Source organism: Vitis vinifera, chromosome 12 (assembly GCF_030704535.1).
Source record: "Vitis vinifera cultivar Pinot Noir 40024 chromosome 12, ASM3070453v1".
Lineage (NCBI taxonomy): Eukaryota > Viridiplantae > Streptophyta > Magnoliopsida > Vitales > Vitaceae > Vitis > Vitis vinifera.
Genome location: NC_081816.1, coordinates 12,816,525 through 12,867,814, shown reverse-complemented (window position 1 = coordinate 12,867,814; position 51,290 = coordinate 12,816,525). Strand labels below are relative to the sequence as shown.

Sequence of the window (51,290 nt, the reverse complement as noted above, 5' to 3'; positions counted from 1 at the left end):
AATGAGAAAAATAGGGAATGGGTTTTGAGAGTTTTAAAACTATCAAAAAACTGTCACCATTATAAATATAAAAAAAAAAAGTCATTTATCAAAGTTTTTCTTATTTCTCCGTGAAAACGAAGGTTTAGGTTTTTGCTTGTGGGAAAAGAATTGTTCTCATATTCGTAATTTCATTTCTGATTTAAGAAGATAAAATTGATAAGTAAAACAATCAATTGGAATTCTTGGACATTTTAGAAGATATCACAAGCCTTATTTTTCATCATCTCTTAAAATTGTTTCACAATAATTATAGGAAGCAATTATAACATTTCTAATACTTGAAATTTTTTTATCATTCTAATATTAGAAAATCTAAAAACGTTTTATAAAATCAATACTAAGAGTACGTTTAACTGTGATTCAAAAAATATTTCTAATATTTCTAATACTTGAGAAATAAAAATTTTCAAGTGTTTAAAATTTTAGAAACACTTTTTAAAATTATTGCCAAATGCACTCTGAATGCACTCTAAGAATCCGTTTGACAGTGATTTTAGGATGTGTTTTTAACATTTTTAACATTTAAAAATTTGTGTTATTTAAGTGTTAGAAATGGTAGAAATGTTTTTTAAAATCACTACTAAACATACTTTAAGTTTTTATCTAGAAAACATCACAAGTGATTTTTCAAAATTTTGAAAATGTTTCCTAAAATTTGCCAAACACCTAATTTTTTTCAAAAACATTTTTTAAGTTAAAAATGGATCTTAGTTTTCTTTTTAAAATATATATGTTTTTATTGCCTCTTATTAAAGACCTTTACAAAACACATTAGACCACTTTGAACTAAAAGAAATTTGAGATTGAGATATTTCTTTTTTATTTAATAAATTTAAGAATAAAATGCTTTTTTAAAAATCAAATCATATTTAAAAATATTTTTAACATATTAAATTGTGTCTAGGAGATATTCTACATTTCTCTCCATATAATTTATTCATATTTTTCCAAAAATTGGAAATCCATATTTTCCCTCAAATTCAAAACTTTTAAACATTAAAATTGTTCTATTTTTAATAAAATCATTTAAAAATAAACTTTACAATCATATTTTTCCTCAAATTAAAAAATTTTAAATATTAAAACTATCTTTATTTTTAATAAAAATATTTCTAAAATTTAGTTTACAAACCTTTTTCTTCTATTAAATTAAAAAAAATCATAAATAAAAATATTTTCTCCACAATTTTTTTTTTTAAATTACTCTTTATTGAGAATTACATCATGTAGAATGAGTCAATAGAATAAAACATTTTTATTTTTGGTGGTTGAAAACTTGAAATTAGTGTAGGAACCCCAAGGGTAAAAGCAACGCCATGTGATTGGTAGACATGTTGAAATATCTTCATGGGATGATTGTTGAGGGTAGTAAAGTAATTTTGTACAAGGGTAGTTCAGTCAACTAAGTATTATCACCCCGAAGGCCCCTCCGCATTACATTATGAGACATGTAAGAAGAAGAATAATTATGGTTATCATTATTTTGGGTTGATTAAAGCCAAGTTGCATAAGATTCAAAAGTGCAATGACGTAAGCTTAATTTATGGGAAAAGTCTTAATCATATGTGAGAGACCCACCTTCATTGTTTTTTCCCCTCCACACATTTTTTATTTTTATCAAATTTTTATGGTTGAATTTTAATATATATATATATATATATATATATATAACACTTGTTTCGAAATTTTAAGTGCATTCACTCATTCTCTTTACACATCTATCTATTTTTTTTAATTAACAAACTTTAGATATAAAATGACCAAAATATCATCTTTTTCGTTCCTTCCACACCCACTCTCCAAAACCCTAAATTCCTCATTTTCCTCAATTTTTTTAATTTTTTAATATTAAAAAAAAGAAAAGGTGTGTGAGCAAGCTACTATTGTTAACCATGATTAGCGGTGGTAGCGCATAGCGCAATCAACATTGCATGGTAAGGTGCGAGTGGCAATAGCAACTTAGTCATGAACCCTCGATTTTTTTTATGTAAAAAAAAATCAGGAAAATGGATGAAGAGGAAGGGAAGGAAAGAAGGAAAAGAAAAGAAATGGTGAAGAAATAGGATTAGGGTTTTGGATGGATGGGTGAAGAGAAGTCGAGGAAAAGGGTGTTTTAGTCATTTCACATTTAATTAAAAAATAGGTGGATGTGTAATGAGATGATGGATGCATTTAACAAAGCTCCTATGTTAATTCTTTCTTTGTCTTTCCTTCTCTCTTATCAATATGTGGATAAATTCCTATTTGGACAAGTTTCTCAGATAAACTAACTTCAATCATTATGTCACATTATTATTATTATTATTATTACGATGAAAAAACATTGTACTAAAGTTCTCTTCTCAAAAGTGAATTTCAACGAATTACATAGAATTACATATCAATTTTTGTGGAATTTCACTAAAAGAATAGTTGATTTTCCTGGAAAAATAAATAGCATTAATGCGGATTTGATGATTGAGATCGAGGTTCAACAATAAATCAACCATTTATTTATAGTTGATTTTTTTTTGGCAATTGTTTTAAAAAAAATGCCCAATGTCTCCTTGCTCCATTCAATTGCCAAATTTCATCCTCAATTGGATCCAATGACTTGAAAAAAAAACATTTCCTAACAAATATTTGACCAAACTTAATTTAAATGTAATCCAACATTCAAAAAGATTTATAATGGCTCATTGTTTTTTCAACAACTATTTTGTCCCAAATTTTGTGTATGAGTATATAATCTCCATCCTATTCCATTCACAATTCATTTAAAATCTTGTTTGTCCTAATATTACTTAAAATTTTACTATTATTGTCTCAAAATTTTATAATTTTTTTATTTGTGCTTAAGTTTCAGATTTACTACAAATCAAACATAAACAACTACTTATGGTATGTCAATAAATTATTGATATTATAAATTGTAGTTCTAGTTTAATTTCGATTGTTAAATTAGTTCAATTTTAATGTTAGATTTATATTTAATTTAATTAAAAATTTATTATATATGATTTATACTTGCACTTATAATTTAAATTAATTCAATACTTTTTGGAGTAATTGCTTAATTAGTTCAATTTAAATATTAGGAGGTATTTGGTAAAACTTAATATTTATTACTTAATGACTTAAATTGACTTTAAGTTAAATTATACTTAAATTATTAATTGAAAATTTATTACTTAATTCTTAATTTAAGCATTAAGGTTGTTTGATAAAATTAATTTAAAATTTATTTTAAATCATCAAATTGACATATTTATCATCATAAATTATAATTAGGGTAAAAGGAGGTTGAGTAACAATGTAGGTCATAAAATAACAATAGAGATTGCGGATGAAATTAGGGCAAATGAAAGGAAAAATGTAAAATAAAAGACGTGAACTTAAAAATTGGTTAATTATTTTACTTATTACTTAAAATTATTTTTTACTTTAAGTTATTTTACCAAACATACTTAATGACTTAAATTAAGTTATTAAGTTACTTTAAGTTATTAAGTTGACATATCAAACACCCGTGTAGTTTCCCTTTTAACTTAATTTAATGGAATTATATACAACTTGTGATTTGTATTTACAAATTTAGAATTTCAAATTTTTGTATCATTCACTGCAATTTAGTTCAATTTATTTATTTTAAGGTAATTGTTTAATTAATTCAAATTAAATATTAGTTTTATATTTAATTTAATTTAATTATATTTGAACTTCTTTCAAATGTAAAATTTATTTACTTTAAGTTAATTGTTTAATTAGTTTGATTTCGGTATTAGTTTCATATTTAATTTAATTTAATTTAATTTAATTATATATAGTTTGCCATTAATGCTTACAAATGTACAATTTATTTATTTGAAATTAATTGTTTAATTAATTCCATTTTAATATTACTTTGATATTAAACTTAATTTGATTTAATTTTATATAGTTTGTTATCTACACTTAAAAATTTACAATTTATTTACTTTACGGTAGTTGTTTAATTAATTTAATTTGAATATTTTTTCAAAAAATGTTATATGAAAAACCATGTTTTTTGTTTTTAAGAATAAAAAACCGTTTTCTAATTTTTTTTATTGTCTAATATGTTTTCCTATTATTATTTTTTATTTTGGATCTTGCAAGATGTAATTATTCTATTCATGACTCCATCTAGTCAAGGTGCATGTAGATTCTCATGCTATTAAGGCAAATCACATAAATACATTAAGGGGACTCTCATGATCAATCATGACTCTACCAATTGGACTACCTAAAAACTTAAGTGGTATTTGTTTTTTGGCTGAATAGAAAAACCTAAATTTTTTTTTCTATTCAACTAAAAGTAATCAGTTGATCTCAACCAACATAATTAAATTGGATTTATTGATAACAAGTTCAATTTAATTATATTGGTTAATATTAACAATTTACTTTTAGTTGAAAAGAAAAAAATATATTTTGACTTTTTCTATTGAACTAAAAGACAAACACTTCCTTAGCTAGGGAATAGTATTGAGTCTGGAAGTAGGGAAAATGTTTTACTATAATTTAACATTGCCAAAGATTTCTTCATATCATTATCGAATGGTTTTCACTTCTCATCTACAGGCCATATACATTATAAATACTCAAATAGAATCATTATAAGAAGTTTAGCTGTTTTAGGAGTATTCTTGAAAATAGTTTTTAAAAACTATTTTATGATGTTTTGTAAAAATAAAAAAAAAATAAAAAAGAAAAAAGAAAAAGAAAAAAAGAAGAAGAAGTTTGTTCAAGAATTTAAAATGTTCTTAACCTATTTTCTATGTTTTTAAACATGTCTTAAAAATAACCTTCATTTGTAGTACTTTATTTTTAATCATTTTCCATATTTGTATAATTAAAATAATTGAAAATAACTTAGAGATGTTTTTCTAAAAACATCATGGGCACATTTGACCGTGTTTTCAGATGCTTGTTTTTAAAAACTATTTTTAAGTTAAAGAAAAAAATAAACTTCTTAAATATTAATTAAATTTAATTCAAATATTAGTAAAAATAAAAAATAATTTTGTAATTACAAAATTTTTTTTTTAAAAAAAGAGTGGATTTTAGTAAAACATGAATAGTAATATTATAATAAAATCATACATTATATATATATATATATATATATATATATATATATAATTATTAATAATATTTTATTTAAAATAATATTGAATAAAGCTTAAATGAATTAAGTTGTTTAATTACATGCACAAATTACAAACATAATTGTAGATCCACATATTTCATATGCATTCCCATTTGACGACAAAACTCACCTTTTATTGTGAAAAACTAATGTATCAAAAAGTTAGAGTCATCACTTATTTTTATTATTTTAAAATGGAAAATAAAATAAGAAATAAAACCCTAAGAGTATTTCTTTTGAAAGGAAAAACATGTCTATGAAAGTCAAATCCAAGTCCGGGAGTTAGGTTACTTATTACAAAGGTACCATAGGATAGCACCCCTCTAAGTCTTAAAGAGGTCTTTACTAAATAAGTGGAAAGAACTAATACAACTGACTAATAGACTAATGGATACCGAAGACAACAACAAGAATATACAACAAGGCAATGGTATTAAAAAACTAAGGGCATAGAACATCAAAGCAAGGCATGTATATCAAACAAATAAATCAAGAAAAGAAGAAAACATACCTCAAAAATGTCCGAATTAAGGTAGCGTGCTTGCATTGAAAGAGAGGGTTAGTTCAAAAGAAAAATATGAGATATAATGACAAAATAAGAGCTAAACAATACACACACACACACATAATCAAATCAAGAATCAAAAGATGACTAATCTAGCATCAAATTAGCACTACAAACATGCAATCACAAAATAAATGCAAATAAATAGCTAAAAGGAAGATATTGATATCAAGAATAGAAGACAAACTAGAGTAAACTGTTGGTATATTGTTAGTGACTATTAGCTTCTTGCTATCATTAGTTGTGCTCATGCAGTTATGTTGTTAAATAGTTGAGTTGATAAATTGTTAAACAGAAGAAGTATAAATACTATAAATTGGTTAAAGAAATCATCAAGCTTTTCTTCTTCAAAAATAATTTCTCTTAAAGGATTTTCATGGTATCTAAGCCAGTACCATTTTTTTTTCTCATCTACAAAAACATAACTTGAACCCAACTATGGCCACTTTCAACCCTCCCTTCGAATCCCAAAACTCTACACAGAGTGCTCAATCTTCAAGATCAATCTACCCACTACAAATGTTAAACCAAACACTTCCCATAAATGAATGGAGACATCATCTTCACGTGCAATAATGGAGGCAACAATGGGTTATAATTTGCCCCAAGACCTCTAAGAATTTGTAGTATTTGGTCTATTTCTAAGACTGATTCTCTAATAGCTACAAGATTATCATCAAACATTTTTAGATTGAGCAGATATTCCATCATTGAGGGAAATCCCTTGTGAGTGGTTTGAACTTCTTGCATGAGTTGCCAAACGCGGGCTTTGGAAAAGTAGAAAATTTTCTTTCTAAGGTCGACCAGGTTGCATGGGAAGTTTAATATCCAATAATTTTCCTCATGATTTTAGGAGTAAGAGAGGAATATATCTAACTTAAAATCATACGATCGAATCACCGCCATAAGAGGAACTCAGGGTTTATTGTACTAGTTTTTGTTGTTTTATAGGGATAGACGTTCATACCTTTAATGTGTTCTTCAAATCCATTGGCGAAGATGACATTCTTCATTTGAGTACACCAAAGAATGTAGTTGTTTCTATCTAATTCCATACACAACATACTCCTCACACATGAGCAACGATTGCACTTCCAAAACACAATATCAGAAGATGAATCATTTTCTGCCCATGTTGCCATTTCCTAAGGGAAAAACAATAACAAAAAATCCTTCCACAATATAGGCAATCCTCAATACACTAGTAGAACCAACTCTGGACATCAATAAGGAAGATGGTTCCCTAGTGACCGAAATCAAGGAACCAAGACAAATAATGGCAACAAACCACAATATCAACTTTGTGGCAAATACAACCATATAGCTCTAACTTGCTATCATAGGTTCAACGTCAACTTTCAAGGCAACAACAACCCAAATGGAGCATAGAACAATACTACAACATCTCATTACAATAACAACCCACTATAAGTCATGCTAGACTTTCCTGGATCAACACCAACCGAATCCTGATTTCCTGACACTGGAGCTACTCACCATCTAGCTCATAACACTACTAATTTGACAAGAGTCCATTCATACCAAGGAAATGATCAAGTCACTATTGGAAATGGTAAGAGACTTTGTATCCTACATGTTAGATCTAAACTTCTTTCTAATCCCTCAAAGAATTTCCAATTAAATAGAGTTTATCATGTTCCTACGCTTGCCACAAGCCTCATTAGCGTCTCAAGATTCTGTCATGATAATAATGCTTTCTTTGAATTTTATTCTTATCATTTTCTTGTCAAGGATCAACTCATGAAGAAAGCTCTACTCTTAAGGCAAACTTGAGAATGTCCTCTATAATTTTCATGTGAATTCCATGCAAACAAAGCCCTCCACCTTGTTCACAACCACATCTCAACCTCCTATACCTACTAAATAGAATGAGTAACTTACTCTCTAGCACTCATGGTTGGACCACCCTACTACCAATATTCTCAAGCATGCTTTCTTTTCTTGTAATATCTCTCTTCACACTAATAATTCTCTCATTGTACTACTTGTTAATATGGAAAAAAAAAAATCACAAATTGTCATTTTCACTTTCTGAATCCAAAGCCTCTAATATTCTTGATCTTATACATACCAACCTTTGGGGACTAACACCTATTCCATCCACTACTAGTGCTCAATATTTCCTTTTACTTCTTGATGATTGCTCCCCAATTTTTATGGTTGTATCCTTTACAAACTAAGGATCAAGAATTTCCTACATTCATCAAGTTTAAAACCTTAGTTGAAAAACAATTCAGCTCCATAATTAAATGCCTCCAATCTAACAATGGAGGAGAATTTAAGGCCTTTGCTCCATTCCTCACTCAACAAGGAATTAGAAATAGATGTTCATGTCCCCACACTTTGAAACAAAATGGCCGCTCTAAATGTAAAATACGTCATATTGTTGAAATTGGCCTAACACTACTAGCCACATCTTCATTATCCATGAAATTCTAGTTGTATGCATTTCAAATAACATCATTTCTCATTAACAGACTTCCCACCAAAGTCCTCAATCTCAGGTCCCCTTTCCAAATTATGTTCAACCACTCTTTAGATAATACCATGGCTAAAGTATTTGGGCTCCCTTGCTACTCATACATTAGACCATATAACACCCACAAACTCCTGTATAGATCTATCCAATGCTTTTTTCTGAGCTAAAGTCCATTTAAGAAAGGATACATCTACATGGAACCTTTGTCCAATTGTATCTACATCTCACATCATGTTATTTTCAATGAAAATGCTTTCCCATCTTAGTCTCATTTTACTACCAATTCTTCACTTCCCTACTCTTCCATACCCACTCTGGCCATCCCTTACATTGGCCTTACACCCCAATTTTCAACTCATTTCACCACAAAATCCCATTTTAGTGCATTACTCTTACCACAAGAAGCTATGAAAAATTCCTCCTCCTCAAACCACTCAATCATCTCCATTATTCAGGAACCTTTTACCACATCTTCATCTCTAGCTCATCTACCCACTACCTTACTTCATTTTTCTCAAACTAAACAAATTAACAAACACCTCATGCTTACTAATTCAAAGGTTAGTGTCCTTAAAACCAAGTTGTTTCTTACTCCCAAGATAATTGAACCTCGTACATATCATCAAGCAATCAAGAACTCCAACTAGAAAGAGACAATGATAACTGAATACAATGTTCTCATTCACAACAAAACTTGGACCTGTGCTTTAGCCCCTACACATGGAAAAATAATTGTTTGTAAATGGGCTTACATACTCAAGTATAAACCAGATGGGACAATTGATCACTACAAAGATCGCCTTGTAGCAAAAGGATTTCATCAAACACAAGGGATAGATTACTTTGAAACATTTTGCCTTTTTGTTAATGGATTTTGATATTAGTTTCATATTTAATTTAATTTAATTATATACAGTTTGCCATTAGCGCTTACAAATGTACAATTTATTTATTTGAAATTAATTGTTTAATTAATTCCATTTCAATATTACTTTGATATTTAACTTAACTTGATTTAATTTTATGTAGTTTGTTATCTATACTTAAAAATTTACAATTTATTCACTTTAAGGTAGTTGTTTAATTAATTTAATTTAAATGGTTTTTCAAAAAATGTTATATAAAAAAACCATGTTTTTTGTTTTTAAGAATAAAAAACCATTTTCTATTTTTTTTTATTGTCTAATATGCTTTCCTATTATTATTATCATTTTTTGTTTTGGATCTTGCAAGATGTAATTCTTCCATTCATGACTCCATACGGTCAAGGCACATGCAAACTCTCATGCTGTTCTTGCAAATCACATAAATACATTAAGGGGACTCTCATGATCAATCATGACTCTACCAATTGGACTACCTAAAAACTTAAGTGGTATTTGTTTTTTGGTTGAATATAAAAAACATAAATATTTGACTTTTTTTTTAATATACTAAAAGTAATCAGTTGATCTCAATCAACATAATTAAATTGAACCTATTGATAATAAGTTCGATTTAATTATATTGGTTAATATTAACAGTTTACTTTTAGTTGAAAAGAAAAAGAAAAATATTTTGACTTTTTCTATTAAACCAAAAGACAAACACCTCCTTAGCTAGGGAATAGTATTGAGTCTGGAAGTGGGGGAAATGTTTTACTATAATTTAACATTGCCAAAGATTCCTTCATATCATTATCGAATGGTTCTCACTTCTCATTTACAGGCCATGTACATTATAAATACTTAGATAGAATCATTATTAAGAAATTTAGCTGTTTTAGGAGTATTCTTGAAAATAGTTTTTAAAAACTATTTTATGATGTTTTGTTAAAAAAAAAAAAAGAGGAAGAAGTTTGTTTAGGAATTTATAATGTTCTTAACCTATTTTCTATGTTTTTAAACATGTCTTAAAAATAACCTTCATTTGTAGTACTTTATTTTTAATCATTCTCCATATTTGTATAATTATTTTTTAAAACAACCCTTAAAAAATCAGTAAAAACAATTGAAAATAACTTAGGGATGTTTTTCTAAAAATATCATGGAGCCATTTGACCGTGTTTTCGGATGCTTGTTTTTAAAAACTATTTTTAAGTTAAAGAAAAAACAAACTAGTTAAATATTAATTAAATTTAATTCAAATATTAGTAAAAATAAAAATAATTTTTTAATTACAAATAAATTTAAGTAAAACATGAATAGTAATATTATAATAAAATCATACATTATATATGTATAATTATTATTATTATTAATATTTTATTTAAAATAATATTGAATAAAGCTTAAATGAATTAAGTTTTTTTAATTACATGCACAAATTACATACTTGTAGATCCACATATTTCATATGCATCCCCATTTGACAGCAAAACTCATCTTTTATTATAAAAAACTAATGTATGAAAAAGTTATAGTCATTACTTATTTTAATTTTTTTTAAAAGGGAAAATAAAATAAGAAATAAAACCCTAAGAGTGACTCATTTTGAAAGGAAAAACATGTTTACAAAAATCAAATCCAAGTCCGGGAGTCAGGTTACTTATTATGAAGGTACCATGGGATAGCACCCCTCTAAGTCTTAAAAAGGTCTCTACTAAATAAGTGGAAAAAACTAATACAATTAACTAATAGACTAATGGATACCGAAGACAACAACAAGAATATATAACAAGGCAATGGTAATAACAAACAAGAGCATATATCATCAAAGCAAGGCATGCATATCAAACAAATAAATCAAGAAAAGAAGAAAACATACCCCACAAATGTCTGAATTAGGGTAGCGGACTTGCATTGAAAGAGAGGATTAGTTTAAAAGGAAAATAAGAGATATAATGACAAAATAAGAGCTAAACTATATATACACACACACACACATAATCAAATCAAGAATCAAAAGATTACTAATCTAGCATCAAAGTCAGCTAAGATACATTAAACATGCACAAGGATCAAATCAACACTACAAACTGCAATCAAAAAATAAATGGAAATATATATATATATATATATATATATATATATATATATATATATATATATATATATATATATATATATATATACACATACACACACACATAATCAAATCAAGAATCAAAAGATGACTAATCTAGCATCAAAGTGAGCTAAAATACATTAAATATGCACAGGGATCAAATCAGCACTACAAATATGTAATCACAAAATAAATGCAAATAAATAGCTAAAGGGAAAATATTGATAGAACTCAAGAATAGAAGACAAACTAGAGTAATAGTTTCTTGCTACCATTAGTTGTGCTCATGCAGTTAGGTTGTTAGTTAGTTAAGTTGATAAATTATTAAACAGAAGAAGTATAAATACTATAAATTGGTTAAAGAAATCATCAAGCTTTTCTTCTTCAAAAATAATTTTTCTTAAAGGATTTTCATGGTATCTAAGCTAATACCATTTTTTTCTCACCTACAAAAATACAACTTGAATCCTGCTATGGCCACTTTCAACCATCCCTCTGAATCCCAATACTTTACACAGAGTGCTCAATCTTCAAGATAAATCTACCCACTGCAAATGTTAAACCACACACTTCCCATAAAATTAGATAGAAGCAACTACATTCTTTGGCGTACTCAAATGGAGAATGTCATCTTCGCCAATGGATTTGAAGAACACATTGAAGGTATGAACGTCTATCCTTATAAAACAACAAAAACTAGTACAATAAACCCTGAGTTCCTCTTATGGCGGTGATTCGATCGTATGATTTTAAGCTGGATATATTCCTCTCTTACTGTTAAAATCATGAGGCTAATTATTGGGTATTAAACTTCCCATGCAACCTGGTTGGCCTTAGAAAGAAAATTTTCTACTTTCTCCAAAGCCCGGCTTATGCAACTCAGCTAGAAGTTCAAACCACTCACAAAGGATCTATCTCAATGATGGAATATGTGCTCAATCTAAAAACACTTGCTGATAATCTTGTAGCTATTACAAAATCAGTCTTAGAAAAATACCAAACACTACAAATTCTTAGAGGTCTTGGGGCAGATTATAACCCATTATCGTCTCCATTATCGCACGTGAAAATGATGTCTCCATTCATTCCATACACAACATACTCCTCACACATGAGTAACGATTGCACTTCCAAAACACAATATCAAAAGATGAATCCCTTTCTGCCCATGTTGCCATCTCCTAATGGGAAAAGCAATAACAGGAAATCCTTCCACATTAATAGAGGCAATCCTCAATACACCAGTAGAACCAACTCTGGACATCAATAAGGAAGATGGTTCCCTAGTGGCCGAAATAAAGGAACCAAGGCAAATAATGGCAACAAACCACAATATCAACTTTGTGGCAAATACTACCATATAGCTCTAACTTGCTATCACAAGTTCAACGTCAACTTTCAAGGCAACAACAACGTAAATGGAGCATAGAACAATACTGCACCATCTCATTACAATAACAACCCACTATAAGTCATTATGGCCTTTCCTAAATCAACACCAACCAAATCCTGATTTCCTGACACTGGAGCTACTCACCATCTAGCTCACAACACTAATAATTTGACAAGAGTCCATTCATACCAAGGAAATGATAAAGTCAGTATTAGAAATGGTAAAAAACTCTGTATCCTACATATTGGATCTAAACTTCTTTCTACTCCCTCAAAGAATTTCCTATTAAATAGAGTTTATCATGTTCCTAAGCTTGCCACAAACCTTATTAGTATTTCAAGATTCTATCATGATAATAATGCTTTCTTTGAATTTTATTCTTATTATTTTCTTGTCAAGGATCAACTCATGAAGAAAGCTCTATTCCAAGGCAAGCTTGAAAATGTCCTCTATAAGTTTCATGTGAATTCCATGCAAACAAATAGAATGAGTAACTTACTCTCTAACACTCATGGTTGGGCCATTCTACTGCCAATATTCTCAAGCATGCTTTCTTTTCTTATAACATCTCTCTTCACACTAATAATTCTCTCATATGTACTACTTGTTAATATGGAAAAAAATCACAAATTTCCATTTTCACTTTTTGAATCCAAAGTCTCTAATATTCTTGATCTTATACACACCAACTTTTGGGGACTAACACCTATTCCATCCACTACTAGTGCTCAATATTTCCTTTTACTTCTTGATGATTGCTCCTAATTTTCATGGTTGTATCCTTTACACACTAAGGATCAAGAATTGCCTACATTCATAAAGTTTAAAACCTTAGTTGAAAAACAATTTAGCTCCATAATTAAATGCCTCCAATCTAACAATGGAGGAGAGTTTAAGTCCTTTGCTCCATTCCTTACTCAACAAGGAATTAGAAATAGATGTTCATGTCCCCATACTTCGAAACAAAATGATCGCTCTAAATGTAAAATACTTCATATTGTTGAAATTGGCCTAACATTACTAGCCACATATTCATTATCCATGAAATTCTAGTTTTATGCATTTCAAATAGCATCATTTCTCATTAACAAACTTCCCACCAAAGTCCTCAATCTCAAGTCCCATTTTCAAATTATGTTCAGCCAGCCTTCAGATTATACCATAGCTAAAGTATTTGGGTGCCCATGCTATTCATACATTAGACCATATAACACCCACAAACTCTTGTATAGATCTGCCCAATGTTTGTTTTTAAGCTAGAGTCCATTTCAGAAAGGATACATCTACATGGAACCTTTGTCCAGTTGTATTTACATCCCACATTGTGTTATTTTCAATGAAAATGTTTTCCCATCTTAGTCTCATTTTACTACCAACTCTTCACCTCCCTACTCTTCAATACCCACTCTAGCCATCCCTCACATTGGCCTTACACCCCAATTATCTACTCCTTTCACCATAACAACCCATTTTAATGCATCACTCTTACCACAACAAGCTATGGCAAATTCCTCCTTCTCAAACCACTCAATCTCCTCCATTATTCAGAAACCTTTTACCACATCTTCATATCTAGCTCATCTGTCCACTATCTTACTTCATTTTTCTCAAACTAAACAAATTAACAAACACCTCATGCTTACCCATTCAAAGGTCGGTGTCCTCAAAACCAAGTTGTTTCTTACTCCCAAGATAATTGAACCTCGTACATTTTTTCAAACAATCAAGGACTCCAACTAGAAAGAGGCAGTGATAGCTGAATATAATGCTCTCATCCACAACAAAACCTAGACCTATGCTCTAGCCCTTACACATGGAAAAATCATTGGTTGTATATGAGCCTGCATGCTCAAGTATAAACCAAACGGGTCAATTGATCGCTACAAACCTCACCTTATAGCAAAAGGATTTCATCAAACACATGGGATAGATTACTTTGAAACATTTTGCTTATTTGTTAAAGGGTTTTGGTATTAGTTTCATATTTAATTTAATTATATACAGTTTTCTATTAACGCTTACAAATGTACAATTTATTTATTTAAATTAAATTATTTAATTAATTCCATTTCAATATTACTTTGATATTTAACTTAATTTGATTTAATTTTATGTAGTTTGTTATCTACACTTAAAAATTTACAATTTATTTGCTTTAAGGTAGTTGTTTAATTAATTTAATTTAAATGTTTTTTCAAAAAACGTTATATAAAAAAACCATGTTTTTTGTTTTTAAGAATAAAAAGCCATTTTCTAATTTTTTTTTATTGTCTAATATGCTTTCTTCTTCTTCTTCTTCTTATTATTATTATTATTATTATTATTATTATTTCTTTTGGATCTTGCAAGATGTAATTCTTCTATTCATGACTCCATACGGTCAAGGCGCATGCAAACTCTCATGTTGGTCATGCAAATCACATAAATACATTAAGGGGACTCTCATGATCAATCATGACTCTACCAACTGGACTACCTAAAAACTTAAGTGGTATTTGTTTTTTGGTTGAATAGAAAAAACCTAAATATTTGACTTTTTCTATTTAAATAAAAGTAACCAGTTGATCTCAACCAATATAATTAAATTGAACCTATTGATAACAAGTTCGATTTAATTATATTGGTTAATATTAACAATTTACTTATAGTTGTAAAGAAAAAGAAAAATATCTTGACTCTTTCTATTAAACCAAAAGACAAATACCTCCTTAGCTAGGGAATAATATTAATTTTGGAGGTGGGGGAAATGTTTTACTATAATTTAACATTGCCAAAGATTCCTTCATATCATTATCGAATGGTTTTCACTTCTCATCTATAGGCCATGTACATTATAAATACTTAGATAGAATCATTATTAAGAAGTTTAGTTGTTTTAGGAGTATTCTTGAAAATAGTTTTTAAAAAATATTTTATGATGTTGTGTAAAAAAAAAAAAAAAAAAAAAGAAAAAGAAAAAAGAAGTTTGTTTAAGAATTTAAAATGGTCTTAACCTATTTTCTATGTTTTTAAACATGTCTTTAAAATAACCTTCATTTGTAGTACTTTATTTTTAATCATTCTCCATATTTGTATAATTAAAACAATTGAAAATAACTTAGAGATGTTTTTCTAAAAACATCATGGACCCATTTGACCGTGTTTTTGGATGCTTGTTATTAAAAACTATTTTTAAGTTAAAGAAAAAAACAAACTTGTTAAATATTAATTAAATTTAATTCAAATATTAGTAAAAATAAAAATAATTTTGTAATTACAAATAAATTAAAAAAAAAAAAAGAGTTTAGTAAAACATGAATAGTAATATTATAATAAAATCATGCATTATATATATTTTAAAATTATATATATATATATATATATATATATATATATATATATATATATATAGAATAAGTATTAATAATATTTTATTTAAAATAATATTAAATAAAGCTTAACTTTTTTAACATGTGAATGCATTAAGTTTTTTTTATTACATGCATAAATTACAAACATACTTGTAGATCCACATATTTAATATGCATCCCCACTTGACAACGAAACTCACCTTTTATTATGAAAACCTAATTTATGAAAAAGTTAGAGTCATCACTTATTTTTATTTTTTTAAAAGAGAAAAATAAAATAAAAATAAAACCCTAAGAGTGACTCCTTTTAAAAGGAAAAGCATGTCTACGAAAATCAAATCCAAGTTTGAGGGTTAGGTTACTTATTACGAATGAACCATATGATAACACCCCTCTAAGTCCTAAAGAAGTCTCTACTAAATAAGTGGAGAGAATTAATACAATTTACTAATAAACTAATGGATACTAAAGACAATAATAAGAATATACAACAAGGCAATGATAATAATGAACAAGAGCATAGAACATCAAAGCAAGATATGCATATCAAACAAATAAATCAAGAAAAGAAGAAAACATACCTCACAAATGTCTGAAATAAGGTAGTGCGCTTACATTGAAAGAGAGGGTTAGTTGATAAGCAAAATAAGATATATAATGAAAAAACAAGAACTAAACAATATATATATATATACACACACACATACACATAATCAAATCAACAAAAAAAGATGACTAATCTAGCATCAAAGTGACCTAAGATACATTAAACATGCACAGAGATCAAATTAGCACAACAATCATGCAATCACAAAACAAATGCAAATAAATAGATAAATGGAAGATATTGATATAACTCAAGAATAGAAGACAAACTAGAAGTTGGAATTTCATTTGTAAAAATATTTCCCAACAAAAAGTATTTCCCGCCATGATCGTTGTTATGGACCCATCGCTAAAGGTATCCTAATGAAAGTATCATCTCATCACCCAAAGTTTTCCCTAGCAAAATAAAAATCATGTCCGTAAATATTTTTCCCCACGAAATATTTTATCGGTAAAGCTAAGAAGTTGTCATTGAAAACAATAAAAAAATTTCTAAAAAATCGTTAATAATTAACAGTGACAAATTTATTTCATTACAAAACCTTTTTAGTAACAAAATAATTTTGTCTCCAAAAACCATTGTCAATAAATTATAAATTTGTTGTAAATGGTACGAAAACCTTCAACAAAAAAAACACTTTATTGGGATTTAATGTTTTTGTCAAGTATGTATTTGCAATTTTCATTTGTTATATTATAATTATACAATTTTTCATACTATTTAAACCTTATTAGAATATATATAAAAAAAAATTACTCTCAAACCTACTTATAAAATTCAAAATAAATATCACATAACTTCATTGACAATATATGTAAAACCCCAAATAAGTAATTATAACAATAAAATATGTATACTAATAATTACTTAAAAAATAAAATATTAGTCTAACAAACTGTCAGTAAAAAAATAACCACATTAGCATAGACAAATGGATAAGAAAGATCCATTATATGCATATCACAAAGGATCATTAGGACCTTTAGCCTAATCAACATAAGATCTCTTCAAAAATTATTGTTGATGTTGTTAATCTTATATTTACAGTAGAACCTATAGATAGTCAATTCCCTCCTACCGATTACATGCAACTATTGTTGAGTCTCCATAAGTAGCTAAGTCTCAGCTAGTCCATGCTCCAACTCGATCTACCTCAAGATGAGAAGATGATGGCTTGAATCTAGATAATGAAACTAGTTAAAGGTCAAAACCAAGAGTCTTGACATATCTTACTCTTTGCCTCAAAACTTTCTCACAAAATTTTGCCTCAATTATGCCATAACATCCTCTACTATTGGTTGGTGTTGGAGCTCTAGCATATTCACCTACAATTGAAAAAGAAAAGATAGAAAAAAAAACATAATAAGTTGTAAAACATTAAATCTTGTAAACTTGTTCGGTAGAAAATGGCAGTCAACCAACCTATGTAATGGCAAGCTGACATAAAAATTGAGGCCCTAACCCTAGAAACAAGAATACCTAAACCAAAAAATTCAAAGTATGTAAGATCACAACTTTTTTTTTAGGTTAAAATCTTTGACTTTAACCATGTGGGATCAATTCGTGAACAATGAATATGCTCTCATTGCAAATATTACTATCACAATGCCCATCATTATCGAAATGCATCTGAAACTGATTTCATTTAATGGTGTATTTTATATAATTCCAACATTATTTATTTATTCATATTATCATTATTTAATAATAATAATTATGCCTCTTTTAAGTATATCATTGTCAACAAAATTATCAAGCGTCTTCATTATCAATCATAACAACTCAAAGGGACTCGTTTTACGTACTTGGTAAATTGGGTATCTTTTTTTTTTTTTACTTATTTCTTTAATTTGTAATTTTTTTATTTAATTTCTCCCAACTCAAATACTATCTGTTAAATAAATGGTCATAACCAAATCAATATATTCCATTAAAATATTATTTAATAAAATGTTTTTCTCTTATGTTTCATCATAGGTGTAATGACAATGAAGATGGCCTAAACGAAATAATTGCTCAAAAATCATATTTTGCTTATTCATCTAACCCAACACCTTTCACCTGATAGTGTTTTGCAAATTAATGAGATATCAAATTTAATTGACACGGTAAACTTTCTAAATTCTTATCATTCTACAATGGCGTTTTTTTTATACTAGCATATACAAATGTTATAATGTCTAACCAATCAACTTTTGATGCAACAAACAACTTTTTGGATCGTGGCATTAATTTCCATTCCAAATATATATCAAAAGTTTTGATATATGGCTTGCAATAAATGCAACAAATGCAACAAAGGCATTGCTGCTAAATTTGAACAATCATTTACTTGCATTTATTGCAAAGATCACGATGCTATTGCTACTTTAAGGTTATAATCAACGTTTTAAAAACCGAACCAATCATTGAATTGAAAAAATTACCGATTCATGGTTCAACAATCAGACCAATAGTCAAATTGGGGTCAAACCAATAGCGTCATAAATATATCATTTATATTTTATTAAAATTTAAAATATTTTTACAAATTAAATATACATATATATATATACATATATATATATATATATTATGTATGTATGAAATTAAAAATAATAATATTTATCTCTTCATATTTTATATAAATGTAATAATATTTTAAATTTTATTAAACAAATATGTTTAATATTTAAATATAAAAATATATTGAAAATGGAAGTATGTATATATATATATATATTATTTGTTGAAATAACACATATAATTTATTTTTTGTTTTTATCAATCTTAACACAATGGAAGTATAACAAAGTGGTGTGGCTATTTTACCTTGAGTTGGTGTCTACGATTCAAATTCTATCTCATTTTCCTTTAAATAAGTTATTCTAGTGATCCCACATAAGAAACACAAGGAGATGACAGGGGTTTTAAAAGCCTCATTCACCTCTTAATAAGCAATTGGCTATTGGGTTGTGTGGTGCTGAGCCTACAGTGCATGGCCATGCCCAAAATTAGGCTACCTTTTGCAAAAAAAAAATAAAAAATGAGAGGAGTGAGCATTGAACCATTCGGTTACTAAGAAAGGTTCCCAAAGAATCGTTCAATTCACTTTGCCCAAGGGTTCAACCATTGGTTGAGACGGTTCATAACCAATTTGATAGCTAAATGATTCAAAATGGTGAACTGAAACAGAAAGACCATCGGTTGGTGGTTGGATCAATCAAACCGATCAGTCTAGTCCGATTTTCAAAATAGTGGTTATAACTCTTACACATTTTTTACATTTTATAAAACAATATAATTAATATTATTATAAATTACTTAATAAACTCATAATTACTCAATATATTCAACTTTTAATATCTTTACTAATTTACAATTATATACTATTAATATAGGTGTGGTGTTGAAGTCAAACTCTCTAATAGTTTTGGATCATTGCTTGCAATTGTATTTGGAAAAAATGCAAAGAGGTTTATATCATGTTCTGCAAGAGACTTGATGAAACATACTTTTGAGGTAACACTTATTTTGTTTTTAATTTTCATTTCTTATTATCTATACAATTTAAATAAAAAAAACTTAATGTTATCGTTTATAGAATATATCACTTTGCCAATTTACTTATGAATTTTATGTATACAAATAGTTTCTAAACCAACTTGCTTAATAATATTGCTTTTATTCTGACACAACTCACTACTTGCATTCAAATTAGTAGAAAAAACTAAAATGAGTTACATTATGTTGGCTTGTGTTTATCTTATAAAACTTCGTAATTGGTTTCTTTAGGTACACTGTATTCTTCACTAGTTGATATTCATTATTAGAAAATTCAATTTAGATCATTTTCTTCTTTACCATTATGAATTTTATTGGATTGGTGCTTAAGAATTAAATTGTGAATGTTGATTATCCTTTGTTTTGCTACAATATAGATGCTTTGTGTATGTTTTCTAGGTATACCCTTAACTATTTATTAAGATTATTTGATTTGCAAAAATGCAATCTAGAGTAGTTTTCTTAAACAAAATAGTAGTGTATGCTTTTAGATGCATCAAAAATCTATTATCAAGTCCTATTACACTGTTTTTTATAAGGTGTAATGAGGATTTTCTTAAAAACTACATCCTATTATTGCCAATCTATTTTAAAATTGAAAGAACTTCATGCTACTCACTAAACTAATGATTATGTAGCTGTATTATTACTATCCATCTTTCTATCCTATGAAATTGACGTCATCCATTTCTAGGTTTTCCTTTTTTTGGTAAATATAAGTTTTTTTTTTTTGTTTCTTTTTTACCGTGTTTGTTAGTTTATCTGTTTTCATATGTGTGCTTGATAGAAAAGATCATGAGTTGATAACTCTAGGACAACTATTATATATAGACTAGAACTCGATGTTGAAGGCTTTCCAATCTCATGATCTATCACTGTTGCCTTGAATTGGTCCAATTCCTAGGCATATTGTAGTGGTTGAGGCATACTGTAGAATATTTTGAGCTACCAAGTGGCTTCATAGTGCATTAATGGACACATTATACAATCCATTAACTCGAGAATGTAGTGTTTCATACCTAAGATTTATTTGTAAAGTGAATACATGTGTGCGCATAGGTTTCTCTTATTAAATCATGTATCATTTAATACTCGATTTATGCATTAAAATTGAATTTTTAGTAAAACATGAGTATTTTCTCATGAACCTCATTGAAAATGTTTTAAACTTGATCTATCAATGTACGTAAAGGCTTTGCCTAAGTGTTGGAAGAAAAAAGAAATGAAAAAGATAAGTTTTTAGGTCATTTTAGGTGAACCAATCAAAGGGACTACTCAATCGATTAAATTGATCAAGGAATCAATCAACTGGTTCAACTTTCTCAGTCAAGGACTAATTGAGGAATGCAAAGTTTCTTTTCTCTCTTCCAATGAACTTGCATTCTCGGTTGAGGGAGAGACCTTTCCCGATCAAGAGGAAAACTCTTTCAAGTTAAGGCCCAACAATTACCTGTTGTGCATTTAATGTCAAATAGCTAGTCAATCGATCAAATCGAAGCTCGATAGGACGAGGTAACTTTTGGTGTTTCTGTTGCCCAAGGTTAGAAACCTATAAAGAGAAAGCTCCACTTCATTTATTGCATAGGGAACACCTGCAATTATCTTTCCAATTACTTGTTTCTCATTAAAAGCTCTATTTTCATACTTGGTGCATTGATTCTTCACTTACAAACCTACTTAGTGCATCCTTGTCATTCATCATAGCCTTCTTTTGTATTCATTCACTTATTGAGTTAGGGTGAGAGTGTTTTTCATTATTATTAAAGTAAGATTGTGAGCATTCAAATCTTCAAGTTGAGGTACACTTGAAGGGACCTTGTGGTGTCCATTGGAATTGGAATCCAAGTGTAGAACATTGGAAATTTAGTTGAAACTTCAAAGATAATGGAATCAACTATACTCCAATACCTTATGTAAATGATAACCATATATAAAATGCTTGGGTATGTGACCTACCATCCATTGCATTCCGTCTCCCCATGAATCGATGTTTGTAATATAATAAGGAGAAGTTATGATCCTTTTAAGACTACTTCTATTCTTTTACAAATCCTCTTATTGTATGATCAACTAACATATCTTAGTTCATAGAGAGCTTATGTCAAGTTCCACCTAAGGAACAATTATGACCATAGCTTACATGAACACGCCTCCTTATGGTCACCTAAGAGGACACTCTATCTCAATCCCATTAATATTATGATGTCTTTATTAGAATATTTATTATCATCAACTTCCATCAACAATGACTTGATCCATAGAAAATATAAAATCACTTTAAAATCTCACCTATAAGTCAAAGTCACTGTTAACTTTATTACAAGCTCAATATTCTCTTAAGGTTGAAAGACAACACAATGAACCAACTTGATAAAGTTATGACTACTTGATAACCTTAACTCATGACTTACCATAAGTCATGTCCAATGTTTAACCATACATACTAGTGCACTCATCATGAGAAACCCAATTTGATGGCTAAAACCAATCATCCCTCTAATTAGGAGATAGTATATTATAACTTCTAATGGATTACCTAAATCCATGAACATTGTAAGTAAGGCATCTACTTTCAAGGACCCATAACTTAGATCTTTCGTGCAACTTTGAATGCACTCAAATCATGTATAATGCAAAAGATGTTAGGTGAAAATACCCATAAAGTACAATACATGGAATAAGGATAAATAAAAATAAAATTGAAATATCATTAAATAAATAATAAATTTCAAATATATTACATCATGTCATGTTTTTAAAGACTTTATCTTAACATACAAAATACCATAAAACAATTTTTAAGAACAACTTTCAAAAACTATTTTTTGGAACTATTTTCAAATTTTACGTCCCAAACATATTTTTTTCTTTGAGTATTTTTCTAATAAGATTTTAATGAGATATGTTTTCACTTTTTAAAACATAAAATAACAAGTCCAAATAAATAATTTTTTTTAAAAAAAAAAATCCCAAATACATTTTACTTTAATTTCCATGTCTCTTTATGTCTTTCTCATAATCTTGTTACTTAATATTAGCACGGATTTAAATAAAAATAAATAAAGATAAAAATAAAACTGAAATATGTAAGATAAGAATTAAGTAGTAAATTTTAAATGAATCTTATTAAATCCAAAAATCAAAGATAAATCCAGTTAATTTTCTTATTGCTGCCACCACAAAATCAAAACTCAAAAATAATTCATATGGATTATGTGGATGTTATGCTGTTTCAATGCACAACAATCTGTCTCCTTCCCCAAACTAAATTTAAAAATAAATTTTTAATTATCATATTTTTAAGAACCATTTGACCATATTTTTGAAAACCACCTTTTATTCTTTTACTTAAAAACAGTTTTTAATAACAAATTTTAAAAAACATAATCAAACACATCCATGTTTTCCTTTTATTTTTAAAAATTAGTAAAAACAACTCTTACTTATTCTTTAAAATTTATTCTATATTTCACTTTGTATTTAAAAATTCTTTTTAGAGAATAATAACCAAACAGTTTTTAAAAATTTTAAAAACAATTTTATGCTTTTAACTTTGTTTTTAAAAACAAAGACCAAATAGTATTAAAAAATTTTAAAAACAATTTTTTGTATAAAAAAACATAAAACCGTTTTTAAATCAGAAGTCGAAACAAGCTCTTAAATTATGGTACTTTTTTTTTTCCTCCTAAAACCCCTCCCTGCACTGGTCTATCTTTTGACCTTCCCTTGATAGAGTTCCTAATAAGATTCAAAACATGCTCCTAAATATTTTATCTAGCATTTTTTTTCCTTTAAAAAAAAATACATTTCAAGTATAAACAAATTCTCTCTTTCAACTCTACATATTTATTTCCCATTCTAAATCCTAGTAAGTATAAAAAGCACAGGCATTATGTCTATTTTGTCCGTTCGGCTAACAAAGAGTTCCACACAAGCTCAAAGCACTCTAGCCTGTTACAATCCAACACAGGAAGAACAAACTCCAGAAAGAAATTGAAGATGGAACAGGCAGATGAGAATATACATACTTCATTTGAGCTGGAAAAATAAAATGCAACCAAGAATCAGATTCAAGGGCATAAGGTGGTATTTCACCACCAGAATTTGGCAGGCAGCCACCATCAATACCCGAGATCCCAGCAACAAGGGTAGCAAAAGCCTACTACAGCAGATGGATATTCACTAACCCGAACCCCACCCAACTCTACAACAAGACAGAATGGGCATTATCAGCTATCACTTCACAGCTACAGCTGCAATCCTTTGTGCTATAAAAATCTCACAGTACAGTAAATATCAGTCAAAATTTATTAAAAAAAAGAAAAAAAAAAAGACCCTACCAATGTAGGTGTTAGATGAGGCAAAGTCCAACATGACATACCCCAAAGAAAAATAATCAGAGAAATTTTACCCTCTTCAACAGCGTGGTTGCAGAGTATAGACCAGCAAACTAGGTTTCATGGTTAAAATCAGCATCAGGGTGGTCATTGAACAAAACAGATCCCCACCTCATTGGCATCAACAGCAACAGGTAAAAACACGCCTTCAGAATACCGACCTTTTAACACCATCACAGCAACTACCCCTTTCAAGACCAATATTTCCAAAAGCACCAATGGCCTTTGGGATTATAATAAGGTCAAACATCAGAAACCCCAGGATATAAGGCTTTTCAAAAGAAAGAATTGAGCCATATAAACCTTACCAATGACACGAACATTTAGAGAAACTTAGTTAAGATACTGTTTATTCAACCAGCAAACTGCTGTTCGCAACCAGAGCACAAAATGATGATCATCCATCCATGAATTACAAACAGCATCATCACCATCATCATCATCATCATCATCATCATCAACATGCCCATCAGCCTTTTCACGAACAGAACTATAAAATCCAATATATATTTCATGACAAGTCAGAACTCAGAACTCCTACAAACTGAACTATAAAGAAAAAAAAAACAAGCATGCTTGATACGTTAAACTAAAACATAACGATAAAATTGGGAAGAACTAGAAAAAAGTAACCAATCCCTTAACTATGAAGTCCCCAAAACACCCACATGCCCAAGTAATTTAACTATGCTGTGAGTCCAAATCAAAACTAACCAACATTGGAAATTCATTCCTGCCAAATCTAACATCATTCTAATGAGAAAGTCTTTTAGGCTCCAAACCCCTTCGAGCTAGACATATCAGACATAGAACTATTACTGATGCACCATCTGAGTACCATGCACCCTTCACCACAATCAGTCCTACAAATTACAAAATCAAAAGCATCCAGTTAAATAAACAGATCCTGAAATGCAATGTTAAATGTACATATATTGAAACAACTAGTGAACACGAACTCACATCAGCATCTGACTTGTGCAGGGATGGGCTACGTGAACCAGCAGGCCGACCTCTTGGTGAAATACTTCGACTAGGGGATCGTTCTTCCCCACTGAGTCTGTCCTGACTACCACCCCTAGGAGGAGATGGGGTCACACGAGGAGGAAAATTTCTCTTAGGACTAGGTGTATACCGAGTGGGGGAAACACTGTTCACATACCTCAACATCATCAATTATCAAATAATTAAGACACTGGAAAATGATGACAACTACTAGATATAAGATTGGGCAGTTTAAAACCTATCAATTGACCGACTCCTACTCAGATTCCGTCGTCCATCATCATACCGGCCTCTGCGGTAATCAGGACTTGCACTGTGGCTCCTGCTTCGACGTCGATAGTCTCTCTCCCTCCCACGGTACCTGTCACTTTCATACCTATCATAGCTCCTGCTGCGACTTCTCCTCCTGTAATCCCTGTCTCTGTTATCATCTCGATACCTGAAATTTTCATAAAAATCATGATTTAATAGGGATTATCGAAGTAAACCCTGTTGCAGCCAAAAATTTCAATTAAATGTCATGTCAAAGCTTTACAATTCCATCCATACAGATCTTGGGTGGTGTCACAGTACATGTACAGAAACACACTTCTATTAAAATGAATCACCAGCATTATTATTATCATTAGCAAGTATAACTGTAATAACGATAATACATAACCACCTCCAGCAAGTTCAACAAATACTCTAAGAACTTACACATCATGGTTGAAATATTTTGATGGGCTGGTATTACCAAAATAAAAAAACAAAAAGACTAAAGAAAATCGAATAAGCATACTTACAAGCACAAATCAGTCTCTCTCAAAATAATATATGGCAACTGAAGCATCATGAGAGTCTTAACTAGCAATCAAAATATCTGAACCCTTGCCCAAGGTGGACATGTATGTGTATATATACCAACACCACAATCCCAGTCTTGAATATCCCTGGTGAAGCTCAGATTCAACTACCAACCTTGATTAAGCTCAGGTTCAACCACCCATGTTGGTAGAGCTCAGATTTGACTACCCACAATGGTGAAACTTGGATTCAACTACCCACTGACTTCCCTTACCTGATAATCTACCACACTCAGACATCATTTAGCAACCATTCTAAAAAAATTGGGAACCTCGTACGTATCATTCAATCGCTACAGCACTAATCATGCCAATGAAAATTTTGCTGTCCATTTCCTACTTCAAAGTGAGTGTTGTATGGGAATTTAGACCCTACTTTTCTTATCTCTTAAAACATCCATATCCTATATGGATCTCCAACTTTTCTAGAATACAACCCATACAAATTCTCCCTAAATTACATAAACATAAGGCCTGCATCAACTCTCCCTGTTTCCACATCAAACCTCCAGTGCCATTGACCTAACAAGGTCCTATTCACCCCTTGCCTAATAATTACCCAGCCATCCCTTGGCTTTAGTCTTGTATGCTATCACCAGTAATTGTTGATGGGACACCACCAACCTCTAACATTTCCTAAGGTGTATAGCAAGTTTACCATTGTAGTTCCTTTCTTAGGCAGTGGAAAGTGTTCCATTCAAGCTTCCAATTTAAGACGTGCATTTATGGACAATACTCTGCCATAGTTTTGTGGGGCAGATGTGGATCAGTTGCAGTCCCTCCCAATGTTTTCCCTTGTTCTGAGGCAGCCTGCTGATTCTAGTTGGGCTTGTGGAAAATGTACTAAAACATTTATTTCTTTGGTGATGTAAACATTAAAATGGTTATGGTTCTAATCAAGCCAAGAACCCCCCAAAAAGGGTTTCTAGGCCCTTTTTTCTCATCTTCCTCCAATCTTCCATCTTTCCAAGCCAATTTGGGTCTACTTCCAACCTAAATATAGCAATTCTCAGGTCAAAAGAAAAGTTTGAGCTTCCATAAAGAATTGAAGGTTCCTTGGGTTACAAATTAGTTCTCTATTTTGTCCCAATTTTCTTTATTTTCCGAGCATGGAATGATTTGATTACTCATTTGAGTAATCACATTAATATAACAAACTAAAAAAATACTCCTAGTAAATGAGATATATACATTGAAACAACAGGGAATTACATGGCCAAAACATGATTATAATGAAACCAAAAAATTTCAAGATTTACTGCCCACATCACATTAAGTAATACCCATTACACATTGATTCCCTCTGGGATCATAATCCATAACCATGATTACAGTGACACTCATATTTTTTAACTAGCCTCTACAGTGAACGAACTTGTGGTTTCTAATGCTAAGTATAAATGATGGAGACATGCAATTTTTAAGAGACATCCAAGTATGGCCTTCAATAATTAGACAACGAGTCCTATTTCTTCAAGTTGATTCACTACTTACCCTGTATTACCAATCAGAACAAGGATAATAAAACAAAAATCTACCTTTGCTACAACCATAAGACAATATCTAACCAAATTCCCACCCAAGTATATAAAAATATATTAAGGGGAAATTTAATAGCCAAATACATAAATAATAATAATAATAATAATAATAATAATAAAAATAAAAATAAAAACAGTCCATACCTTCGCCGTGGACTATGACTTCTTGACCTGCCTCTAGACTTTGGAAATGTTTCAACAATTCTTCCTTTGTGGCTGAAATAGGACAAATATAACTTAGTTAAAAAAAAAAAGATCATATTAAATATGCCATTGTTAATTTGTGCCTGGAATCAAGGTGCACCCATTCACATTATTTGACACTAAAAATTAAATTGAGGAAAAGGTTAGCACAACCATTAACCATGTCAGTACTTCAACAATTAAGAACGTTCAAAAATCATCGAACAAATAAAGTGGCTTATTTCAAGAAAAGAAATGCACTTTAACATTCTAAAATATTCAAAATAAGCATGTGCAGGTATAAGCTCAAACCATGGTTTAACATATTTTTAGCAATCTGAACTGTAATTTCTTGACCATGGTTGAGCAAAATATTATATGCATATTTGAACTTACATTCGCTCAGCATTTGGCCCATATTTAGCAAACTGAACTGTAATTTCTCGACCATCAACAATCCTTCCTGTGAGAAACATTGTCAAAGCAATAATTAACTACTAAGACCATCCTTGTTGGAAACACAATGTAATAAATATTTTTTCTTCACACTCTGCTTATTTAATAGAAAATCCATTTTCAGAAAACTGATTTTTTTTTCTTGGCAAGACCTTCAGTAAACCAAATAGAGATTTTTTTTTTACAGGATATAAAAAATAAAAAAGTAAAAAAAAATAAATTCAATTTCATTACTATCACCTAAGGAAGCATAAAAAAGTATACATGATGTATAAAAACACCAAATAGAGATAGGGGGATACATACCGTCTAGCCTATCCACTGCCTTTTGTGCCTCATCTGCATACTTATAACGAACAAATGCAAAACCACGCGATTCACCAGTCCTGAGATCAAAAAACAATGATGATGATGATGATAAACGCCACCCACCAAAAATTAATAATAACAACCCACAGCATTACAAAATTCTAGGATGTAACCAATACCTCACTTTGCTGCTAAGAAATTTTATAGAAGAGAGAAAATCAACTATTTTTCTCTTACATTCCATGAAATTGAGTTAACCAGAATATCATAACCCACTGCTCAAATGACTGTAATCTAATCTGCTCAATCGTATTGAAATTCTATTTAGTTGCAGTGTGACCTGTTCTTTAATAGTCTTCCAAGGTTTTTGATGGCTGCTTGGTTTGATGAATTAAATAAATAAATAAACAAATAACAAACAACTAACAGAGTATCTAATTTCCATTGGGTTGCATAATCATAAGTTTTTTGCTCTTTTTTTTGGAATTTGACTTGTTTAAAACAAAAAAAACAAAAAATAAAAAATAAAAAATAAAAAACATAAAGGAAGAAAGAAAAAGGAAAAGACAATAACAACAACAATAACAGAAAACCATGGAATTTCAAACCTTGCTATTTCTTCAATCATTTCTTTGAAGATATATCTCTTTCCGACACTCAAATTGTATTCTCAAAGCACCATTCTGTTTCCTTATTTTCAAAAACCTAGGTTTCAAACATATTTTAAAAAGATGGGAACGAACATGCCCTTGATTTTCCCCTTCACTTTCTCATTAACTAAACAGAGGCAACTAAGTAGAATAAAGAATAAGATATGAAAGTTCTAAGCAAACCTTAGATAATATAGGTTATTATTTAATTTAAAATAAATAACTAAAAGCCCAAGGATTCTCCTAATCAAGTTTTAATGATTACAAAACAAGGTTAAAGTATCTAACAGTTTAAATCAAGCAAAATTTTCATGTGTAAATGAAAAATTATAAAGCTCAAGCAACTATGGAAGATAGTCAATGGAATGAAGATTTGGATCTCTTTAAGACTTAAAGTGCTCTAGGAAAAATTGCAAGATGGTATTTATTGGTGCACTTAGGTCAACTTTTCTCATACACTTAAAAGATAGTTTTCATCCTCACTTAAGCTTTAAAGAGATGTTTTTATCATAAATTTGGATGATCCTTATTTTAATACAAAATCTTAAGTTAAATTCTTTTAAATCTTACTTAAAAAGGTTTTAAGAAGAGTTACACACGTTACTAGAAAGTTTAGACCTCAAATCGGAAGGTTTTGTATACCTTTAGGTGCAACCGATTGAGGGTGAGCAAAACCGATTGAACTAGTTAGGGAACTAACTCGACAATTGAGCTCGACTTGTCGAGGACTAGTTGAGGGTGCACATTTTTCTTCTCTCTCTTCCAATAGCAAATGTATGGCTGGTTGAGGTTTTGCCTTAACCAATCAAGGGTTGATCAAAGGCCGACCAAGGGCCAGTCGAGGGCCTATCAAGGGTCAGTCGAGGGCCGATCAAGGGTTGATCAAAGGCCGACCAAGGGCCAATCGAAGGCCTATCAAGGGCCAGTCAAGGGCTTATCAAGGGTTAGTCGAGGGGCCGATCAAGGGTTAGTCGATGGTTGATAAGGGTCGATCGAGGGTCGATCGAGGGTCGGTCGAGGGTCGATCGAGGGTCGGTCGAGGGTCGATCGAGGGTCGGTCGAGGGTCGATCGAGGGTCGGTCGAGGGTCGATCGAGGGTCGGTCGAGGGTCGGTCGAGGGTCGGTCGAGGGTCGGTCGAGGGTCGGTCGAGGGTCGATCGAGGGTCGGTCGAGGGTCGATCGAGGGTCGGTCGAGGGTCGATCGAGGGTCGGTCGAGGGTCGATCGAGGGTCGATCGAGGGTCGGTCGAGGGTCGGTCGAGGGTCGGTCGAGGGTCGTTCGAGGGTCGGTCGAGGGTCTTTCGAGGGTCGGTCAAGGGTCATTCGACGGTCGATCAAGGTTCGTTCGACGGTCGATCGAGGGTCGGTAGAAGGTCATTCGAGAGTCAGTCGAGGGTCGGTCGAGGGTCGATCAAGCCTCAGAAACTCTAGTGGTCAACAATTAGTCATCTGGTCAAACCGAACTCGACCAATCGAGAGTGTTCTATCTCTTTAGGTGTACGAGCCTCTTTTCTATAAATTGAAGGACTCGACTACATTTATTGATAAGGAAACAACAACATTCCATTGAAAAACCTCTCTTTTCTCACATTCAAAGCTTTTCTTTCAAAATGCATTGAATTCCAACTTGCATATTCTTGAGTGCACCTCAAAATCTATCATATCTTTTTCCTTGTGTTGTGAGCTATACTTGTTCTAAGATTGGAAGCATTAAGTCTTCTTATTTATTCATTTTAAGTGAAAAGACTTCAAGCAAGTGGCATACTTGAAGTATTTGTGGTACCCATTGGAGCAAGTGAATCCAATCATAAAGCTTTAAGGCTTGTCTCGGAAGACTTGATAGTAGTACCCTCACTCAGTTAGGAGCTTGAGGATAATGGAAGTATGTGAATTGTCGAACCACTATAAATGAAGTTTGCAAATTTCTTCTCCCGCCTTTTACTTTACTATTATCTTGCTTTTTAATTAGTTCTTCTTTGCATTTAGTAAATTATTTTCTAAAAGTTTTAAACACCCAATTCACACCACCACCACCCCACCACAACCTGGGTGGTTTACTTTAGCTAATTAGCCATTTTTCACACTAACATTTTACTCAACTGCCCATATAATCAGGATTCCATTTTGTGGAAAAGCCATTCACATTTAAACACACACCCGATATAACATGGTATAATTGAAGAACACAAAAACAAAAAATAATTTAAAAAACAAACTCCAGTTTGATCAACCGTATCAAAAGAATTACCAAGCAAGGTCTTAACCTTCCCTGTACACTGTCTCATCAATCAAAACAGAACCACAAGAAAAACAAAAAAGAAAGAAAAGAAAAAGCGGTAAAAGGAACCTTCGATCTCTGGGAATGAAGATATCGACGACCTTTCCGTATTTGTCAAAAAACGGAAACAGATCATCCGCGGTGGTGCCTATCCAAAACACCAAAAATAAAAATAAAAAACAAAAACAAAAACAAAAAAAATGAAATTACAAAAGAAAATGCCGAAAGAAAAGAAAGAGGGAGAGAGAAGCAGAGATGCTCACGGAAGGTGATGTTGAGAACGAGTAAAGAAAAGGTGTCTTTGATATCCGGCGGACCTGATCTTCCAAAGTGAGACATGGCTCTGGTAGTCTGGTTTCTGATACTAGACTGCGGTTGAGATTAGGGTTTTGTTTGTGGATAGAACTTTCCTGAACAATCTGGATTTTCCTTTTATACAGAGGTGGTGGTGCTTCGACGGTTTATAATGTTGTTGCTTCGTAGCGAAGGCCTTTACTTATATTTTTTGTTTTTTGTTTTTTATTTTCTTTTCCATGTTATTGGCACGTGACATCATCCACACACGCCCTCCTATTTTCAAAATCCAAAATTACTAAATATTATATACCATAATATAAAAATATTATTGTAACTATCTATAATTTATACATCTAGTTTCCATAAATTTGAAATTAACGTTACATGAAGTAAATGAAATTAACCTTAATATATTATAATAAAAATATTTTAAATAAATTTTAAAAAGGAGAAAAATGAACAAAAAAGCCCCGAGAAAATTATGTTGGTATTACCTTTAAAGAAAAAATTATAAATGTGATTTGAATTCTTTTTTTAGCTTAATAATAAAAGCAATCATTTAGAGTTTTTATGGGATTGAACTATAAATTTTGAGAAGTAAAATAAGAATAAAAATAAAAATCAGCTTAAATTGATTCCATTTTGAGAAGTATTTTGATTCCCTACTTCAAGTTATTTTTAAAAATAAAAAACTAAATTTTTTTAGATAAGTTGTTTTTAAAAATAAATTTTTATTATGATTTTATAACAAAGACAAATTATAAATTCAATTTATATAATGTAAATTAAATTTAATTCATATCTTATTAAAAATAAAAATAATTTTTTAATTACAAATAAATTAAAAATAAATAGTTTAAAATATATAAAATATTAATAATATAATAAAATCATAAATTATATTTTTTATAAATATAATAAAAATATAGATATTAACGTTAATTGATTCATTTTGTTAAAAAGAAGAAATAATTATTCAAATTAATAATTGCTAATACTATTCTATTTTAAATGAATATATAAAAGAAATTAATTTTTTAAGATATAAATGAGCCAAATTTTTTATGCATATATTTATTACTCAATTAAGAAGATGACATTCTAAATTATTTTATTTAATCTATATTTAATTAATTAGTTTTTTAATTTTAAATTATTCTTAAAAATTACAAGATTTATTAAAAAAATTTAAAATATTAATTATGTCTATTATTTTTTATAGTGATTGTATATATTTTTTAAGTTTTAAATAATTTTTTAAAATTATTAAACTTATCAATAAATTCAATAAAAAAAATCTCACTTGATTTGAAATTCATTTTTTCTAGTGAAAAAAAATATATCAGAGGTACAATTCTCTATTTTATTTTGTTTTTAAAGAACAACAATCAAATAGTGATATAAATTTTTAAAAACAATTTTGTTTTTAAGTCACATGCTCAAATAAGTTTTTATTATTTAGCTAAAAAAAAAACTTTCATGGATTTTTTTAAATGAAAATAAAAAATTATTTCAAACTATATACAAGTGAGATTATTTTAAAAAATACATATATTTTAAACTAGATGTACAAATAGTATTGACAATTTATTTATTTTTTTCATTCTCATTCTCATTTTTACTTAACTTTGAAATAGAACTAAAATTATCATTCCAACTTTACATTCTTATACACATCCAAATGTAAGAATTGGAATTATCAAATTTATTTATGTTCAAAAGGAAATAGGAATGGAAATGAAATATTCATTCTCATTCCTCATTCCTCATTCATGCGTACCAAACATGCCTTAAGTGAAACTAGCAAAGTTGCAAAATGGATGAATAACTCTAAATTAACTCAAAGACCATTCTAAAAAAAGGTGGAATGGTTTCAAAAGAAATATCTATCTATTTTTCGGTTTTGAAAAGATGGGCTAAAATATCTTTTAATTTTTCTAAAAAGCTTTCAAGGATTTGAGATACATGGTTCATAAAAATATTTTTTAAAATTCCCTAATTCATAAAATTGGGATACTAAATCAAAATTTTCTTTATTTACAACAGACATATTTACTTAAGCTAAATATATAACAAAGAAAAATACAGGATCATGATATGTCATATACCCTGTTTCTATCCCGACATTTTTGGTTCTAAAATGTTTATATAAAAGTTCTTGATTTTTAAACACTTTGTTATATTGGGTTTGCAGAAAGAATGTTTCGACTAAAGTGTAGTTATCAGCTCCAATTAGGGTTTTAACAAGTTTTTCATATTTTTCAGACAGAAGAGCTGAATTCTTAATTAAACTAAGCATTTCAAGTTAACTATTTGAACAATTGGTTTGATTGGTTAACACTATACTGGTTTTCAAATCCTTTGTCAGTCTTTCTTGATTTTCTTAGATTTTGAGGTTTTGAAATTTTTTGGTTTCTAAAGCAATCAATTTGTTTTGAAGGTTTTGTAAATGTTTGGCTAAAGCTGACACGATTTTTTCATAGGCATATTCTAAAATTTGGTTTGGAAAACTTTGTGGTTTTAGAAACCAAAAATTGTCTACAATAACCTTATGTTTTTCAAAAAGGTTCTGAGAATATAAAGAGTTAAACCTCAAATTTGGATTCAACACTTCGTTCAGACATATGGTTCCAAATTGAACGGTTCTAGCTTTAGTGGGTTTTCTTTTAGTCATGTTCCTATAAAATAAAATCAATCATTAGCATTATCAACATTATTAATTATTTGTCTACTTAACCAATCTACTAATATATTATTTTTTTTCCTTTAATATGTTCAAATTTAGGTTTGAAATCAATTAAAGAGTTTTGAAACTTTATCCATCTTTTGGTGGACAATTTTGAAGAATTTTTGTTTTCAAAGAATTTTTTAATATTCTCACAGTTGGTTCTTAAAATAAATTGTTCTTGGTTTAAAAATAATTGAAAATTTTCTAAGACTAATATTATTGCTTCAATTTCTAAGTCTTTAGAACTAAGGTTCTTTTTATAATCATTAAAAGTTCTGCTTCAATATCTACAAAGTTTTTCTTCTCCTATGTTAGTGACTGCTAAAAGTATACTTCCCCATCCTGTTTGGTTAGCATCAGTTTGAACTATTTTATATTCACTTTCTAAGGGTAAAAGTTGGGAGATGTTTTACAAGTTCTTTTATTTTTTGTACAAGTTTAATATCTTATTGATTAAAATATGTTTGTCCTATGTTTTTTGTTTTACTATAAAGGGGTTCAGCTAATCTACCAAGGTTTTTAATATACAGTCTAGTATAGTTTAATAATCCTAAAAAACTTTGAAGGGTTTTTAAATCTTTGAGTTTATCTCAAAAATTATTTATTTTTTGTACTATATGATTTTGCAGTTTTATTTATCCATATTCCAATTCTAATCCTAAAAATTTTATTTGGATTTTAAATAATTTCATTTTCTTTTTTACTTACTATTAATCCATGGCTAATTAGTTTTTTCAAAAATAAATTCTAGATGTTTTATATGTTCTTGAAGAATATGCCAAAAAAAAACAAGAATATCATTAATATATACAAGAACAAAAGAGTATTTACCAAAAATATTATCCATCATTCGTTGGAATATCTGAGGAGCATTTTTTAGTCCAAATGACATTACATTCCATTCATATAATCCACAGGGACATGAAAACGTTGTCCATGGTTTGCTATCTTTTTCTAATCTAATTTGTCAAAATCCACTTTTACAATCTAGATAAGAAAAGTATTTACATCATTGAATAGAATTAATTAAGGAATCTTTGTTTGGAATTTTATAGGCATCATCATATGTATTATCATTTGATCTTTTATAAGTAATAACCATCCTAGCTTTTCCTCTCTTTTTTTTCATTATGGTTCCTTACTAAAAAAGCTGAAGATCTATGAGAACTAATACTTGGTTTAATGAGGTTATTCTGCAACAGTCCTTCTATTTGAATTTTGACTTCCTTTGTATTTATAAGGTTACATGCTATATCTGTTGTTTTTATTGTTAAGTCTAAGTTTTTAATTGTTATTTTACAGGTTGTTTTATTTTTATTCCAATGTTTTTGTGGGTCTTCTCCTATAATTCTTATTTTTTTCTACTTCTAATATAAGGTTTTTTGTAACCTATCTGCATTTCTTAATTGTTCTAAATAATATTAATTATGCTATCCTTTTGTACTTCTACTTTGTTAATTTGATGAGAGGTTATATTATGATTTTTATTTGATGCATTTTCCATGTTTGTATAAACAATTGTTGTGGTTTTAGGATGAAAACCGATTTGATTGTTTTGTATTGTTATCCCTCTTTGTAAAGAATGTACAAAATTCAAACCCAAAATAAAAGGATATAAACTTATTGTAGGTACAAGATAGGTTTGAGATAACACTAAGGTTATGTTGTTAATTATGATTGGTACATTTGAAATGTACTTGGTTAATATTAGTTTTTGTTGATTATATTGGACTAATTCTACTTGTTGAACTAATGTTTGTTGGTCTTCCTGAGATATTAAAGTTTCAAATAAAAGGTTTTTACTGGCTCCAGTATCTAACATTGCATCTACTTTTAATTCTATGGTTTTTAATTTAATTGTTGTTGGAAAAACGATATATTTAACTTTATTCACCATATTTACTTGTTTTATTGTTTGTATAGTTGTTTTTTAAGGACTTTTTGGTTCTTTTATTTCTTTAGAGTTTGAACTGCCTTCCTCTTCTTCTGAGAATTTTCCTTTAATTATTATTTGTAAGTCTTTCCATAGATTATAAGGTTTTATTTTACTTTCTAAAGGTTGTACAAGGTTTTCTAAATTTAAAGAGGTTCTCATAGGTTGATTTTCCTCTTTTTCAATAATCGTACAAATTTCTTCTCTTTTGGTTTCACTATCATCTATACTATATACACTTGAATTTTCACTTTCAAAATCTAATTCACTAATGAGTTTTTCTTCTTTGCTATCTACCTAATACTCATTTATTGGGTTCATTTTTACTTGGGTTTTTCTACTTCGTTCATTTAATGGTTTTTTAAGTTCAGGACATTCAAGTCTTATTTGGCCTTCTTAATCGCACAAATAGCATTTACACTATCTTTTTCTTTCTATAGTTTTTTTTTTTTTTTATCCAAAACTTTCCAGGGTTTTTTATATCTTGTTTGATATGGTCATTTTTTATAAAAGGTTTTTGACTTTCTTCTTAAAAATTTGTTGTAGTTCTTAGGTTTTCTAAACTTATATTCTCTATATCCTATGTCTAAATTTTCTCCTATATGTAATTTTCTAAAAAATTGTTGATTTATATCTTGTTTCTTTATTTGGGTTCTTTATCCTATACTTACACATTCTCTTTCTAACTATTTTTTTACAAATTCTATTCTAGCACCTATATAAGGAGAGTTTTTATAGTCGGAGGTTGAAAATTCATTCCATAGTCTAAGTCCTACAGGTCCTTGTATTTTTAATATATATTTATTTAAATATTCAAGGGTTCTATATACTTTAACAAGGACTGCATATTTCCAAAATTTTTGTTCATATTCTTTTATATAAGAAATGTTACATAACTTCAATTGTTCTAACTTATGAAGGTATATTGCGGGTTCCTTTATATCTTCTTGAGTTGTTCCTAAAAAATATAATTTTATTAAATTTATAAATACAAATATGCTAAAATTGTTTTTAACTTCTTGAAAATAAGTATTGTTTTCTTGTTCCATGTTTTTAAAGAATTGTAATACGGTTCCTCTAATGGTACTTTTACAAAATTCATAAATTTCTTGTTAATTTTCAAAAGATACTACTACACCGGCTGAATTTAAGGATTGTTCCAAATTTTCTATGGTTTTCTTAAGGTTTTGTGTATTGTTTATATTTAATATTGTTCCATATTCATATATTGGTTATAAATAATTAGAAAGTTCTATTTTAGTTTTCCATTGAGGTCATTTTGGCTTATTATACCTTACTATTTCAGTTTTTACATTTACAAATTCTTTTTCCACATTTATTGTATTTACTGACTCATTTGAGACTATTTATAGGTTTTCTTTAGCTTTTGGTTGAATAGTAAATTGATTTATTATTTCTACATTTACGAGTTTTTTTTTATCAAATTGATTTTATAAAGTTGTTCAATTATTTGTTCATCTGTATAGTTTTTACACATTATATCAACAAAGTTTTCTTGATCTACATGCTCTTTTAGTAACATTGGGTTACTGAATTCTTTTAACATTATATTAACTAGTTCTGAATTTTTGTATAGGTTTTCTATTGTTTTGATGTTTATTCAAATATCTTCTTATATAACATTTATAGATTCCATCTCACTATCTAACTCTACTTCTATATTTACGGTTTTATAGTTTCCAAAGGTTATATACTTGCACTTCCGTCTTGATTTTCATATAAACTACTAGATGTTGGATATTTTATTACTGGTTTATTTATTTGTGGTAATTTCCACTCTCGTCCTAACGAATAGTTTATATTTACAGGTTTTGCTTCCATCATATTTACATGTGCAAAAATGTAAAAAAGAAAAAAAAAACAAAAACAAAAAAATTATATTTAACATTTAAACTACACACACATTTGCAACGTTTCTTGTATAATAATTGTAAGCATTCGTATAATGTCCTGGTGAAAATCTAATAAAGGAGGGATAGTGTTGGGGGAAGAGAGACTAATCATAACAAAAGATCTTCAGCAGAACATCCGTCCATGGATGTACTTTTTGTATCAACCCTGCGAAAAGCTTGCTATTAAGCGTGTGTGCTGCACCTATGCAGGTGTATGCGGGGCAGTAAAGGGGGTGAGAGTGAAAGAGGAGAAAAGTCGAGCGTTTGGGGAAATTCAGAAAGAAAAGTGACTGACAAGTGCGGACTTGATTAAAATTTTTTCTATATCCCATTTCAACTCTCTATTTTATTGCCTCCCAATTTGCCTTACACTTCATAAACAGTCCCTAGGATAAAAAAACCTATTGTAAGGCACTCACTTCCTACCAAAATCTAGGTCCCTTCAACCATTTTTAAGGATCTGTCAGCACACAATGGAAACTTGAGCAAGTGATTCAATTCCTTTTGAACATATATTTCTTGTCCATAAAAATATATTTAGATAACAAAAGAGAAACAAAAAGCGACTAAAGAATAAAAGAAAGAAAGCATAAACATCATTGGCATTAGATCAAACCTGAATCCAGTGCAAGGATCATTGTCAATTACAATAAACATGTTGCTACTAATATTGCATGGTGCTAATATTTTACAAAGACACACACAACGGAATAATAAGTTCAGCTAGTTGGAGGATAGGTAGTATGTCAATCAGATCTGATCCCTCCCATGAATGTCCTTGGGTCTGGGCAGTTCCCTGAAAACTGAGCCTGTGAGAAGTCAAATCCGGGGTTCTGCCAACAAAAACATTTACCAGGAGCAGCCAGTCACAAACAATGTCATGTGTATCATGTGTTCAATAACAGCCATAGCATGAGAGATTATTACAGTATAAGGTCATGCCCTTGAATTAAATTTGGTTCACACTATTTATTATTAGAAACCATTTTACTATATTTGGTTTTGCCTTGTTATTTACAGTGTCGATCACATTCAAAAATTGCAAGTGGGACAGCACTTAAATCATTCAAACAAAATCAGTGACATGAATCATAGTTCTTACTTGTTTTCTAGAAGAAAGCTCCAAACAAAATGAGAGCAGAAGTTCTCTTAAATTATTATTGATGAATCCATCTTCTTTTTGTTTCCCATATAAAGCATTAAAATAAGGCCTAAACCTAAAATCGATTAATTCTTCAGATATTCTCCATATAGGCATCTCAATGTAATCCAACATCATAACACGAACACAGGACACCATACTTGAGGCAATAATACTTGTTTCTTCTGTAATTACTACCAATATGGTAAATGCTAATCGTTGACAGAACCTCTGGTTATTAGATGGGATTGTTTTTAAGTATCACTTTTCTCTAGATGACTACTAGTAATGATAATTTTAATTTCTCACCCTATGGTTGGATATAAAGACCAATCATGCACCAAATATTAGAGGACAAGGCAACTAAATAATACTGGAGTACCAGGTCTGCTTTAAGCAAATGAAGGCTATGAAGCAAGTTGCCTGTGAATAGTTTGAGTATAAAATTGACCCATTTAGAGCTTCAAGCTTGGTCACCAACATTAGATGAGAACCAAAATCAAGCTCAAAACTTGAGCTAAGTTATTAAATGCCCATGCAAGGTACTTGACCAGGTAAGATCAAAAAGCCTAATAGGCGTTTTTGAGTTAAAAAGGCCATTAGTCTATGGGAATAAGTATAAAAACCATGAACTTCTGTTTTCATTTCAGCCATACATTGAATTCCTAATAAACATTACACCTCTTTTTCAACTTTATTCTATTTAGCAGTTTGGCTTTGCAAGGAATTATTCCAAACCACCTTATTCTATATTTTACTAGGCACTGACTACCAAAGTAAGCTTAAGACGCTAAAAAGCTTATCAACTAGAACCCAAGACAGGATAACCAAGATTCAGTCAAGGTTAAAAGTGAGCTTGGACATGATCACACTTCAATCAACCAAGGCTGAACAGCCCAATACTCGACTCACTTATAGAGTTGGGATTGTTTATTTGATGGGCTCCTCCCTTAGCTAATCAAGTGGTGGATGAGCTAGCTAAAAGAGGAGTAAAGCAATTGGTATCTTATTTTAGAGATTATGTACCTCCTTGAGTCTATCTAATGTCTATTTCAAATGTTGTTTCACTTTTTGTAATTTCTCCCATTTTGTTCAGCTATATGGATCCATGTAAAGGATTCCATTCCCTTGTTGTACATTGAGGAAGGAGATCTTGTCTTTCTTGATCCTTTTAATTAATAAAAAAGATCTACTGGGTTTTCAATTAAAAAAAAAATAAAATCAGTTCATTCATCTGCAGGACACCTCAAATGACCATGTCACTAAACAAAGTACTGAATAAAGTCAACATTAATGTTTATATAATCACATACTTAAATACAATACAAACATTTTTCAGAAATTTTAGAGTTTAATTCATCTATCTGTCTAGAATGTAGACATTTTTCTTTATAGCCAACCAGTTTTCTCTAATCTCCAGATTTGTCCATAGCAATAAAAAGTAGTCTTTTCTTCAATGGTCAACAAGCTAGTAGAACAATCGGTGGAATTGGCTGCAACTTCAAGAAAGAGGACAACCTATTATAATCACACAAACTTAAATCATAATTTAGTTGGCTTATAGAAATATGTTCTTTTATTGCTTCAAGCACATGCACTTCATATTAATTTCTAAGAAAGGCAGTTGTGACTACCTTGGGAATGAGTGGTTTTACAACTGAAAGAGATTCAGTTGAAAAATGGAAATTTGGATGCCCAACCACCCATCCTCTTATTTTTCTCCCCTGAATGAACATCTATGATATACCGTTAAAAATGAAAATCATTCTAATGGTTACATAAGTTCTTCCTAGACAAAAATTCAAACAGATCCTAATTTCATTCTAAGCAGAACAAGATTGCAGAGTCCACACCAGCACCACTACATGTACCTCAAAGAAAATGAGGATCAATATTTTAGACAAAATGAAATATAAAGCTGAGTATATTGTGAAAGTGACAGGATGTTGCCTAGAAAAACAGCTGCTAGTATATCAGCACTTCCATACATGGTTTGCCAAAATCAGAAAAAGAATTTCTTTATATTACTCTGCTTTGCTGGGAAAAATGCAGCAGGGAAAACTTCTTATTTATTTATTATTTATTATTTATTATTTATTTTTATTTTTTACCAAAATCTAATTCCTTCATTGTTTTTTGAAGGCCAGTTAACATGAGATTTAAGCTAGGAATTCTTGCCCATGCTATTCCTTTTAACACTTATTTCTGTTCTACACAAAGCATACCTACCCAAACATCCACCCAAAAAAAAGAAAAAAGAAAAGAAAAGAAAAAAGAAAGAATAAGAAAACAACATATAAGCCATTGTTAGCAAAGACTAAAACTAAACCCAATGCAAGGGATTATTGTCAAACACAACAAACATGCAATCTACAACTGAGCTTAAAAAAAGTCAAATCCTGAGTTTTCTAAACAGATACATTCACCATAGTCAGTTTCCTCTTCTTTTCTCTCTCTTTCTTCTATGGATTCTAATGACATTAGAAATTGCCCACGTGAAAGCTAGGAACTAGAACTACCTCCTTAGTTAGTGTTATACCGCTAACAAGAAAGGTTAACAATTTATCTATCAAACAGATGATTCGATTATCCGCATCTATAATGTAATACAGAGTGTTATTCGTCATTTTTTTCCCCAGTTAAATAGCCAAAAAGGTTCACTCTTAACGAGTGATGGTTACACAGTCCTTTCCTTGCATGGATTCCATTCCTTGAGATCTAATCTAGCTCTCCGCTATCTATAGGAATGTTCCTATAACCGGTCGAAAAGTATAAGTGATCGAAGCATTGGTGAAATGAATCAATCGACTCTCCCTACTTAACACATGTAAGATCGAAAGGGGACAAATTCCCACATTTAAAGTATGTGTCAAATATACTAATACCCCACCCCATCCATCTGGAAATCTTGGTTCAAGCCCTTCGTTACTGGGTGAAAGATGCCTCTTCTTTGCATTTATTACGATTCTTTCTACACGAGTATCATAATTGGAATAGTATGATTGCTTAATAGCATAGTTTTAAAAGATTAAGTACTAAAGCTGAGACAGGATTGTTCTAGAGTTCTAGAGGCTTGAGATAGGGTGACCCTCTTTTTCCTTATCTTTTCATAGTGGCCATGGAAGCAACGATGAAAATTTTGGATAATATCCCTGAAATTTCTGCTGATTTTTGTTGATTTTCCCCGATTATTCTTTTTTTCCCCAGTAAATCCTGATTTTTCAGTGCTCAAATGGCAGTCAAAGCAGTGGTTAATTGGCAGTCAAATCCCAAAAATTTACAGACTTGGCTGGGATTCGAACCCTCAGCACAACAAAAGAGGCATCAACCACTTGGGCTAATATACTATTAGTAATTTACTTGCTTAACACTATATATATACTAAAGTTGTTTTCTCTTATTCTAATAAAAAAGGAAATTCTAGAAATGAATATACTTTTTAATATATTCCTACCAAATAAAAAATATTAAAATAAAATTTTAATGATAAATTAATTTTTATCATCTTATATTCAAATCCTATTTCACTAATTATTAAAATATAAAAAACCATTATCGTATTTTTTTTTACAATGAGTATTCTTTATTTCTTTTATATATTAATCAAGTACAAGAGAAATATAAATTTAAAAATATTATTATAAACATTTTTAAAAAATTATACATATATCATCATTTCTTTTATATCTTTGAACACATCCAAATTAGACATATATCTATAAAATTTATTTTCAAGCTTTATATTATATTATATATATATATATATATATATATATATATATATTATTATTATCATTTTTCACCAAAACAACCTCAATACATATATTATTGTTTTTTCTATCATTTTTTGGGGTTTACCTAAATGTTTTTATGAGTCTTCATTAATTTCCATCCCATCAATATCTTTTATGAATATTTCTTGACATATCGGTAAAATCCAACTACTGATATATCCGTAAAAACCAATATTTTCACTCTAAGAAAGAGGCTTATAGTGGGGTTTTCAACTAGTGGTAGAGGAGGAGAGGGTATGGAGGTGTTCAACTTTTTGTTTGTTGATGATACTCTCTTTTTCTATGTGATAACATTGACGAGCACTTGGAGTACTTAACCTGGGTATTCACCTAAGGCAATCTTGGTTTAAAAACTAATATAGAGAAAAGTGAGTTGATTCTAGTTGATTTTTTTTATCTTTATTTTTTGGGAGTGGGGATGAGGACCTAGCTAGGGTCCTAGGTTGTAGAGTGCGTACCCTTCCCATAAGTTATTTTGGACTTCCACGAGGAGCTCCTTTCAAATCTTTTTGAGTTTGGGATGTAATGGGAGAAAGATTTCAAAAATGGTTGGGCATGTGGAAGAGACAAAGAAGAAAGATTAACTTTTAATAGAATAAACACCCTATCTAGCTTATTGATTTAATATGTCATCATTTTCCCTACTCAGAAAGGTAAGCTCTAAGCTAGAAAAAAATCAAAGGGATTTCCTTTGAGGGTAGGGGGAAGGGAGTGCTTGAGAGAAAACTACATCTAGTGAATTGGACAACAGTTTTTTCAGATAAGAGTGGGATTTAGGCATTAAAAGTTTACAGATTCTTAACAAGGCTCTTCTTGGCAAATAGTGTTGAAGATTTGCAATTAAGAATGAATCACTTGGGAAGAGAGTGGTTATAGAGAAGCATGGGGAAGAAGAGGGGGCATGGTGCTCAAAAGAAGTGAGGGAGGGTATGGGTGACATTGTGGAAGGAAATTAAGAAAAGGTAGGAGGCATTTAACACAAAGATTGGATTTAGGGTAGGAAATGATTAGAGGGTGAAATTTTGGAAGGATAGGCAACGCAATGTCGAAACCAAGGGCGAGGCCTTTCTTGCATTGTTTTTGTTAGCTATTGCTAAATATGCGTGGATAGTTAAGGTGTGGGAGCAAAATGAGGAGGGAGGTTGTTGGAACCCTAATTTCATAAGATAGATTCATGATTGGGGGTTGGAAGAGATGTAGGCTTGTTTTTGGGACATTGCAAGAGCTAAAGACCAATAGAGATATTGAGGATAATAAATTTTGGTGGCTTTCGAAGAATAGAAAGTTAACAATTAAATCCTTGTATTCCTTATCAAATTGAAGAATAGAGGAATTCCCTTCATGTGTTGTTTGGAATCCATGGTTTCTAGAGTGAATTAGTTTTTTTGCTTGGTAAGCTATGTGGGAGGAAGAATATTGATGCTAGATCAACTAAGAAGAAGGGGTTGGAGGATGCCAAATAGATGTTACTTGTGCACAAGGGAAGAAAAAAGACCTGATCACATCCTCCTTCATTGTTCCAAAACAATTATGTTATGGCAATTAATTCATGCTCTCTTTGGAGTCCAATGGGTGATGTTCTACTTAGTCATAGTTGTTTTTCTTAATTGGAAGAGATCCTTAGTTAGGAAGAAGAGGAAGAAAGCTTCAAGGCAGCCCCTTTATGCTTAATTTAGATCATATGGAAAGAGAGAAATAGAAGAGCATTTCAAAATTCCAAAAAAAATTCATATGCAAATAAATGAATTAGCATTGAAAAGGAGAATATATTAAAAAAATTCAAATTTCAGTTTAGAAACTGCTGAAATACGTAAAAGAAAGTCAAAATAATTTTTTTTATAAAAAATTACTAACAATAATTTTTTATTCATAGAGTTTGTGCTTGCATATATATAAAATAAAATTCATATGCAAAAAAAAAATAAAAAAATCAGCATTGAAAAGAACATATTAATAAAAAAAAACAATTTTCAGTTTAGAAACTGCCGAAATACATAAAAGAGATCAAAAGATTTTTTTTTGTAAAGAATCTAAACAATATCTTTTTTTTTTTATTATTCAGTCTGTGTGTGCATGTTGTGTGAGCAAATTTCAGTTTACAAAACTGTTGAAATACATCAAAGAAGTCAAAATATTCTTTCTATAAAAATAAATAAACAAATCAATCCAAACAATGTTTTTTTATTCATTTTGTGTGCATATGTGTTTGTGTATCTTAAGTCGAATTTATTTGGGGATGTGGAAAGTCACATGGCAGAGGGTGGAGAAGGGGAATAGAGAGAAAGGGCAGGCACATACACTTTTGGAGTCATCATCTATGCATCTTCACAAACCCTGCTTCCATTCATCTTCATCATGAGTCCTAGCAGAAGAATATGGCTCACTGGATTTGTGTAGACAAGGGTGATCCTCTGCTTGTTGAGCTTCTTCTTCATATAGGGTTGGATAGGGGTCAAAAGGACTCAATGATATGCTATCATTCTGCTTCGGTTTTAAACAACCCCCTCCTCTTCCTCTCCACAACAAAACTAAGAAAAGAAAAGAAAAAACAGCGGCCAAATGACTTTTCTTTCTTTTTTTTTCTTTTTTTGGTCTATGTTTTTGTTCTTTAAATTGAGGCTCAAAATCAAATAATTTTGGCTTGAATGAAAATTTCTTTTTCTTTTTTTAAAGGACACCAAAGTGCACCAGAGAGCTTAAAGCAGTGCCTTAGTGAAAGTGTTGAGCCTAGCTCCAAGCAAGGTGCAATGGCATACGTATCACATTGACATGCCTTTGCTGGGTAATAATATAGGTCTTAAAGCTACTTTCAAAGCAATGAGGGCTTGGAATAGGGTGGAAGAAAGATTCCAAAAAAGGCTTGTTATGTAAAAAAGGTAATAACTTTCCCAAGCAGGAAGAGTCACCTTAATAAAAAGCACTTTGTCAAGCCTACCAATTTACCACATGTCACTATTTGTCATCTAAAAAAAAAGGTGAATCTAAGAGTGGAGAAAATTCAAAGGAACTTCCTCTAAGGTGAGGTAACTATTTCCAGGCAGTAGGAAGAAAACCTCAAAACCGCTTTTATCTTTTATTGAACAGAATTACAAACCAATTTATAGACTTAGGTATTATTTAAGTCCTTTATTTTAGGAAACCAAAAACGTCCTAAAAACTGGGAGATTAATTTGAATTAATCTCTAACTACTCTATGGATAAAACAAATTTAAAATAATTCAAATTAACTCAAATATCCAAAGCTGTTTGGATAGTTTGAATTAATTTAAACTTCAACTGATTTAGATAATCTCAATTATCTGAAAAAATCTCCAACGGTAACATCAATGAAAAGACCTCATCTAGTTAATTGGTCCATAGCTTGCTCAAACCAAAAGAATGAGGGCCTTGGAATTATAAATCTCTTTACTCTAAACAAGGTGCTCCTTTGCAAGTGAAGTTAGAGAATCACAACTAAGAGGGAATCCATATGGAAATGTGTTATATCACAAAAGTTAGGGGAAGGAGAAGGGGATGGTTATGAGATGGGCGTGTGGAAGGCTTTTAGAAATGGTTGGGAGTCTTTCATGAGCATATCTCATTTTATAGTTGGCAATGGAAGAAGGATTTTGGAAATATAGATGGTTTGGTGACTCATATTTGGAAGAGTACTTCCCAACTTTATTCTCTATAGCCAACAGTAAAGACTCATGGGTTGCAAAGGTATGGGAGAAGGAGGTTGGTCTTCTACTACTCCTTAGTCCGAGAAAGAAGTGGACTTTTTCCCCTCAAGCATAGTTTGGAATTCATGGGTACCTATGAAAATGAGATTCTTTGCATGTGAAGCAACATAGGGTCAGATTTTAACGATTTATCAACTTAAAAGAGAGGATGGACAATGCTGAATTGATACCATTTGAGCAAAGTTGAGGAACAATCGACTAATCATTTGTTTTTTCATTGCCCTAAAGCAAGCATCTTGTGAATAGCTTGTTTTCTCTTTGTTAGCGTGGTTTGGATGATGTATTGTAAGGTAAGAGGAAAGTTGTTCAGTTAACATGGATCTGTCATGGGAAAGATTCAGAAAAAAAGATTGGAGAGCTGCCCTTTTGTGTTTGATTTGAACACTACAGAAGAAAAGAAATGAGGTTTTTTAAAGATTCGGAACAGCCAGAACAAAAAATTAAATCATCTTTTATGAGTAAATTTTTGGAATGGGCTGCCAAAGTGTACATGGATAACCATTTGTCTATGATAGACTTTGTTCATTGGCTTAGCGCAAAGTAAGGATTGAAGCTTGTTTTTGTTATTCTATTCTCCTCAAGTGAGCCTTTTTAGGTGCCAATTGTATACATTGTGTGCACTTTGCTACACCATTTGCCCAAGTGCCATTAAGATACACACACACACACACACACACACACACTATTTTCCTATAAAAAATTATATTTGACGAGCAACTTAGACAACTTTTATTATTAAGGGTTATTTCCATCAAATAATTGGTTTTACATTGTTATTTGTGGTGTCAACCACATGCAGCTATAGCACTGGAATCATTCCAACAAAGCAATTAATTAAAAACATAGGCTAGGTGGAAATCCCTTCTTGTTATCTAGACAAAACACCCAAACAAAATTCACTTTAGGAGCCCTCTCATTCATAAGTAGTAGTATCATATCTTGTTTCCCGTGAGTTGCTAAACCTAACACTAGTTTTGGCGTGATGCAGATCACTCAACATGAAGCTAGAATCCAACTTCACCAATAGTCTCCAAACCTTGAGCCATTACTATCATAGTGTAGTTTGAGAAGTATCAAAACCATTTTCTCATGATGAGAACTAGTATGATTGTTTTGATTTCTGCCTACATGTGTGAATAAAATGACTATGATTGTTTCAGTTTCCAACTATATGTTTGAACAAAAAGATGCACTGTATATCAGAAAACAAGACAACCAAAGAATACTCTAGTAACAGTTTTGCTAGGGAGGGAAGTGAAACAAATTGCCTGTAAGTAGCACAAGCATGAAATATGCATGTACAGTGCTTCTGTGAGCTTGTTCACCAACTTCAACTGAGAACCAAGATCAAGCCCATGCCTTTAGCTTAGTCATTAAATGACAATATAGATACTTGAACGTTAAGCATAAGAGCCCAATGACCATTTTTATGTCATTGGCACTTACGCTCTCTTTTCACCTTCCATATTGACTACCTCATAGACATTACTCTTTTTCATTGTAATCTATCTGGTGGTTTGCATTTCCAAGGAATTGTGCATGAAATTAACTATGCTTATGAAACAACCAATGGGAAAAGTGAATGAGGAAATGTTACTTTCTACACCAATAACCAAATTCAACCTAGATAAACCATCCAATTCTGTTCAACATTTAAGCATAAATTGATTCCTATAACCTTATTCATTGCAATTGGTTATTAAGTATATACATAGGAGAGCAAATTTTGATAAAAGTATAAATTAATTGAAATGCTGCACAAAAATGCAATTGAAGAAACAAGTTGAAACAAATCAAAATAACTGGAAAAATGCACAGTTACTCGCCTCCTCTTGAAACCTTTGAAGCATAAGGCGCTTCTGTTCGAGATCAGTTGAATATGGGTCAAGCTGACCCTCACCCACTATAGGTGAAGACCATGTATGACCCTTTTCCCTCTTCTGCAGGGTTATGTGCAATGTATCATCCTCTGCCAAATCAAAACCATAAATCAACATCCAAGTAGAGAAATTGCTTAAGAATTGCCATTTATATAGTGAATAAGCTCAATCTATTACTATTATAAAATGAATGGTCACATTGATCCATCCAATAATATCAAAATATAGCAGGCAATCACCTAAACTAACAAAAAATACCATAACCCTAAGATAGTCAATCTCCAGATTTCAAAACTTTTTCAACTTCCCTAATCTCAATAACTCACACCCACTGGATTTCTTGATAAACTGCCCACACAATTTGATCACATTATCCATTAATCCCCAGTAGGTTTCACAAATTGATTCTGTGAAGAGACACACATTCCAAACACACTTGAACTTTTTACAAATTTTTACCACCCACACCACCAAGTCAAAAACTAAATAAATAAATTAATAAATAAAAACATACCTAAAGTCCAGAAGGAAGAATCAGTTTTAACAGGGCAACTGAGATCATGCTGCAACCACAAACCAAATCCAGAAAGAATCAGACATCAAAATCATCCAAACAAAACCCACAAACAGAGCGCCAAAATGATATAACCCAGAAAGAATCAGATATCAAAATCATCCAAACAAAACCCACAAACAGAGGGTGAAAATCATATAAAGAGAGGGAATACATTAAGATAAGGAGGGTTGCCTTTGATGCCAACTTCCACATGTTTAGATTGGATTTTGCAGTAGAAAAGCTTTGTGGGGACATTGGGAGGGAGAGTAATGTAGACGTTCACCTCCTCTAGGGTCTGGTCCCATTCAAACACCTTCTGGCCTGAATCATCAACCACCAAACATCAAATAACACAAAATCAATCAATGCTAGGAGCAATTCAAAACCCTAAATATTCCGAAACGACGTCCCTTACTGCCGTGGAAGAAGCTGTGGCGCTTCTCTGGAGCCAATTTCTCCGACATATTCTTGGAATGCTTCGTAGCTTTCAAGGGCCGTGAAGAAGAAGAAGAAGAAGAAGAAGCCAGAAATTCCCAGCTTACATTTCAAGCATTTTCCCAATAGTTTTTCTTCCCGTAAGCTACTAGAAAAAAAATTAAAAAAAACGGGAGAATTGTGTTTTGGCCCAGGCCCAAAAATTAACAAATGGTCCATATATGTTACAGAATTAATAGAAAGGCTATGAGATATTGAGTGACCTATATACCCTTCAAATTTCCGAGTCAGATTGCTGTAAATTAAAAAGGAGAATTGTGTTAAATGTGAAATGTCATGTCACCTTCGCTTCTGTCAGTACTCTCGATGAAACCTTTGAACTGAGCGGAGCTTATCAATGGCGTCCCAAATGGGATTTTAAAGGTTAGCTTAAAATAATTATAATTGATGATGATTGTATGCACAAATTTCCAAACTCTTGCAAAAACAAGTGAAACAATAATGAAAAAACAAAAAAGTTAATAAAATGGTTATTTGATTAAAAGGGTTTTTGAAAACCCGGTTTTTTTAATTTGATCATCTACTCTTTTTTGGTTTGAATAAAAATATTTTCATTATTATTATTTTTTTAAAAAAATAATCATCTTTTTTAAAACATACCTATAAATACTTGAAATGATAAAGGACATTTATGTCAAAATTGGTTACTTTTTATAAATTAGATAACGTGTGAACTAATTTTTTATTTTTTTTAAGTGAATTAATTCTTCTTGTATGATAATTATCTAGTTTTCTATTATTTTTTTGTCTGATTTTATTTAAAATAAGAAAATATAATCACTATGTATATTTCTATAAGACAATCAATATTTGGTGGCATCAAACTATGATTTAATCTCAAGGATAATGTGTGACAACCTGTCATTCTCTTGGTAGCTCTTGATTTGAGCTTTCTCTTTGACATGTTGGTAGTGTAAAAGGTGATTGCTTATTTTCCTCTTCCTATTGTGGTTGATGTTTATTTACCTTAACTTGCTCAAACTTTTTTCAACAACTAGTTGATCATTAACTTTTGCATTGTCTTAAAGAAATGA

The 51,290-nt window shown here is 30.4% G+C and overlaps 2 protein-coding genes across 13 annotated transcripts; both read right to left on the bottom strand.

Annotated features, from left to right (window-relative positions):
* Positions 1–24,007: 24,007 nt before the first annotated feature.
* On the bottom strand, positions 24,008–32,278 carry LOC100242306 (serine/arginine-rich splicing factor SC35). Of its 9 annotated transcripts, none has more exons than XR_009467126.1 (11): positions 32,061–32,275; positions 31,867–31,945; positions 28,868–28,947; positions 28,502–28,568; positions 28,067–28,138; positions 25,775–25,975; positions 25,495–25,681; positions 25,246–25,394; positions 24,840–25,021; positions 24,546–24,754; positions 24,008–24,402 (listed from the first exon to the last, which is right to left on the bottom strand). XR_009467126.1 is itself a non-coding variant. In XM_002274824.4 (8 exons), exons 1-8 carry the CDS (start codon positions 32,134–32,136, stop codon positions 25,389–25,391), a joined length of 768 nt encoding a protein of 255 aa, XP_002274860.1. In that variant the 5' UTR covers positions 32,137–32,278; the 3' UTR covers positions 24,008–25,388. The 9 variants fall into 9 exon arrangements, 1 of the variants encoding a protein (XP_002274860.1); XR_009467129.1 differs by having other exon boundaries at positions 24,008–24,338; XR_009467127.1 differs by having other exon boundaries at positions 24,516–25,021.
* Positions 32,279–39,242: 6,964 nt separating this feature from the next.
* Positions 39,243–50,743, bottom strand: LOC100247442 (nudC domain-containing-like). Of its 4 annotated transcripts, none has more exons than XM_002274737.4 (6): positions 50,540–50,743; positions 50,177–50,341; positions 49,934–50,082; positions 49,720–49,768; positions 49,152–49,294; positions 39,243–39,501 (listed from the first exon to the last, which is right to left on the bottom strand). In XM_002274737.4, exons 2-6 carry the CDS (start codon positions 50,223–50,225, stop codon positions 39,415–39,417), a joined length of 477 nt encoding a protein of 158 aa, XP_002274773.1. In that variant the 5' UTR covers positions 50,226–50,341; positions 50,540–50,743; the 3' UTR covers positions 39,243–39,414. The 4 variants fall into 4 exon arrangements, with proteins under 4 accessions (XP_002274773.1, XP_059597131.1, XP_059597129.1 ...); XM_059741148.1 differs by having other exon boundaries at positions 50,468–50,580; XM_059741146.1 differs by having other exon boundaries at positions 39,243–39,464; positions 50,468–50,573.
* Between the last annotated feature and the right edge of the window lie 547 nt (positions 50,744–51,290).

Bases quoted from the DNA above. Each gene is read 5' to 3' on its own strand.
- LOC100242306 (XM_002274824.4), bottom strand. From the start codon at position 32,136: ATGTCTCACTTTGGAAGATCAGGTCCGCCGGATATCAAAGACACCTTT. The intron at 31,946-32,060 runs GTGAGCATCTCT...TGTTTTGGATAG, and splicing joins CGTTCTCAACATCACCTTCC to GCACCACCGCGGATGATCTG. The intron at 25,976-28,066 runs GTATGGACTGTT...TGAAAATTTCAG, and splicing joins AGTCATAGTCCACGGCGAAG to GTATCGAGATGATAACAGAG.
- LOC100247442 (XM_059741146.1), bottom strand. From the start codon at position 50,225: ATGTCGGAGAAATTGGCTCCAGAGAAGCGCCACAGCTTCTTCCACGGC. The intron at 49,769-49,933 runs GTATTCCCTCTC...TTGTGGTTGCAG, and splicing joins GCAACCCTCCTTATCTTAAT to CATGATCTCAGTTGCCCTGT. The intron at 49,295-49,719 runs GTATGTTTTTAT...TTGATTTGGCAG, and splicing joins TTCTTCCTTCTGGACTTTAG to AGGATGATACATTGCACATA.